Source organism: Xenopus laevis, chromosome 9_10S (assembly GCF_017654675.1).
Source record: "Xenopus laevis strain J_2021 chromosome 9_10S, Xenopus_laevis_v10.1, whole genome shotgun sequence".
Classification (NCBI taxonomy): Eukaryota; Metazoa; Chordata; class Amphibia; order Anura; family Pipidae; genus Xenopus; species Xenopus laevis.
Genome location: NC_054388.1, coordinates 108,685,766 through 108,746,713, shown reverse-complemented (window position 1 = coordinate 108,746,713; position 60,948 = coordinate 108,685,766). Strand labels below are relative to the sequence as shown.

Here is a 60,948-nt window from a genome sequence, read left to right as displayed (position 1 = left end):
AATCTATCCCCAGACCTCATATGCCTGTTTTCCCATTGCCCAGGTGGATCAATCAGTATGGTAGTCCTGCATTCCTGGAAGAGGAACAAAGAACAGTTGGTAATGGCTACAGCCCATGTTCCTGCTCGGAACAACAGTAAGCCAGCTGCAATTCATACACCTTTTTGTGTTGTTTCGGTTCAAAACTGGAGCAGAGTACGCTTAATGCACTGAAAAATATTTTTATCAGTCAAGTATGTTCTCCCAATTCAGCTTTGTTGTAAAAAACAACATTTATGCGTTGCAAGTTTTTTCATATAATACAATACAAATCTGGTACAAGAGTTGTTTCAAAAAGACAAGATTATGGGGGTTTAGGCATTTCAGGGTGTGCTATCAGGAACGCTGACACTCTGTATCCCATCTGCTTTATTTACTACCACCCACAAAACTGTGCTATGCAATCTTGTACAGCTATACAAGAGTTAACCTTCTCCAAGCTGCCATTATCAAGCAGGAGCACTGCATCGCTCTGAGCTCCAAGTTCCATGAACTTGCCTCAAATCCATCCTCCAATATTAATGTCCTGGGGCTTTTTCTCCCTTCAAACCCCCTTACAGTGAATCCTGAAAGAATAACCAGAATTTCTGGGAAGGAGTACTCAGTTGCTCTAGGGTTACATGATATATTCAACAATACTGTTTGTGGCCTTGGAATATTTTTTTTTTTTTTTAATATCGTTTTGCAAGAACCAGGATGTCAGACTCCTACACACAGAGTAGGGCTGGGAACATCTCACAGGGCTTTGCACGAGGCCAGTATTAACCATGCAATAATAAACTCCAGATTTCTTCTTAGTACTGTCTGCGTGTTTTTATGTTCAGCTTTAACGTCACCAACACGTAAGATTCCACATTTTAATACAGAGCTTTAGACATAGCCCTGAGAATCTTACTGCATTATACATCTATATCTATCTGTACACAACAATTAACCTGAGACTATGAGAATGACAAAAACTAGTCATCACACAGGCCAGCATTATCATAACACCCCTGTATATGTTTTGGGAATAGGAGGCTGCTGTCTTGGTTCTATTGGCTAGCAGAAACAATTCACTTAAGATTTACATTACTTAAAGGGAATTCAACCCCCCACTAATAAAAAGCCCTACCCTGCATAGTCCCTGCTTCCCCCCCCACACCTGTAAGTAGCCCATATTCTTTATTTATCTCTCATCGCAGAGTCAACAGAGCTCACGGGCACTATCTTCCGGCTCTTCTGTATACTTCGGGTTTTCTTCCTTCCCTTCAGCAATTTCCAGCAATTTCCATCACTTTCGGCACATGCACAGTTGTCACGAACCGGAAGACTACTCCAACTGCGCATGCGGCAAAATTAATCTTACTTGCCGCATAAGAGCAGAGATGGCGCCTGTGAGCTCCACTGCGCCCACGAGAGGTAATTAAAGGATTAGGGGCACTTGCAGGTGTTATCACCTGTGCGGGGGGAACTATGTAGGATAGTGGGTAGGGGTTTTTATTAGTGGGAGGTTGAATTCTCATAATAGAGCCGTGGCATCTATTATGGTAAATCAATATTTTGAGGATAAAGCCAGATCATTGCTAATACAAGAAATAGTAGCCGCGTAGATATGAGCTATTAACCCTGCCTATTAAACATAAGGATTGATAATATATAAAAAGAAGGCAAATATGGAAAGCACAAACCTTACATTAATGAAATATCTTCATTTCTTACAACTTTTAGAGAAACCAAAAAGATTTTGTGAAGCCCCCCCAAAAAAAATGTTTTTATATAAATATAAATACACACACACTTTAAACAAGAACTGAAAACTTAAGTTATAGAAATGTTAGCGGTAATCATGGCGATATCATGAAAAACACACCTATTATATTATCCATAACCCAGTCACCATTTTTATACAACATCCATTTTCTTTTGCAAATATGCAGATATCGGGTGTAATTTTTCACAGCTGAATGTGCATTGTACAAATAGCCATTGTCTCAATACATCCAATATGTTGTAGACCTCTCAATTTCACTTTCATATGCCAACAGGTCAATGCCATAGGCCAATGGTTGGCGTTAAAGATCACCTGATTGAAAAATAAAAAGTCTGGTGCTGTGTGGTACTCTGCACTGCTATCATTGCTCGGTGGCATCGTCAAACATACCGAGCAGATTGCGAGGAAGAAATAAGGTACGCTGGACTTCAGCATCCACAAATCCAGAGGAGCTATGACTGGTGGAGGGGCTTCTAGACTTGCCTGTAGAATCCTGGCTAATCCGACTGACATTAGGCGTTAGAGGCAGGGCAGACCTAGAGAGAGGCAGAGTATTACCCTTAATGTAGCTTTAACACATTCTACAACATTAATAGCAGACCCTGCCTCAGGTCCCTATCACATTCACACTTATGGTCAATTTCATCAGAAGCCAAATAAACTTCCTGTAGGTTTTTTTTTTTTTGGAGTGTGGGAGAACATAGAGGAAACTCATGAAGAAAGATGGATACCGACTAAAAATTGTGTAGAGATGAAAAAAAAAAAAACATGGATACCGACTAAAAATTGTGTAGAGATGAAAAAAAAAATACAGGTACCAAAAGGTAATAAAAATGTAATTCTGGCAGCACAATGTTTCATGTGAAGTTTTAAATGCGATGTCGTCTGTGACTTACCTCTTTCTCATGCTGAATTCAGGAGACAAATTGCGAGGGGTAGAGGTACTTCCAAGTGACGGCCTTGAGAGTAGATCTGGAGAATGTCTGGGGAAAAATCCATCAATTTGAGATTTCTGTGCTTCTATATCCCCCCCCCCCCGATAGGCAGGTGGCTGCCATTCTTACAATGGCAGGCCACACAGATGGTTTGGGCTTTTCTTCACTAGTGAAAAATGCCTGAATATTACAGTAGGTGTACAAATGTCTAAATGTGTTACCATATTATAACTGCATTAAAATTGTTTAATATGTAAAGATGATCCATTTGACTGCACTAGCTTTGATACCTGCCAATGAGCTCCTGCCCATGGTATGTCAGATTTCGGTGAGTGGCCAGTGGGCTTGGCGGTACCTCAAACACATCATCACCAAGACTCTCATCATCCCAGTCACTAGAGAAGCTGCTCTCCCCAAGATGGTTAGGAAAAGGAGAACAGGGAGGTGACCTTGGAAGAGCCCTCAATCCACAGTAATGTAAAAATCCTATAACAGGACGATTTAGCCATTGAAACACGAAAGATAGAAGCCAAACTATGAACTGAAACAAAGAAAAACATGAAAGGAAGATGCAAATGCAGGCAAATCTGAACACTAGAATACAGACAAGTTATATCAGCACTACTGCCAAGAATTGTCTGTTTTACTACGTGTAGAAGCATTCCTTTTCTGTTCAAGCTATTCTACTCAAACTGTTACACTTATATGTCAGTTCATGTTCTGCATTGGGACAGCATAGTGCTTGCAGGTTATCATTGTTTTCTAAAGTTCTGACTTTGAGTTCAACCTGGCTGCTATCTGCAAAGGTTCTATGGGTGGCCATACACTGGGCAGATTAAAGCTGCCAATATTGGTCCTTTAGACCGATTCAGCATCTTATCTGCCGGTGTGTGGGGGCATCCGACAGGTCTACCCGATTGATATCTGGGCAAAAATCGGCCTATCGATTGCACAGCTTTGATTTTTCCCGCAATTGAGGACTGCATTGGATAGTTGATGTGGCCCTACGATCCATCAGTGCCGATTTCCTTTGTATTGTTCGATTGTTTGGCCCTAGAGCCGATATTAACCCGATATCGCCCTGCCGTTAGTAGGCATATCTGGGAAAGATCTGCTTATTTGGCAACCTTACCAAACGAGCAATCTTATCCTGTATGGCCATCTTATGTCATTGCTGTGTCTGTATGAAATTCCTATAACCGATCCTAGCGTGTGAATGAAAGAGACCTTAGATTGGAAGGCCAAAGTCACACAAAGCGTATGCCCTGCTTCTGTCCGCCGGCGTTCCTATAGCCTTCCGTGTTTAGCTGCACTGACAGGCACATCGTCAACTTGAGTGCAGCTACACGGCGCAGGGTTTGACTTGAAAATGCCAGGTTGTGAACATGAACGTTTTTGATCTCTGCTGCACAAAGATGCCCACAGGAATATCATTGCAGCTAAGCACAGAAGCACATAGGAGCACAGAGAGAGAGAGAGAGAGAGAAGCCGGGCATACGCTTAGTGTGACTTTGGCCTAAACTTCACTCGGGCAGGGATTTTCAGCATATAAAATCAAATGCTTTAACGCTTCACTGCTCTATAAACGCTGCTATCAAGGAATGATCCGGTTTTTAGGATCTGTTGGACAACAGATGAAAGCTCTTATATAAAGAGCAAAATAACCAACTTGTAATTTTCCTTTCTTTTCACTAGCTGTGCTTTACCTAACTAAAGAAAAGGAGACCAACCACGCGTTGTGTGGATTAAGGTGGCCATAGCTGTAAAGATTTTTACAAGATCTTTTCGTTATCACAAGACCACGATTATCTCGAAACGATCGTTTAAATGTACGATTTCTCCATCAACTAAAAAGACCATTTCAAGCGATGTTGCCAGGAAAACGGAGGGTAGCTGCCTGCTTGGCCCTGCAAACATAGATAGATTGCACTGGAACCGACAACATTTTTTTAACCTGGCCGATCAATTTTCTGACAGATGTCGGACGAAAAATCGTTGGATGCACGATCGTTCGATTCCCACTAACTTCATGATAATTTGACGGATTGGTCGGATTGCACTGAAATCGATTGTTCACTAACGAAAGATCTTTGCGTCTATGGGGACCTTTTGTCATACGTTCTCTGGTTGCTTATCTACTATAAGGAGTACCCTGGCAAAAGTTAGCAGCAAGAATCCTTACCTGATAGACTGCTATTATCTTGCCAAGTGTCCTTTCCTGCGCTAGTGTCACCATCCTCCATCTCTCTGCATTACGGATAGCAGGAAGGGAGAGTAGCCAGTCTACTGTGGCACGGCGGCGGTAATCAGGCTCCAGCATTGCAGAAAGAACTTTTAGGAAGTCTGGTGGCAGGTCTAGATAATCGTTTGCCATTAAAGAAAAGGTTATATTTAGCACAGACTTCTCCATTTGATCTCATTATGAGCCAACTTTACTATTGCGACATCCTCTTATAGGAATAATACTTACAATCGGCCCTCAAGTCAAAACTGATATTTTGTCCCTGTATCTGTAGGGTCTACACTCTATAGTGAAGATACACTTTCTTTAATCCTGGTGGTGCTTCATGGTTATTCTACCAGTAATATAATCAGTAGGATTTTTGGGTTGTAGCATGCTTAAACAGTGAAGCAGAATGCCAGCAGTGTAAAAGTCAGACATAGCCATATTTAATTATAGGTCATGTGCCGACAGTAGAATGAATCGGCTACAATTTTCTATTAAAGGAGAACAAAACCCTAAAGACAAATATGATTAGAAATGCCATATTTTATACATTGATCTTAATGGAACAGCCTAAAGGTTAATCATCTCTATACCAGTAATTATCCAAGTTGTGCACAGCAGCTCCCCATCTTAGATCTGTAGATCATCTTTAAGGGTCAGTCCACACAAACAGATTCAAACTGCCTTTGCGTGTCTTACCCTTAGGGTAAGTCCACACAGGGCGTTTTGGGGAGATTTGGTCGACTTCGGAAAATGAACCGCCGCGTGTGATTAGTGCCGGCGTTTTTTCATTTTAGCCGGCGCAGAGTCAGGGAAGCCGTTTGGGGAGATTGGTCGCCACAAAATCGAGGCGATTAGTCGCCAGGCGACCAAATCTCCCCAAAACGTCCTTTGTGGACTTACCCTTAAGTGTCAGTAGAACTGTACATGCTTGGTGTACTTGTGGCTGCCGTTGAGAAGCTAAACTTGGGGGAGGATGCAAATAATCTAGCAGAAGATAAGGTTTTCCTGACATGTAAGCTAATGTTATTTAATTGTAATGCTATTTACACTGGTTGCTATGCGGTCATGTAATCGGAATCATTATCAGCCTTGTACTGGGACATTTATATTGTGTATATATACTGTATAGTGTGTGTCAGTGCCTAAGCTCAGGTAACTGCCTGCAGCACAGAGCATGTGACATGAATCAGCAGAAAAAAGGATGGGGAGCTCCTGGTGCATCTACATAGGCACAGATCTTACCTGCTAAAAGACCTTGGGCTGGTATAGAAGCTCAAAATCTAAATGTTCACCATTTTACTTTACTTTGTTAAAGGAGAAGGAAAGGTTAAAACTAAGTAAGCCTTATCAGAAAGGTCCATCTAAATATACCAGTAAACCCCCAAAGTAATGTTGCTCTGAGTCCCCTGTCAAAAGAAACACTGCATTTCTTTCCTTCTATTGTGTACTCAGGGGCTTCTGTATCAGACTTCCTGCCTTCAGCTTAAACCTCATTGCCCTGGGCAAGAGCATGCTCAGTTTGCTCCTCTTCCCCCGCCTCCTCCCTTCTCTACTGTAATCTGAGCCCAGAGCAGGGAGAGACTCAGGCAGGAAGTGATGTCACACCATGTTAATACTGCAGCTCCTATCCTAAACAAACAGAGAGTTTCTAGAGCTTTTTACTCAGGTATGGTAAAACATTCTGCAGAATAAATATAGCATTCTAGCTTGCACTATTGCAGCTAATCAATTGGCAATAAAATGCCTCCGTAGCTTTCCTTCTCCTTTAAAGGAGTGGTTCATCTTTAAAGGAGGACTAAACCCCCTTTCTAATAAAAACCTCTACCCCCTACCTTCCATATCCCCCCTACCTGCTCCCCCCACAGAGGAGTTAACAAAAGTAAATACCCCTAAACCGGTAATTAGCCCTTGTTGCAGAGTCAGCGCAGCGGAGCTCATGGGGGGCATCTTCGATTATCTCAGTAAGGAAGCTCCATATCGATGCATGCACAGTTGGAGCATTTTCCTGGTTCGCTACAACTGTGCATGCGCCGAAGATTACCGAATAGGCTAAAGATGGACCCCATGAGCTACGCTGACTCTGAAACAAGGGGTAATTACTGGCTTAGGGGTATTTACCTGTGTTAACTACTGTGCGGGGGAAGGGGTACTGTGAGGCTACAATTTTATTACTTATACTTCAATTCCGGCCCTGTCCTACTCATAATCTAGCCACTTATTAAAACCACTACTTGGTTAGATGGCTGCTGAAATTCCAAACTGGGGAGTTAATGAACAAAAAGCTAAATAATGAAAATACCAAACAAATGAAAACCAAGTCTCAGAATATTATTCTCTAAATCAAGTAAAAGTCAATGTAAAGGTGAAAATCCCCTTAAAGCTTTAGCGCTCCATTAAGGCCTTATAACATCAGTGGTTTCCTGCTTTAGCATATGATTTCTTTCAGGCCAAACCAATAGTACGGTGAGGAAAACATCAGTTTGATCAAAGTTTTCTGGGTGTACCATAACCAAGACGCCTGACACACAGTCTGATTTTTTTTACCACTGCCCTCAGGCAGAGAACAGCCCCTTCTGCTTGTCTCAATTCCTTACTGCTCCTTATCTGATGAATGGCAAATGTGTAAATGAACACAGAGCAGTGTGTAGGCAAATTTCAGGGGTATTTTTTCAGGCCCTCTTCTCCACCCGAGGACAGTGTAAGACAAAATTGTATCAAAGGCCTAATAACAGACATGTTGTTGACAATGCATTGGCACCTTTGTTCAACAGTTCTGATACCTTATATTTTCACATGTTCTTGGACTTTGAGACCCCCTATACCATTTACAGAAATGTACCCCAGGCAAGCATCTCTACTTCAATGGTTTCATTGCCAACGCCAACTCAAAGTGTTTATTAAAGGAGCTCACCTGATGTAAACTCTGTAGGGAGATGCCCTTGTCTCAGCTGTTGCCAACCATCTCCACCTTTCGGAAGCTCCATATTGCAAGCGACTTCTAGAAGACTCATTCCAAGACTGAAGGGAATGGAAAACCAGACAACAGACTTTAAGGGTGAGATTTCTTAAAATGTGACATTAGAACTCATAACAGAAAAATTCACCCTATGGGATTCTTGGAATCGTACTTGTAAATTCACCATTTGATAAAGTTAGTTTTTTTGTGGTTGATTCTAAATTCACACTTTGATAAATCTGCCCCTAAGTATTTTCATTGAAAGCCCACCATGGTGCAAAATACCTTCTGTTATGCTGTAACAGGAATTATTATCCCCAATGGGCCCACAACAGAATACCAGCCAAGTGTTAAATCTGAGGATATAATTCCACATACAAAGTGGTAAATCAGTTAATAATGCAATTCTGCAGATTCATGTGTCTAGCACCAGCAAGGGGACTTATTTACTAAATAAGTGGCATGGCAGGGATTATATTTCACTAGCATTGCAATTAATCTTGTAAGGGCAACACCTTATGTCAGCATATTAAAAAAAAGTCTATCTGTGGATAATTATGACGTGCCAGCACCTGGATTATGCTCACCTGAACACATCAGCAGCCTTCGAAAAGATACCATCCAACAGTTCAGGTGCCATATAGCGAGGGTCACCTTCCTGTGCTTCCCCACTTCCTTCAGTCCCATCCAATTCTACCATGAGTCCGAAATCACCAAGTTTGCAAACACCAGAAAAAGAAATGAAGACATTAGCTGGCTTAATGTCAAGGTGCAGAAGGTTGCGATCATGAAGATGTTTGAGACCATGCAGCAGGTCACAAGTTATGTTCCATACTCGACGTGGAGGAAGAGACCCAGCAAATTCTTCAGAATGCTGTTGCAAACTCCCTGCACATAACTCTGTCTGAAGGTAGAGCATTCGTTTCTCTTCCCATGCTCGCACAAAACGTAGGCAATTGGGGTGCTCCCCAACTCGCTCATGCTTCCTCACCTCCTGAAGCTTCCGTTGCCGGTCTGACTCACCGCGGAACGGAGATACAGAACGCTTTACAGCATAGAAGCATCCATCCTCAAGGCTTTGCACCTAAAGAGCATCATACATTAGTCAGATGTGAAGGCAATATTCTAAACAGGTCTGTGATATAGTTAAAATAACAAAGGCCAAGTTCATCAAATTTGCAGCAAACGAAAAACGATACAAACAGGAATGTAACTTATATAACATATATGAAGTGGTGGAAACTTTCATCCCAAATGATATTTGTCATAAAGTGCAAGACTTTCTCACCTTGTATACCTCCCCAAAGGATCCTCTTCCTAATTTGCAAATGCTTTTAAAACACTGCTTGAAAAATGTATCTCCTTTGCTCTGGTCATAAAGCTTGCTTGCAGGGGTTTTATTTTGGGGACTTCGAAAAGAAACGCTCTGTGGTCTGGGCTGGCTCCAAGATCGCTGTTTATTTGGGAAGATACGGCTTACAGGTAGAGCGCTTTTAACTGGAGGTCTGGGTGGGAGGGTATAGCAAAGAGAGCGCCCTCTTTTCTTAAGTGAAAAGCTTTGCTCTGCCTGGCTAAAGTAAGCAGGCATAGGGATTGGAGTGCGAGTCAGGGGAGTCTCTCCCATGTCATCCCCTGGAACAGGCATAATGAGCAGGCACCTTAAAGGTGAACGTAATGGTGGTCCTTTTTATCTCCAGATATACAGAAGGCTGTGGGCAAAAAAAAAATAAACTTAAACAAAAAAAGAACATCACCTTTTTAAAATCAACAAAACTTACAGTAATTAACTAGTGAGCGGGTGACCTCTAGTTGTGAAAGAGTTACATCTTTTTATAAGCTATGCAGATAAGTGAGATGCTAGAGTCTAAAGAAGTTTAAACATATATATATATATATATATATATATATATATATATATATATATATATATATATATATATATATATTCACAGACCAAAAGGCGCACACCGTTTACTTCGGTACATACCTGGGTGCCTGCCGAGTTTAGGTATGTATATGTATGCAGAAAGGCGGCACTCACAGGGTTTTTAGTCAAAAATAAAAAGTTCTTTATTAAATCTCAACGTTTCGATCCCCCACAGGGATCTTCGTCAGGAGTATACAAACAAACAAAACCTATATATATATATATATATATACACACACACACAGGTAATTCATATAATTTGGATAAAAGGCGCCTCATTTCTCCAGTTGAGTAACCGCTAGAAATTACAAATTAATACTGCCTCCTGAATGGTTGCGGTGAGTGAAGGTGGCCATAGACGTTCCAACTACGACTTTTACAAGAACGATTATTCGTAGAAAATACACACTTGAAGAGCTGAATCGTCAGATATACAGGTAGAAACAATAGAATTCCATCTGTATCCGATTCAGCACTAACAATGGTCGATGATAAAATTTTACAGTCAGCCCAATTGACGACCTCATCTCCCACCACACACAGAATATCGTACAAAAATTTGTTTCATACGATATTATCAGTGCATCTATGGCCACCTTTACTAGATCAATTTGCTATTTTGGAGTAGCAAAAGATTTTCCCTTTCTGCTACATACCAGACACAGTTATCATTATGGGCGTAAAGTAGGCATGCTTTTCGCTTGTGCCGTCCGTTGGATCTTTATATGTATTTTCTATTGTGAGCAAATAAAATGTAAAGACTGTACAAACTGCTTATGTGGTCACACGTGTTTAAAGCTTCAACAGAACAGGATCTGCACATTTTTTATGGAAATGGTTTCTGCTGTTGGACCTAATCTTTAGCTTTTGCAGAACTCAGATCAATAAAAGTCCTTCAGAGATTCTAAAGCCATTTAGTTGGTTCATTCTTCAGCAACCTGTTCATTGCAACTCAAGGAAGGAACCATTGAGTAAGAGTTTGAATTCCCATTTACTTTTGCCCTAATAATCCTGCGACTATGTCTGTGGAATGTTAGTTGGACTACACCCTCTTGTGAACTGGACAGCTGGTGAGGATTCCTGGAACCTGAAATACACGATGGTTAAAACATGCAGTCTTGTACAGAGTTGCTTATAAGTGTTCCTGCTGTGGAAGGCTTTACAGAAAAGGCTGTTGTTGAATTTGGAATATCCATGCCACTCTTTTCCTAAGGGTAAGGCCACACTGGGCGTTTTGGGGAGATTTGGTCGCCTGGCGACTAATCGCCTCGTCTTTGAGGCGACCAGTCTCCCCAAACGCCTTCCCTCACTCACTCTAATCACAAGCGTCGATTTGTTTTCAGAAGTCGCCGAAGTTTCCTCGCGAGGCAGGTGACCAAATCTCCCCAAAACGCCCAGTGTGGCCTTACCCTTAAAGTACATAAAATGCATCCCGCCTTCCTCATACTGATGTGCTAATGTGTTTTACTGTCTTGTGGCACAACCCTTCCTTAATCTATAAGCAGTGAATGAACTTGGTTTATGTGGCTCAGTCCACAGTCTCCTTTAATAACTAATTTTTTTTTTTGGACTGTTTCATCCCACATAAGAACTTACACAGTCACCTCTGAACTTGTGACTTCACCGGGCTATTTTTTCGTTTGTCTGCAAGTCTCTACTTATATTACGGCCAAGTCAATCAAATGAACTGCAATCAGGCGCGGAAGACTGCTGCAAACATATTTATCACACGGTTTGTTTACGTGGCTATTTCAACTGTCACACATTCTGCATGTTCTATTCAGTTTCTGCTTGTGCTATGTTATCCAAATGCTACAATTTTTGTCTGTCACTTTCTATTTTTTTTAACAGGAAGTGTCTCTTGATTTACCAAATTGGTTGTGTCCCTATGAATGTTTACAAATGAAGGGTAATAATAATGGCAGTCATGTCCATGCTCAGTCCACTGGGCTAATTTAACCTTCATGTATATTAAGATGGTTTTTGCCCAGCTTGTCTCTATCTTTGGGACAGTGGCTCTTCCCGGGCTGTCTCTTTGGGACAGTGGCTCTTCCCGGGCTGTCTCGTTGGGACAGTGGCTCTTCCCGGGCTGTCTCGTTGGGACAGTGGCTCTTCCCGGGCTGTCTCGTTGGGACAGTGGCTCTTCCCTGGCTGTCTCGTTGGGACAGTGGCTCTTCCCGGGCTGTCTCGTTGGGACAGTGGCTCTTCCCGGGCTGTCTCGTTGGGACAGCGGCTCTTCCTGGGCTGTCTCTCTTTCTTTGTGACAGTGTCTATTCCCAGGCCGTCTCTTTCTCTCTCTGTGACAGTGGCTCTTCCCAGGCTGTCTCTCTCGCTCTCTCTCTCTGTGTGACAGTGTCTATTCCCAGGCTGTCTCTCTCCATGACAGTGTCTCTCTCTCTGTCTCTGTGTGACAGTTTCTCTTCATAGTCTGTGTCTCACAGTGCCAGTGTAAATTATCCGGTACCTCAGAGAGAACTTATAGCGCGTCCCCCTGGTCCATACAAAAACTTCCCGGCAGGCTCTTTCTTTCTTTGTCTCTCACTTACACAATTCTGGATTTGGGCCCCCAACGCCTCTTCAACAACACCCGCCCGTTTGCGCATCTCCGTCACATTCCCACACACCGACTCCCCGAGTCCCTTCTATGACTTGTGATACAAATACAAATTGGCGCCAAAACATCGTAGCTCGACATTATATGACGTCACCTCAGGCTGGGAAGTAGCACCGCCCACTGTAACAGAAGTCACACCCTCCCAACAGTAACCGGCGTTGGAGACCGCCTTTATCCTCTTCCAGACTCGCCCACGCTTTTGGGGATTATCAGAGCTGGTAAAGGAGATACATGCCACACACAATATGGCGCCCGCCCCTCGAAATGCGGCTGCGCGGGCGCTGTGCATGCTGGGAGGGAGGTCAGTGTATAGCAGAGCCCAGCGTAAGGCGGTCGGTCTTTGTCTTGTCGCTTTACTCCCCGGGACGGAAGGGCGGACACCGCCGGGATGGTGAGTAGCGCTGTGGGTTGTAAGGTGTATCTTTCAGAGGTATTTAGTTATGGAAACACTGTTTTCTGTGGTGTGTAATGTCCCACAATAGGAATGCTCAGGCCGCACTGAGTTGATTTTGACCTTCCCAAGATGGCGTCGAGTGTGGCATAAAACCTCTTTACTGGGCCCAATGGGATAGACTTTGGGGCTGATGGTTATTAATAGTGTAGTGTAAGTGATTCATATTGTGTTACTGTGCTTAAAATCGTGGTGGTCGCTATTCGCACCCTTGCCTGTTCCCTTCCTTCTTGGTTTTGACCTTCCTAAAATGGCGCCCGCGTGCTTCCGCAGGTTTCATTTTAGTGCTGATCGGCCGCAACCTCAGGCACTGGTGACTCAGCGCAGACTTTGAGGGCTCTGCAACTGGGGGATGTGGTAGTGATCTCCAGTGTGTAGATTAAGGGAGTTAATCAGACCTGCACAGTATGGCTGCGGTAGATGGACGCAGCCGGTTTCCCATGGTAACGAGTGCCACTCTCAATATGGCTTCCCATGTAGGCCTGTTCCTGAATGCTTTACTTTGTGACACGCCTGACCTGCCTGTAGGCTTTAACCTTCTGTGCAATAATGTTCTTGCTTTTTATTCATCCATTTATGTATTGGGGATCTTCTCCAGGTCTGTTACTGTTGGTTTCTGCTACATTGTTTCAGGAGTCAGAGGCAGCAGTGCAGAGAATATAAACAGCCAGACTCTGCTTTCAATAGCAAATGTAGATGCAGAGAGTGATATTCTGAGACGATTTGCAGTTATTTTTTTACTACCTGTCTTTTTGGCATTATTTAGCTTTTTATTCAGCAGCTCTCCAGTTTGCAGTTTCAGCAATCTAGTTGCTTGTGTCCAAACTTCCCTAGCAACCATGCATTGATTTGAATAAGAGACTGGAATAGGAGAGGGGCTGAACTAGTAAGATGAGTAATATAAAGTAGCAATAACAATACATTTGTAGCCTTACAGAGCATGTGTTTTTTTTTAGATGGGGTCGGTGACCCCCATTTGAAAGCTGAAGAAGAAGGCAAATAGTTCCAAACCCATGGCCATTCTACAACATACTAAATGTTAAAAATGTGAAAAGTTTAATATAAGCTTCATTATACTGAAATAAGAAACTTTCTAAATACAATCAATTAAATATTCGGCATTGTTTCTGAAATACCGTAATCAAGTTTATCTTCACTATTCCTCTCTCAGCATCTGTTTCTCTTCATTCTCTCTTCATACAGCAGTTGGGTGTCTGTCAGATATTGACAGTTAGATCCAATATATCTTATAGGGGGGCTCCTTTCCTAGCAGATGAATTAGAGCTCACTCAACTGATTACAGTACAAACAAAATTGAATAAAATAACTGCCTTTTGCACAAATCCTGCATGTAGAGAGACATGATGTCTGGTGAGTTTAACAGAGTGAGTTCTGATACTACATCTAGGCAAAATGAGACCTCCTATAAGATACGCTGAGTCTGCAGAATGCATCTGAATGATTTGCTTGTTGGCAGAATGTGGATTGAATATGTTGCCGGCTTTAAAGGGGTGGGAACCCAAACTGGGGGTGGTCTAGCAAACGACTCCATATGGTTCTCAACCGCTGATATTGCAGCAGGCTCTGGGGCTTGACAGCTGAGCCCACAATTGGAACTGCAGGGGGTCAGTAGGTGCTTCCAATACACACCAAAGTTGTACATGCGAATTACAAAAGAAATTGTCTCTAGATGTGTAAAACACCAAGACGCTCACGGCGAGAGACGATTTCTTCTGTGATCTGCACGTGCAACTTCATTGTGTTTTGGAAGCGTATTCCCGTGGCCAGGGCAAAGTTAATGGATCTTCCGCAGCGGGTGATGGTTTGTTTGTTTCTCTGCCTCTCCTATGTTCTGCGTCTCTTCGTTTTCCGGTGAGTAGGAGCGGTATCTCCCCACATGCTGATGTACGGGGTTTCCTGGTGTAGTGGTCGATTCCCAAACCAACTGAAACCCATAGTACGTGGCCAGTCCTATAGAGTATGAGTGTGGGCAGTTTTACTGATGACTTTAGTGCAACTGCTCAGTGTGTGTGTGTGTGGGCTGCCCTTGAACCTGCTGGGCCACCGTAGTGCTCGGAGCTTTGTGCCCTGGGCTCCCACTTGCTTTCCTTTCTGTTGCTGGGATAGTGCTCCCTAATGTCCAACCCTTATAACTTCCACTGCTCCAGGGAGAGGATTCCACAACTGTAGCGTCACTGCACTTTGTTGTCAGAGCGGGTTTTATCTGTTGGGACCCATTGTGGCCCCAGGCTTATGATGGTGCTCTGTCTGTGATATAGAATAATTGACTGTATGAGCCAGCATATAGACCCCTTTGGATGAATTCCTGCAAGAACAGAACGCTATTTGTAGGCCCAGAGTGCCAGCAGCCCACTACTTGGCCTTGGGAGGGTTTAACGCTCTCTATTCATTCATACACTTTTAAAGGAGAAGGAAATCTACAAAGACAGTTTATTGCCATATATTAGTCAGAATAGTGCCAGCTATAACACTATATTTATTCTGCAGAATGCTTTACCATACCTGAGTAAACCGCTCACTGTCCCTGCTCACTCATAGCTCTGGGCTCAGATTACAGCAGGGAGGGGAGAGGAGCAAACTGAGCATGCTCAAGCCCTAGCCCTGGAGGTTTAAGTTGAAAACAGGAAGTCTGATACAGAAGCCCATGAGTACACAATAGAAGGAAAGAAATGTGGTGTTTCTTTTGACAGAGGACTCAGAGCAGCATTACTTTGAGGGTTTACCGGTATATTTATATAGACCTTTCTGATAAAGTTTACATAATTTTAGCCTTCCTTCTCCTTTAAAGGGCAACTCCTCCCAAAATCTAAAGAGAAATGCCATTCTGAGTGGCTTTCCAATACACGTTCAATAATCATTTTCTGTGGACACATTGAAAGCAGCGCCTGCCTTGCCTGTTTATCTTTTCTGAAACGATGTAGCTGGAGGCAGCCGATGATCTGGCCTACTCCATTGTCTCAAGAGTCGGAACCAGGGTGCAGAAAGGGACAGGCACTTTTATTCAGTCGCAGTTAGATTTACACACAGTGTCAGAACCAATAAAAACATCTGATGAATGTGTAAAAGTTGCTCAGCTTCACATTTTTGCCTCCAGAACAAACCCCCATGTATTTTTCTATTGTTTTTTTCACTCATCATGAGACTGTGCAGTCTCTCCAGTCAATACACTGGCATTAAAAAGAATTTGGGGCGGCAATGGGATACACAATGCTTTGTTTTCATGGGGGAAAGTGAAAGGCAGATGAGTGGGAACCAATCACAGTGCGGGTTTATGTCCGTGGCCTTTACTTGTGACTTCTAAACCTTCCAGCCTCATTTTTCCTTAAAGCCAAAGTCTATTGCATCGTTACTAGGGATTCACAAATCCAGGATTCTGCCTTTTTTTAGCAGGATTCGCCCAAATCTTTATGCCTGGACGAGCCGAATCTGAATCCTAATTTGCATATGTAAATTGGGATGGAGAGGCAAATTGCATGACATTTTGTCACAAAACAAGGAAGTAAAAATGATTTCAGCAATCTGGTTGCTAGGGTCCCAAATACCTTAGCAACTATATATTAATTTGAATAAGAGACTGGAATAGGAGAGGCCTGAATAGCAAGACGAGTAATAAAAAGTAGCAATAACAACTGAGTGGCATTACAGAGCATTTGTTTTTAGATGGGGTCAGTGACCCCCATTTGAAAGCTTGAAAGAGTCCGAAGAAGAAGGCAAATAATTTAAACGCTATAACAAATAAATAATGAAGACCAATTTAATTCTGTAACATACTAAAATGCTAAAAGTTAGCGGTGAACCACCCCTTTAAAGGGTTTCTTCAACTTTTAGTTAAGTTTTAGTATGACGTGGAGAGAGATATTCTGAGACAATTTGGAATTGGTTTTTATCATTGATGGTTTTTTGAGTTATTTAGCTTTTTATTCAGCGGCTCGCCAGTTGGCCTATTCCGCAAACTGGTTGCTAGGGTACAAATTCCCCTAGCAACCATGCATTGGTATGAATAAGAGACTGGAATATGAATAGGAGAGGCCTGAATACAAAGATGAGTAATAAAAAGTAGCAATAACAATACATTTGTAGCCTTACAGAGCATTTGTTTTTAGATGGGGTCAGTGACCCCCATTTGAAAGCTGGAAAGAGTCAGAAGAAAAAGGTAAATAAAAGTTGCTTAAAATTGGCCATTCTATATCAGACTAAAAGTTACATTAAAGGTGAACCACCCCTTTAAATGGCCCCTGCGCTGCCTGTGAATGATAAATAAGCTACACGGGAGGGAGTGGCCAGCGCTGTTTGTACATGATCATGTGATTATTTTCTCTCGCGCCCAGGACGTGTTTTTGATGATCCGCCACCACAAGACCTCCATATTCACAGATGCCAAGGAGAACACCACAGTATACGAACTAAAAAGGATTGTTGAGGGAATCCTAAAGAGACCCCCTGAGGATCAGAAACTGTATAAGGTGAGAGCGGCTTAATCACAGCGCTGCGCCCCCCCCCATTTGCCTTATTAACTGAGAATTAACCCCCTCCCCTCCCTGCAAATACACACATTCTACCCCTCTTTGTCATTGGACTTCACATGTTTTATTTTGGTTGCTAGGGTCGGTGACCCAGAGAACAAGAAAGTAAAATGTCAGGCTGAAACTTTATTTTAAATGGATTGTTGACTTTAACTTTCAGAATGATGTAGAGAGCAGGGATGCACAGAATCCACTATTTTGATCCTTCACAAAAGATTCGGCTGAATACCGAACCCCTTGGGGTGGGAAGGGGAATACAATTTTTTCGGTGCATCCCTAGTAGAGTGATATTCTGAGACAATTTGCACTTGGTCTTATTTATTTTTTTTACTATTTGTTAGGGATGCACCGAGTCCAGGATTCAGTCTTTTTCAGCAGGATTCGGATTTGGACGAATCCTTCTGCCCGTCCGAACCAAATCCTAATTTGCATATGCAAATTAGGGGCTGGTGGGAAATCACTTGACTTTATGTCACAAAACGAGAAAGTAAAAAATGGTTTCCCCTTCCCACCCCTAATTTGCATATTGCGGATTTGGCTCGGTATTCGGCCGAATCTTTTGCAAAGGATTCAGGGGTTCGGCTGAATCCAAAAAAGTTGATTCGGGGCATCCCTATTATTTGTGGGGGGGTTTTTTTTTTTTTTTTGAGTTCTTATTCTTCAGCTTTCCAGTTTACAGTAGCAGTAGTTTGGTTGCTAGAGTCCACATTCCCCTAGTAACCATGCATAGATTTGCAAACGAGACTGGAATATGAACAGGCGAGGCCTTAATAGAAAGATGAGGAAAAAAGTAGCAGTAACAATACATTTGTAGCCTTACAGCAGAGCATTTGTTTTTAGATGGGGTCAGTGACCCCCCCCATTAGAAAGCTGGAAAGAGTCAGAATAAGAAGGCAAATAATTCAGAAACTATAAAAAAATAAAATAAAGGCCAAATGAAAAGTTGCTTGGTATTGGCCATTGTATAATATGCCAAAAGTTTTTAGCAACTTCTGTCCAGGGCACTGAACTGGGCTGTTCTCTTTCCTACTGTCACGTGTGGGGTACTGGCTTGAATGGGGGATACTAATGCCGCTGGGCTTTTGGGCCGGTCTAACTGCCGCTCTTGTGTTCAGGATGACCAGCTACTGGATGACAACAAGACCCTAGGAGACTGCGGCTTCACCAGCCAAACTGCCAGGCCACAAGCACCGGCCACAGTGGGGCTGTCATTTCGCAGCTCAGGTGAGCGTCGCACCTTATTGACTTATTCCACAGGTTTCACTTTGATCCGTTGGTTGTCCCCCGGGCCCATTTTTGGTCCAGCATTAGGGGCCAGCTTAATCAGGATGAACCTTTAGAGGGTGGTTTCACTCAAACTTAAGTCACTCTTTACTGCAAGTTGATCAGTGCACAAGTCACATGACTGGGGGCACCTTGGAAACTGACAATATGTCTAGCCACATGTCAGATTTCAAAATTAAATATAAAAAAATCTTGTTTGCTCTTTTGAGAAATGGATTTCACTGCCGGAGCAGCACTATTAACTGATACAGTTTGAAAAAAACTTTTTTTTTCCCATGACCGTGTCCCTTTAATAGTGTCCCTGTGTGGTTGCATTGCAGGAGACTCGTTTGAGCCACTGCGGGTGGAGCCCTTCTCTAGCCCCCCTGAGCTGCCGGATGTAATGAAGCCACAAGAAACGAGTGGGAGCGCCAACGAGCAAGCCGTGCAGTAGCGCCTGGGAGGAGCCGCGCGCTGTTTGTATTCGTTAGACTCCACCCACTCTCCTTGCCATGCCGGGGTGGTGATGGAACTCAGTGCTTTGCAATCTTTGTGGTTCCCTCCAACAAGTGATGGGAGTAATATCTCTTAACCCTGACAGCTCACACCCCCGCCCCCCACTCACCTTGTTGTACAAAGTGACCCCGCCCCTTGAATCCAAGCAGTCTGACGTGGGGGCGACTATTCAACCCCCCCCCCTTTCCATTTTTCAATCTTCCATTTTTTTTTCTCCTGCTTTATTTTCCCCTACCCCCCACAGATCCCATTTGTTTGTTTTTGGGGTGGGAATTTTGGTTTTGATTTTGTTCTATTTTATTTTTTGAACACAATAAATTTTTTTGCCTGTGAGAGACCCATTGTCTTGAATTGTAGGCGAGTGTTGTGTGCGCGCCACCCGCTGGTCAGTAAATGGTATTGCTTCCTATACACACAAGCTTCTATACTTACTTGAAATTGTTGGGGCATATTTATCAAGGGTCGAATTGAAAAAACTTCGAAATTCAAAAAGACCAACCGGAATTAAGTCGTTTTTTTTTTTTTTTTTGGTCGACTAGGTCAGTTTTCGATCGAATGGGTCAGTTTTTGGCCGAATTCGAATAGAAGGAATTGCGCATTCAATTGAATTCGAAGTTTTTCCCAAAAAAACTTGGATTCTTTCCAAGTCCACCAATTGACTCCAGGAGGTCCCCCATAGGCTAAAACAGCAATTTGGCAGGTTTTAGATGGTGAATAGTTTAAGTTTTAGAGAGACGGTACATAAATTTCGATATTCTAATTTTCTCATTTTTTTTTCTAAATCGAATTTGGACTATTCCCTAGTCGAAGTACACAAAAAATAGCTTGAAATTCAATTTTTTTTCATTCGAAAATTCACCTCGACCTTTGATAAATCTGCCCAGCAAGAGCCGATGTCACATCTGATTGGTCTCATGAGCTTCGACTACTCGATGAATTCTCCAATCAAACAGGAGCCTGAAATCCACTGGTTTAGCAACGGGCACATTCCCATGGAGATGCAATGGCCGGGGCATTAATATGGGACTCAACAAAGAGGCGGCTTAGTGATACCCGGAGTCAGCTGCACTTGCTTCAATAGTTAGCGGAGTTTGTACCATTACTGCCCGAATATGGCTTTATCCTGCAGGATTGACTGAATGGCTGTTGTAAAGCTCTGAGTATTATAAGGGATAATGTACCCCCTACTGTAAATAATAAGGATATTAGAAGTCACTGAGGGGTTGTTCTGTGACCATATAAAGGCACAAGGCTGCAGGCTGAGTTATACAGGGAACTCTGAGTATCACTCATGTATTATAAGGGATAATGTACCTCCTACTGTAAATGATAAGGATATTAGAAGTCACTGAGGGGTTGTTCTGTGACCATATAAAGGCACAAGGCTGCAGGCTGAGTTATACAGGGAACTCTGAGTATCACTCATGTATTATAAGGGATAATGTACCCCCTACTGTAAATGATAAGGATATTAGAAGTCACTGAGGGGTTGTTCTGTGACCATATAAAGGCACAAGGCTGCAGGCTGAGTTATACAGGGAACTCCGAGTATCACTCATGTATTATAAGGGATAATGTACCCCCTACTGTAAATGATAAGGATATTAGAAGTCACTGAGGGGTTGTTCTGTGACCATATAAAGGCACAAGGCTGCAGACTGAGTTATACAGGGAACTCTGAGTATCACTCATGTATTATAAGGGATAATGTACCCCCTACTGTAAATGATAAGGATATTAGAAGTAACTGAGGGGTTGTTCTGTGACCATATAAAGGCACAAGGCTGCAGGCTGAGTTATACAGGGAAGCTCATCCTTTTATACAAGTCAGTTCTATTTTTACAGTTACGGTACATTCATTTTTTATGAGCCGGTGAGTCACTGCTAAACACTGTTCATGAGGAATATTTATAGTTTATTCATACCTCTTGTGCACTATATATATATATTTATTGTGTGTGTATTCATATATATATGTATAGCAGTAGATTATCACTTGTGTAACCTCAGAGCACCCGTGGCTGAAGGATAAGGCCGGATGACGGTGGAAGAGAATAATCGCAGGTTTATAGAACACTCACTGGTTTCAGGAATCCTGTGCCTTTTGCCTGTGATTTCAGGGGGTGAAGTGATAGAGGTGGAGGTTGATGTGGGAGAAGGAAGTTCTTATATTCACAGGTGACTTCACACATTCAGTTTGTGCTTTGCCTGACGAGCTTTTTGTGCTCTGCCCATCCTTGTTTCACCTATCTGTTCTATCTAGGGCTGCCCCTTTAAATAAGTCACATGATCAATGCGTATCCTGCAGACTGTGCTAACTTCTGTGCAGCCATGTAGAATGCATGTAAACTAGGGGTTAAACCATCGAAACAAGTGGGCGCAGGGTACAAAATATGTTGATCACTGCTCAGGGAGCAGATAAACCAGCAAAGTACAAGAAGAGGGATATCGGGCACTTCAAAAGACTCTGCAAGGGCCGCCAAAAATAAGGTTAAAAGTGTAATACTTAGTGGCACATTTAACAAGGGTGGAATTTCGAATTCATTTGCGTTTTATTTTAAAACTCCCATTCACTTGAAATTTGATCAATCGAAATTTATTTAATCCAGGATTCGGTTCGGAATTCGGCCAGGATTCTGCCTTTTTCAGCTGGATTCGGCCGAATCCTTCTGCCCGGCCGAACCGAATCTGAATACTAATTTGCATTTGCAAATTAGGGGCGGGGAGCAAAATCAGGATGGAGAGGAAAATCACTTGACTTTTTGACATAACAAGGAAGTAAAAAATGTTTACCCCTTCCCAACCCTAATTTGTATATGCAAATAAGGATTCGGTTAGGTATGCGGCCGAATCTTTCGCAAAGGATTCGGGGGGTTTGGCAGAATCCAAAATAGTGGATTCGGTGCATCCCTAAATAACATCAAATTTTTCAAACTCGGATGGATAGAATCGACCCGAAAACTTAAAATTGAAATTGTTTCTAATTTAAAAAACTCGATTCGAGTTTTTTTTTCTCCAAAAAAACTGAAATGTCCGGAAAGCTGCAAACAACTCAAAAACAGCAATTCAGCAGGTTTTAGGTGGCGAATAGTCGAATTTGAATTCTTAAAGAATATGATAAATCTTGAAAATCGAATTCAAATTTATTTTAAAAACTCGAATCGAATTTGAATAACTCCCTAGTCTACTTTGACAGTTTTGACCATTAAAAAAACTCGAATTTCAAATTCGAACTTTCAATTTGACCCAGGGCCGGAACTAGGGGTAGGCAGAAGAGGCACGTGCCTAGGGCGCAAATGTGGAGGGGCGCCAGGAACCGTACCTCTTCTGCGCCTTGCCCCTAGTTCGGCCGCTTCTTTCCCCACCTGTAGCAGCAATCGCCATCTTGCTAGGCGTGCACAGACGCGCACTCTTCCTAAACGCGCACAGACGCGCACTCTTCATAGACACGCACTCTTCTGCGCATGTGCGTGCGCACGATTGGCTTGTGTGCTTGATCGCCCGTGTGTGCGCACGCCTGTGCATGCGCACACTTCTGAAGGGGGCGATGTAGTCGGCCGGGTTGCCTTGGGCGCCCGGCCGACTTGGCCCGGCACTGATTTGACCCTTGATAAATTTGCCTCTTATTGTAGATTCATTAAAAACAGTATCTTCATTGTTGCTACACGTTTCATGCCCCCAGGGCCAAATGGAGATATTGTACCTTTTTTAGTCGCCGGGCGACTAATCTCCCCGAATCTGACCGCGTTTCTCTGCACTAAGGCAGTTGTCCCCAACATGTTGCCCACCAACTTCTAGAATGTTGCTCCCAATAGCCTTAAAGTAGGTGCATCATTTTGATTTCTTTGGAGGCAAGTTTTGGTTGTATAAAAACCAGATCCTCCAGAACAGATCCTCCTGTAGGCTGCCAGTCCATATAGGGATTTTTATTAACATAAATGCTTACAATAAGAAACAAACCATAATACAATTCTTAAACTAAAATAAAAGGAATGGCAGGTTAACCAAGTCCACTTGAGATACCCACCACCAGAAGACTCCCTCCCTATTCCACCCATATGAGGACAGCCAACTATCAAAGTCTATAATGTCCGCCTCCCCTCCCCACACCCTCACAAATTCCAACAACACCCAATGGATAGCCAGTTTCAAAGTCTTGTCTTTGTCCAATCTGGCTTCCATTCCCCTCCACCAAACCAAAATATCCAGAGCCCACCACCTCCCTAACCTCGTCCCCAAAACCCAAAACAAGGCATCCACCATTATAATAAATGCAAAGGCTTGAAATCCATCAAAAATGCCTAATCTTAAAAATATGACAGAAATACAAAAGGAACTCTTTATAGAAAGAAAACTGCCATGGACAGAAGGCTACAGAATAAATCCCCTTCATAATGAAGCGGTGTCCCCAGATTTTATATACCATTACTCTCCCATGAGGGATTTAACAATGCTCTCAGGAGTCACATCCGAACCAAAGGTATAACGACATCGCCCGTGCCATAGATGGTACTTACTGTATATACTGTGATCACCAGGTACAGACTGTTGTCGTCGTGGCTGCGCTGTCTGTCTGACACTCCATAGGCCAGTTCAGCACAGCCCAGGGTGTGCAGGAGCGGAGCATGTGGAGCTTAGGAGACCTGAGAGCGCACCCTCTTTGCCAAGGGACAATGCTGCAGAAAATGCTCCTGGGTCTCCACCACACCCCCAGCGGCAGTTTCGGTCGACCACCGACAAATACTTGACATTCTCCCTGACAAAGAGCTTTCCCTGAAGGGAGAGCCAGGATAGGTCTGCCAGTCCATATAGGGGCTACCAAAATCACAGCCCTTATTTTGCACCACCAGGAACATTTTTCATGGTTGCGTTTCTCCTCAACTCTCTCAACTGCTCACAGGTAAAAAAAAAAAGGTTGGGGACCCCTGCCCTAAGTATGATGCAGCCTGAATTCTATATAAAGACAAAACAGTTCCCCATCATGCTCTGCAGTGGGAAAATCAACATGGAACAAGGGAGAGAGCTGATAGGACAAACAGCTGTGAGCAGATAAGCGGCTACTGTAGCCTTTGTACTGCTGATAGCCAATCCATATATCACTCTCACTGTCAGTTGCAGTGAATGGAGCCTGCACACCTGAATCAGATCATGCAAAACCTCATTTGCCCAAAATTGTATAGCAGAACCCACTCGTTCACTTTGTAGGACTTCCTAAATCTTGACTTTTTCTCACATAAAGTTCCATGGACAACAACACACCTGGGTCTGAACGCTCATCGTTGCTGGGCCATGCTTCATTGAGCACCTTAGCAGCAGCACCCTAATACTCCCACGTGTAAACCCTCCCCGATCCCTTGTCTGACAGTAATAACACACACAGCAGTCACACAGGCTGGGACAGGCAGCAGGGAGTGGTTAGGATCATTGTTGCCTTTCTAGAGGGTGTGGGAGAGATTGTGTCACTGTTTGTGTGTGAGTGTGTGTGAGCGTGTGTGCCAGGGTCGGGCACAACTGCTGGGTGTGCACTGCAATGCGGTCACACAGGAATATCTGAGGAGAGGACAGCAGAAACTGAAATATACAAGTCGGGCAGGAGAGAGAGGGGGGAAAAGTGTTGGATAATCAGTGAAAAAGAAGAAGAGAGACTCATTTCCTACTGCCCTGGATTTATCCATGACGTTCCTCTGCCTAAGGATCTGTATCTGTCTCTTAAAACCTGGAGCCGAACCTTAGAAGGTTATTATTGTCTTCTAGGAGTTGGAGGTGACACCCATCTTTGTTTACTGGTGCCTCTGAGCCTGCACCTGTGTATTACTTTCTGCCTCTGTATCTGGAAGCCTGGACACTACACCTGTATAGCAGAAGGAACCTCTGAACCTTCCTATGATTTCAGAGCGTGCGATTATCTTTCAGTCTGGACCTGTCCATCAGAAGCTTCAGCTGAGTCTCCTCGCCTGATCCTACCATCCAGGTTCCAGATCCTGGACTTCACTTCTACACCTTTATCCATCCTATTTCACCTGCCTGTATCGCAGAGCTTGCACCTGCTTTGGGAGCCTTCACCCAACTTTAAGTACTTGCCCATAAAGGTCGCAGGATCTGCATCTAACAGAGATTTGGCCGTGTTTTTGATGATGTATTCATTGATCAGGACTTCTCATCTGCCCATGGACCGGTAGAAACTTTATCTCATTTTTAGCACTCACCATGTACTTTTAGGACTTTTTAAGGACTTCCATTGTCATTTTAGTCGGTGCTCAAACCTCAAGCCCACTGTCCTTGCCATTTGGTACATCGTGCCCAATCCTAGGAACTTGTTGTTTTTGCCTCAAGCTTTAACATCTGACTCTCAGGATCAGACTCTGCCTCTGTAATTAATATCAGTCACAGAGAAACTGAATCTGTGCCCCTGGGCCTAGATTTGATGTTGAGGACCAAGTGTTCAATGACATCAACAACCTGCAACATATAGATCTCATCTCTATTTTCCCAACTCTCTTCTCCTGTGTCTCCTTCCATTTTGTTTGGATGTAAAGACTTTGGTGTTTTTGCTCCTCTTGCATAAAATACTGTCCCTCCTCAGAGACAGAAAGTCTGTCCGTGACAGTTGTCTTTGAGAACCTGTTTTACCTCTAGGGATCTGCAACCATCAGTTATGGGAAACAGCAATGCAAAGAATGCCTCAGATATCGGAACAGGTACATTCAATGAAACTGTCCTCTCAGGTGCCCTTTACTGGTCCACTCCCTCAACCTCCTGTACTTTCCATTCACCTTAAGTTAACAGCTAAAACTTTTATCACACATATTTCTACTGGTATCTTCTTCTGCTGAGGTCTTTAGTAGTGTTCAAGCCCAGAAATATGATGTCTATGAAGTTCACTATTTGCTCTCCTACTTCTTTCTGTCCCATACCTAATCATTTTCAGTAAGTTAGGTGGAAAAAAGACACCCATCCATCAAGTTCAACATTTTAACTCTATTTTAACCTGCCCAACTGCTAGTTGAACCAGAGGAAGGCAAAAAATCCTTCTCCCTTAATGAGAGTGACTATGGTTGTGTTATCTGCAAATGTAAATTTGACAGTTGTCATATGTAGATAATGAGGAGTAGAGTGTGTCTGAGATGGTATCCTTGCTATGTCCCTCTGTTTAGGGATAGTGTGAAGGACACAATACCCAAGTTTGATAGACAGGGGTCTGTTAGCATATCTAAAAGCCAATGGTGTATGTCCCAGTTTTTGTTTTAATTTTAGGATCTAGGCTTGTTGAGTTATAGCCCAGAAAAAGTATCCATGCACAAGAACTGGGATTCTCCAGTTGCTATTGTACCATTGTAATTGTCAGTTGACCTATTTGGTCAAACAAGCAAACTGCACTTGATCTTGGTTGTTTGGAATTCCTGAGAACATGTATGTGAATGTGACTGGTCTGTAGTCAATGAGGCAAGTGGTTCTCGTTTTCTTGGGTACTGGGATACCAGTGGACCTTTCGTAGCAGTGTGGTATTATTTCATAAACAATAGTGAGAGAAGCATCCTGCAACTCCTAAAATAATATGTGAATATCTGGGGACTGCTCCATTCTTCATAAGTGAATATTCATAAAGTTTGGCCCCTTTGGGGTCCTTTGGTTAAATTTCTCAAAGTCTTTTTCTAGGAGTCATGAAATTTGGTCTAGATGCTTGGAATCCTGCCATAGGCATTGTGAAATCTGCGTAAGGTATCAGACTCCTTCCTTGGGTGCCGTGAATCTTGACCTTAATAGGTGTTTGGAATCTTGTTATAGGTATGGTGTATTTTGGCCTAGATGTTTGGAATCTTTTTAGAGGCATCATGAATGTTGACCTTGGAATGTAGGTATCATGAATTCTGTATGGTTGATAGGAATCCTGTGAGCCTTGGTCTAGGTAAAAACGTGTTATAGGTGTCATAAATCTTTGCCTAGGACAAGTTTTCTGGTTTAGGTGTCAGAAGTCTTGTTAGAGATGCTTTGAATTCTGGAATTGGTGTCGGAAACCTCATTAGATCTTGTTGTCCGTTGTAGACTAGGTTCTTAGAATCTTGCTGTAGGTGTGATGATTTTTTGTGTAATGGTCTTGTTTCAATTTCTCTTTATGCTTTCCATTTTGTATTCTATCTGGTAAAGTCTATTCCAGCTTATTTCTGAATTGTGGCCTAGGTGTGAGTATCCTCTTACATACGCATAAATTTAATGCCAATTCCCAAATCTACAGGCCCTGGCCTAGACAATAGATGTTTTGACATGGGAACTTGTAATATTAGTCTGCCATTTTAAAATCTTGTCCAAGGGGGTAGATATTTGGCCTAAGACAGTGGTGTAACTAGCTATTACTGGGCCCCACAGCAAAGTATTTTTCAGACCCCCAAAATCTAGGGGTTGACCAGTTTTACCAATATTTATTTATGAATTAGGGCCTCATTGGGCCACTATACTCCTGGGCCCCCTGCAGGATCTGCTTCCTTTGTAGTTACACCCCTGGCCTTAGAGTTATGAATCTTGGCCAATTAATCATTTAGGGGCATTTTTTTAACTTTGGAAGATTATGTAAAAGCAATCAATGTTTAAGTGACATTGGCTGCTTCTCATTGATATGTATTTGAGTTTAAGCCTTAGTGAAAAAATGCAGCATCATGTTTGCCCTGACAAGGAAAGAGAACATTGAAATAGCTGGAGTTTTTCCTTTGTTTTGATGATACTCGCTAAGTGAACTGAATCGTATGTTTTTTACAGGACAGCTCAGTACTGGGAGAGCAAAAGAAGGAGGAGCTGAGCAAGACAAGGCCAAACAGTTACACAGTTGCACTCCCCCTTTAGGCCAAACAATACGTCTAATACCTTTCATGTTTTTCCTACTGAGGGACGGGAGACTAGTTTTGCTCTCCTTGGTTGCCCAAAGGGCTCCTCTAGTTTCGTTCTTCTTGTATAATGTTGTTGTTTTAAAGCAAATTACATTCTGCACTGTATAGTGGATCACTGGCCCACTATATGGAAAAAGCTGGCTTGTATGGTTTTAGATACAAAACTTGCAAAAAATAGTGGGAGCACTTACCAGGTACTAGGATTCACCTGTGCATGTCACAAAACCGAAGATCCCAACGGTTGCTTCCAAAGAGAGAGTGAGTTTGTAGGTGCAGCACCAAGGAATCCAGGAGGTAGAAAAATTAAAAATATAAACCTTTATTCAAGCATTTTAAAATGGTAGTATGAAAAAGCATGCCCCACACTAAACAAAGGGCTGTTCACTCAACGCGTTTCATGGCTCTCGCCACTTCCTCAGGAGCTAACAGACACCCCAAACACCAGATATATATAAGGGACATCAAGCCCCTCCCTGTAGCAGGCCCCCACCCATCCCCATAAGGTTTAACCCTTTCAGTGAAAACCATATGTAAACATGCATCTTCAGACAAAGGTTAACCCCCACATTAATACTCAAAACCTATACAATAAAATAAAACCAAACACAATATAACGAATCATCGTAAAAAGCAATACATAGTATTCATCTTATCTCTCCCACTCCAGATAAACACTGTTGCTAATAGTAGCTAAAGACTCCAAAAAAGTGAACATTGATGTAATAACCATTTCGCTTATGTAATATAAATCTAGAAAGCCCTAATGATCCCCGAAATAAATAAATATAACGAAAAGTATCCCTCATTCAACATTTAACTCATTATCAGCATATTAACATAAAGGATACAAACATTATCAGTGTATCTTAATAATGACTCAATGGATTGAATATCCAAACCCCATGATATCATGAACAATGATCCGCCAAGAATTAATAGAAGCAGGAAACCTCCCACTCCCTATTCAACCCCCCAAAAGATTCAGTTGACCTAAGCTGATATATCCAGTATGCCTCCTTACGTAGTAACAATTTATCCAAATTCCCACCCCTTGGTCCCACTGTAACTGTATCAATAACCTGGTAATGTATTTTAATATCCCCATTATGTTTGTCCAGTATATGCTTAGCCACTGCGGACTTAGTGTCCTTTCTGTTCACTGAGGAAAGGTGTTCCAGTATCCGTGTACCCGCTCTTCTTACAGTTTTACCCACATATTGGGCCCCACAGCTACATGTGACAAGGTAGACCACCCCAATCGAGGCACAATTAAAATATCTCCTTATACCATAAGTTCTCCCCGTTGACGTTGATCTGAATTCCTTTGAAACAAGTAGATAATGGCAAGATTTGCACCTGATTCTGCCACATCTATAGTTCCCCTTATACCTAAGCCATGTCTTATTGTTACCACCCCTTCTGGAATCATAAAGGCTTTTCGACAGCCATGACGCTAAATTCCTATTCCTCTTGAACACAAAAGAGGGGTGGGGGTCTAAAACAGCCGCCAATATCGGATCCTGCCTCAAAACATTCCAGTATTTACTCACACTAGTTCTAATGAGTCTGGTGCTTCTATCAAAAGTAGTGCAATACCGTAGCGTACTGTCTTTACGACTCGTTCCCCGTCTACGATCTTTGTCCCTAGCCAAAAGGGCTTTTCTATCCAGCGAGACTGCCTTCTCATACGCCTCCCTGATTACCTCATTCTCATAACCTCGTTCCAAGAACCGGTCCCAAAGTTGCATTGCCTGCACATTAAACCGCTCCCAAGACGAGCAAATCCTACGTAGGCGAATAAATTGCCCTACCGGGATTCCCTTCTTACAGCTAAGGGGGTGGGCACTGTCAGAGTGTAGTAGTGTATTCCTTGTAATTGGTTTCCTATATAGGTCAGTGACCACTGCATCCCGTTCCACTGAGAATAGGACATCCAGAAACGGAATATGTAACTTATGTGTCTCCATGGTAAAGGCAAGACCCTGCACTCTCCCATTGCAATATCGGACAAACTCCTCCAAAGACTCCTCGTCTCCATCCCAAATACCAATACAATCATCGATGTAGCGAAAGAATTTAACCAAACGACCCCGAAAGTGGTCGGGGGCCTGAAAAATGTGGAGTTGCTCAAACCACCCCATGTACAAGTTAGCATACGTTGGAGCGAACGAGGCCCCCATCGCCGCCCCACACTGCTGAAGGAAGAAATGACCATCGAACAAAAAATAATTGGTGTGTAACAGAAAATTAACTGAGTCAAGTATAAAATTGCATTGTACATCGGGGAATCGAGACTCACCATGTAGCCAATATTTAATCGCCTCCATCCCTAAGGCATGGTTAATAGACGAATATAAAGCTACCACGTCCATCGAGAACCACCTATAGCTTGACTTCCAGCTTGTGCCCTGTATCTTATTAATACACATTGTCGTGTCCCTAAGATAAGTGGGTAGCTGTTCAACTATGGGGCGTAACAATTTATCTACATAGGCAGACAAACCTGACCCCAAGGACCCAATGCCTGCTACAATAGGGCGCCCCTTAACCTGCTCCAAGGATTTGTGCACCTTGGGCAGTGCATGGAATATGGGTATCACCGGGGATTCACACTTCAGACATTCCCATTCATTTTTGGAAAGTACCCCATCCTTGTAACCCTCCATAAGAATGACCTCCAACCGTTCCTTAAATTTAGTAGTTGGATCACGATCAAGACGTATATACGTATTATTATCATTCAACTGACGTAGAATCTCTTCACGATAGTATACATCATCTAAGACCACCACAGATCCCCCCTTATCCGCCTGTTTCACCACAATTGTATTGTCATTACTGAGTTCCATCATAGCCTTAAATTCACCTGATGTCAAATTCTTGCATCTATTTCTATTACTGCCACACAAACTCCTTTCTATATCAGATTGTACCAATTTTTGAAACATATGTATCTGCGAACTTCTAGAGTTAATTGGATAAAAATCAGATTTATTCCGCATTCCCGAATGCTTAACTGCCACATCTAATCCCTGATTACTCTCCTCACTCAATTGACATAAAATATTTAGAGTGCTTAAATCATCAAAATCATATAGATCCGTAGTCGGTACCCCATCAACACTCCCAGTTAACCCCTCATATTCCGAATTAATAGGATCAATCATAGTATCATCAGGGCTACTGAGTATAGCAGCAGAATCATCAGTTATCAATTTTGCCATATCCTCAGCCTCGGTATTAGTATCCAGTAAAGCAAAATGTCGTTTCAAAGTCAAATTCCTCACAAATCTATTCAAGTCCATGATCAATGAAAATATATCGCTATTCAAATCCGGGATGAAGTTAAGTCCACGTGAAAGGACAGATAGTTCATCTCGTGTCAACACTCTTGATGATAGATTAATAACATTGTTCAAATCACTTACGGTCGATGTTTTCAGTGAGGCCGACCCAGATGCATCCAAACTTGGTAAAAGACTTCCCTCCTCTCCGGTAATCACCGCCGTCTGGACCGGGACCCTCTCCCCGGCCGCCATTGTTGAAACGGCTGCTCCATACCTGCGCCCACCTCGCCTCTTCCTCCTCCTCTTCCATAGCTGCGGGTTCTCATCGGGTCCAACCCTGGCGTGGATTGATGCCTCTGATAGTATGGTTGTGGCTCCCCTATCCAATCGTTGTCTGGGGTCTCGGGGTCCGACCTTAAAAAAGAAGAAGAAGAAGGGGAGGGGGGAGGTGTGCGAGTATACGATGCCTCTGTCCCACGCTCATTAAAGTGTACGGCACGATCTCTTTTGAGTATGGATCGTGGCCCTGTGCCACCATAGGAGGAACTCCATGCGCCAGCTCTCTGCGGGGTGAGTGTTGAATCATTACCCCTCCAGACATACACCTGGCCGTTCTCATAGTCCCGTTTATCCCTCTGGAACTTCTCTCTCTTTCCCGATTTAACAGTATGTTCAAACTGCTTAATCTGTCTTGAAAGAGTATCCAACAAGGTCATATCAAAACCAGTGCATTTAGCCGACTGCAAAGTATTATGAGTGTCCGTAATGTCTCTCTGGACCTTCTCTAACTGCTGTTTGTCATAATCAATTATAAGGCCCATTAGCTTAATGGAGCAATCCGTCAGTACTAAGTTCCAAGCAGTTACAAACTCGGCTGATATATCAGAAAAGGTAGGATACTTTTTAATTCTCAGGCCGCGAGGTATGCGGTTACATTTAATATAGTTCTCCAATGAGGATATATCCCACCATAAACGGACTTCTCGCTTCATATTACGTTCTAATGAACGGAATAAATGTTGTGCATCAGGTAAAGAATCCTCCTCCATTAACCCCTCATTAGTCAATGTCTCTGCAAATACAATTTCTGCTTGCCGCAGTCTGTGTTGATCCACCTTGGTTGCGAGGTCTGTGCAACCAAGGTGGATCAACACAGACTGCGGCAAGCAGAAATTGTATTTGCAGAGACATTGACTAATGAGGGGTTAATGGAGGAGGATTCTTTACCTGATGCACAACATTTATTCCGTTCATTAGAACGTAATATGAAGCGAGAAGTCCGTTTATGGTGGGATATATCCTCATTGGAGAACTATATTAAATGTAACCGCATACCTCGCGGCCTGAGAATTAAAAAGTATCCTACCTTTTCTGATATATCAGCCGAGTTTGTAACTGCTTGGAACTTAGTACTGACGGATTGCTCCATTAAGCTAATGGGCCTTATAATTGATTATGACAAACAGCAGTTAGAGAAGGTCCAGAGAGACATTACGGACACTCATAATACTTTGCAGTCGGCTAAATGCACTGGTTTTGATATGACCTTGTTGGATACTCTTTCAAGACAGATTAAGCAGTTTGAACATACTGTTAAATCGGGAAAGAGAGAGAAGTTCCAGAGGGATAAACGGGACTATGAGAACGGCCAGGTGTATGTCTGGAGGGGTAATGATTCAACACTCACCCCGCAGAGAGCTGGCGCATGGAGTTCCTCCTATGGTGGCACAGGGCCACGATCCATACTCAAAAGAGATCGTGCCGTACACTTTAATGAGCGTGGGACAGAGGCATCGTATACTCGCACACCTCCCCCCTCCCCTTCTTCTTCTTCTTTTTTAAGGTCGGACCCCGAGACCCCAGACAACGATTGGATAGGGGAGCCACAACCATACTATCAGAGGCATCAATCCACGCCAGGGTTGGACCCGATGAGAACCCGCAGCTATGGAAGAGGAGGAGGAAGAGGCGAGGTGGGCGCAGGTATGGAGCAGCCGTTTCAACAATGGCGGCCGGGGAGAGGGTCCCGGTCCAGACGGCGGTGATTACCGGAGAGGAGGGAAGTCTTTTACCAAGTTTGGATGCATCTGGGTCGGCCTCACTGAAAACATCGACCGTAAGTGATTTGAACAATGTTATTAATCTATCATCAAGAGTGTTGACACGAGATGAACTATCTGTCCTTTCACGTGGACTTAACTTCATCCCGGATTTGAATAGCGATATATTTTCATTGATCATGGACTTGAATAGATTTGTGAGGAATTTGACTTTGAAACGACATTTTGCTTTACTGGATACTAATACCGAGGCTGAGGATATGGCAAAATTGATAACTGATGATTCTGCTGCTATACTCAGTAGCCCTGATGATACTATGATTGATCCTATTAATTCGGAATATGAGGGGTTAACTGGGAGTGTTGATGGGGTACCGACTACGGATCTATATGATTTTGATGATTTAAGCACTCTAAATATTTTATGTCAATTGAGTGAGGAGAGTAATCAGGGATTAGATGTGGCAGTTAAGCATTCGGGAATGCGGAATAAATCTGATTTTTATCCAATTAACTCTAGAAGTTCGCAGATACATATGTTTCAAAAATTGGTACAATCTGATATAGAAAGGAGTTTGTGTGGCAGTAATAGAAATAGATGCAAGAATTTGACATCAGGTGAATTTAAGGCTATGATGGAACTCAGTAATGACAATACAATTGTGGTGAAACAGGCGGATAAGGGGGATCTGTGGTGGTCTTAGATGATGTATACTATCGTGAAGAGATTCTACGTCAGTTGAATGATAATAATACGTATATACGTCTTGATCGTGATCCAACTACTAAATTTAAGGAACGGTTGGAGGTCATTCTTATGGAGGGTTACAAGGATGGGGTACTTTCCAAAAATGAATGGGAATGTCTGAAGTGTGAATCCCCGGTGATACCCATATTCCATGCACTGCCCAAGGTGCACAAATCCTTGGAGCAGGTTAAGGGGCGCCCTATTGTAGCAGGCATTGGGTCCTTGGGGTCAGGTTTGTCTGCCTATGTAGATAAATTGTTACGCCCCATAGTTGAACAGCTACCCACTTATCTTAGGGACACGACAATGTGTATTAATAAGATACAGGGCACAAGCTGGAAGTCAAGCTATAGGTGGTTCTCGATGGACGTGGTAGCTTTATATTCGTCTATTAACCATGCCTTAGGGATGGAGGCGATTAAATATTGGCTACATGGTGAGTCTCGATTCCCCGATGTACAATGCAATTTTATACTTGACTCAGTTAATTTTCTGTTACACACCAATTATTTTTTGTTCGATGGTCATTTCTTCCTTCAGCAGTGTGGGGCGGCGATGGGGGCCTCGTTCGCTCCAACGTATGCTAACTTGTACATGGGGTGGTTTGAGCAACTCCACATTTTTCAGGCCCCCGACCACTTTCGGGGTCGTTTGGTTAAATTCTTTCGCTACATCGATGATTGTATTGGTATTTGGGATGGAGACGAGGAGTCTTTGGAGGAGTTTGTCCGATATTGCAATGGGAGAGTGCAGGGTCTTGCCTTTACCATGGAGACACATAAGTTACATATTCCGTTTCTGGATGTCCTATTCTCAGTGGAACGGGATGCAGTGGTCACTGACCTATATAGGAAACCAATTACAAGGAATACACTACTACACTCTGACAGTGCCCACCCCCTTAGCTGTAAGAAGGGAATCCCGGTAGGGCAATTTATTCGCCTACGTAGGATTTGCTCGTCTTGGGAGCGGTTTAATGTGCAGGCAATGCAACTTTGGGACCGGTTCTTGGAACGAGGTTATGAGAATGAGGTAATCAGGGAGGCGTATGAGAAGGCAGTCTCGCTGGATAGAAAAGCCCTTTTGGCTAGGGACAAAGATCGTAGACGGGGAACGAGTCGTAAAGACAGTACGCTACGGTATTGCACTACTTTTGATAGAAGCACCAGACTCATTAGAACTAGTGTGAGTAAATACTGGAATGTTTTGAGGCAGGATCCGATATTGGCGGCTGTTTTAGACCCCCACCCCTCTTTTGTGTTCAAGAGGAATAGGAATTTAGCGTCATGGCTGTCGAAAAGCCTTTATGATTCCAGAAGGGGTGGTAACAATAAGACATGGCTTAGGTATAAGGGGAACTATAGATGTGGCAGAATCAGGTGCAAATCTTGCCATTATCTACTTGTTTCAAAGGAATTCAGATCAACGTCAACGGGGAGAACTTATGGTATAAGGAGATATTTTAATTGTGCCTCGATTGGGGTGGTCTACCTTGTCACATGTAGCTGTGGGGCCCAATATGTGGGTAAAAACTGTAAGAAGAGCGGGTACACGGATACTGGAACACCTTTCCTCAGTGAACAGAAAGGACACTAAGTCCGCAGTGGCTAAGCATATACTGGACAAACATAATGGGGATATTAAAATACATTACCAGGTTATTGATACAGTTACAGTGGGACCAAGGGGTGGGAATTTGGATAAATTGTTACTACGTAAGGAGGCATACTGGATATATCAGCTTAGGTCAACTGAATCTTTTGGGGGGTTGAATAGGGAGTGGGAGGTTTCCTGCTTCTATTAATTCTTGGCGGATCATTGTTCATGATATCATGGGGTTTGGATATTCAATCCATTGAGTCATTATTAAGATACACTGATAATGTTTGTATCCTTTATGTTAATATGCTGATAATGAGTTAAATGTTGAATGAGGGATACTTTGGTTATATTTATTTATTTCGGGGATCATTAGGGCTTTCTAGATTTATATTACATAAGCGAAATGGTTATTACATCAATGTTCACTTTTTTGGAGTCTTTAGCTACTATTAGCAACAGTGTTTATCTGGAGTGGGAGAGATAAGATGAATACTATGTATTGCTTTTTACGATGATTCGTTATATTGTGTTTGGTTTTATTTTATTGTATAGGTTTTGAGTATTAATGTGGGGGTTAACCTTTGTCTGAAGATGCATGTTTACATATGGTTTTCACTGAAAGGGTTAAACCTTATGGGGATGGGTGGGGGCCTGCTACAGGGAGGGGCTTGATGTCCCTTATATATATCTGGTGTTTGGGGTGTCTGTTAGCTCCTGAGGAAGTGGCGAGAGCCATGAAACGCGTTGAGTGAACAGCCCTTTGTTTAGTGTGGGGCATGCTTTTTCATACTACCATTTTAAAATGCTTGAATAAAGGTTTATATTTTTAATTTTTCTACCTCCTGGATTCCTTGGTGCTGCACCTACAAACTCACTCTCTCTTGTATGGTTTTAGAACTTTGCATTGTATAGCTTTGGGTCTTATAAAATAAGTATGGATGGGGTCTAGGAGATTCAGATGTTCCATGCAGTCTTTCAATGTGATGAGCAGGGGAGAAGCTTCATTTATTGGTGTCTTGATAATTCCTGACTTGTGTCTTCTCTTTAACAGACCCACCTATGGATCCGATGTCAACAGCCCTTTACCAGCCCCATCTCTCTCCAGTAACCTCTCCAACACGTGACTCTTTCTATACACCGCCAGTAAGCCCTGAATATGGACCCAGCCCAGTTGAGACTGGGGCATATGGCATTAAGTTTGATTATTTCCATAAGGGCCTGAACTCCATTTTAAAGCCTCACAGTTACGAAAAGGGGTTGGACATACCTTTTGATCGAGCCATAAAGAGGATTCAACAGGCACTGGAAACCCTGGGGCAAATGCAAAGACAATTAGGAGAACTTCTGAACTGCAAAACCAATATTGAAGTGCCCCGCATACTGGATTCTGCCCATGGATGGGAAGCTAGAATAGGAGATGTTTGGAGAGACTTGAGAGCAGGACTTCGAGATCTTGCCAATCTTAAGGAGCAGTACATGGCTACCAGTAAAGGTATGAACAGAACTTTTTCATAAGTCTGTATTTCTCAGTTAAGACATATAGTTATTTTAGTTGTGGAACCATTGCATCCAACACTTGTCATGTCAACTCAATGTAACATAGCTAACAAGATAGCTTAAAAGTCAGCTTCTATAGCTTTGGTCCTCAGACTCAGAGAGGCCTAGTCTGTAGGTTGGGGGAAGGAAGAGATATTCTTGGAATTTTGGCAAAAGGGCTTCTTCATCAATGTTGTCATATAATGTATCTAAAACTTTGATATAAGCTTGATGGGGACTATAACTTGACCAGAGCTTGACCGTAAAGGAGGCCTTGAATTGGAAAGGTTTCATTATCCTACCACCTTCACAGTTTACAGCTCATTCCTAGCAGGCTTCTCAGGTATCTTTCTGTAGGTATTTTTGTAATCCAACCTTCAATCATTACTCATGTTTTCTTGGTCTCACCACCTCACTTTCTGGACACTCTTGTACCTTTCAGGTGAAGCTTCCCGGACAGATCTTGGGAAGGAACATGTAACAGACAACCACAGAGACAATCAGGTAAAAGAGGAAACAATACACCTTATTGCTTTTGGCTTGGGTCAATGAGTCTCCACCTATCCACATGTTACTGACCTACAGTAATTACATGTCAGTTAGAAGCCAGAGGGACAGATATAGCCACTCAATGTATTTTGTGATCCCCAGCCGGAACATTGGCTCAGTGACATTTCCCTTTTAATATTTTCTCACCCATGTATATATTAAAGGGGTTTTAAATAATGAACATACTGGGGTACTGGCTTTTTGGGCCATCTGCTTATGGCAGTGGTTGTCAATCTATGTGCCAGCCCTCCTGGGGTGGGGGGCAAAGTAGTGCATAGTGGGTCCATATGTCATAGGTTTGTCTCCTGAGGGGCCTGAACCCAAGAAGTTTAAAGACCACTTTATTAGGTTATCTGCTCAAAGATAACTTTTGTTCTTACCCTTTTGTATCTGAGCCCTAATGTGTCTGAGTAAAGTGAAGGTCACTTTATCAATTTACCTTTACTGTTTGAGTATCTAGACAAGGATACATATGGCCCTTCCCAAAGGGGCACGCTCAGTCCTATGTCTTATCTACTGAGACAGCTGGCAATAGCAAGCCCCCAAAAAATATGGGGATCTTGTATCCATCATACATGCTGTGGCCCTGGTTACAACTCTGGTGTATAATGGCGTAGCTTCATGGCAGAATAAAAGAGACAGGCAGGATGTTATTGCCAGAGAGTGACAGCTTCCCCACTGTCAGATAGAAAGTGAGCGTCGGGAATGGAAACGTGAAGAACAGAGGCTGAGGGCTGAGCTGCAAGAGCGCAGTAAACTGCTGCAAGAATTCTCCAACAAGCTGAAGGTTCTGGAATCCAAACAGGAGGATGAGAATGGAGACAAAAAGAGGCTGCAAGGTGAGGAAACAAAATATGGGTGAATGTGCCCAAACAGAGATGGCTGGGCACAGTGTAGATGATGTCCTGTTGGGGGGGGGCATATAATGCAACTTGGTGCTCTCCAACTGCTATTAAACTACATCTCCCAGTTACAAGCCTTACCCCTGGCACCATGTTCTCTTAATATCAAACTATTCCACTGTTGCAGTTCTTTTACCTGACACCATTTTGCTTTACTATTCCATAACACAGTTAGATCCCCTTCCCTTGTCACATTATGCCACAGTTGCACACCCTTCCCGAAATGTATATCTGTGTGCCCAGTTGAACTTACCTACTTCCTCCTTCCTAACAACTACTGTTCTGCAGGACTGGGTCAGGACTGGGTCCTTCTAAAAAACAATGGAATAATGCATAACTGTTCTGCAATGCTGAATCCCCAGTATATTCCCACAATGCACATGATTTTCAGCCCACCATATCCATGTGTGGTTTATATGTAAGAATCACTGTGCGTGTGACCTATAATCTATGTTGTTATTATGATGAGTTGAATTCTAGCCGAACCTTGTATGGATTTAGCACCACACCCACATCCAGGTAATTAATCAGGACACCCCAAGCTATCAAATGCGAGAAGTGTCTGTCCCCATCACAGATAGGTAAAGTAGACATGACTTTAGTTGCATATTTTAATGTGATAGTTGGTTTGAACTTGTTATAATGATTTCCTTGGTGTGAATGTCAAGTATTGAAGACCAAACATCTCACCCTAATAGTTCAACTTAAGGGCCCCTGTTTGATTGGTTACTTGTCAGATGTTCTCCAGAGTCTTGAGATGCTCTGTAGATAGAAGTTGGATCCAACGTGTTGTTTCTGGAACCTTTAGATACTTAAAGTTCACTAGAGAGAGAGGGAAAGTCCCATACTTCTCCAGGTTGTCCAGGTAGACCACCTTTTATACAGTGATGGGGATTATTAGCCAGAAATTCCTTGTTGAGTGGAATAACAGAGCTTGGTTATTCAAAACTACTGTTCAGAGCCTCCAGCCTGGACAAGATCTCCTATATTGTAGATAAAGTGCCTCAGCTGAAGGCCATATTTCCTCTGTATGACTGTATGTCCTGCTGGCTCACTATGACATGTGTGATGCTCAATTGATGCCATGAATAGCTTTGTTTTGTCTACTTAGATCACATTTCGCTTCTGGAGAAAGAAAAAGAAAAGATGGGAAGAAAAGTCACAGAACTGCAGGTAACATAACCCTCCAGGGAGTCATGAGTGGCATTGTGATGTATGAGGTGTGTATGGGGAGGGAAATAGGGGATATGGGCAGTGTATATGGGAAGTATAGGTAGTGAGTGTGTGTGGTCTGGTTGCCTGGTTAGATATGCCCTACCTTACTAATGCCCAGGTTCCCACCACCCATCCGCATGCTTCAACATGAACACATACTACGCCCACTGAATCATATGTCCTACTCCCACTAATACTCCCACTGAATCATATGTCCTACTCCTACTAATACTCCCACTGAATCATATGTCCTGTCACTAATTTTCTTCTGCACATATTGCCCCTGCTCCCAACATGCTCCACTGCTCCAACCTTATCTTCCCACCCGTTGTACCCTGCACCTCCCAATCTATTGTACACCCTACAACACTATTTCTACATCTCCTGCCTGCGTTCCCCCTCTATTGCCTCCTCTGCACAGTTTCAGATTTTCAGAGATTTCTTTAGCTGTTTGAAATCACTTTGTCCCAGAAATTTACTGAGGATATTACTTTGTATTTAATGCCACACCCTTAGTAAGCAACTGTATTAACTTTTCACTGAACACTACTTCCCAACAGGTTTTACGTGGCATATGATTTTTATGTAGAATGTTGCTCTCCTATTGTGACGCTGAGGCTCAGCTTTCATTTTATATAAGAGATCCCAGTAGTCTTTACTCTTAACAACAATAATACTCTGCGATATGACTGTCCCCTGGCCATGTTTTATCGACAACCTTCTAAACATTGACCAATAATAACAGGGCAAGCCATACAATGATTGAAAACAATTTATTTTACCATAATCACATGTTACCAATAAATAAAGAGCCACAGGTTACTCAGTACTGATATACAGTAAATTGTTTCTATTACCATCTCTCCCTACTATACCTGCTATCCCACAGTCACACTCCCTTCCCAGAGACTATTATCCACTGTTACTATAGGCACCATCTCTCCCTACTATACCTGCTATACCACAGCCACACTCCCTTCCCAGAGACTATTATCCACTGTTACTATAGGCACCATCTCTCCCTACTATACCTGCTATCCCACAGTCACACTCCCTTCCCAGAGACTATTATCCACTGTTACTATAGACACCATCTCTCCCTACTATACCTGCTATCCCACAGTCACACTCCCTTCCCAGAGACTATTATCCCACTGTTACTATAGGCACCATCTCTCCCTACAATACCTGCTATCCCACAGTCACACTCCCTTCCCAGAGACTATTATCCCACTGTTACTATAGACACCATCTCTCCCTACTATACCTGCTATCCCACAGTCACACTCCCTTCCCAGAGATTATTATCCACTGTTACTATAGGCACCATCTCTCCCTACTATACCTGCTATCCCACAGTCACACTCCCTTCCCAGAGACTATTATCCACTGTTACTATAGGCACCATCTCTCCCTACTATACCTGCTATCCCACAGCCACAGTCCCTTCCCAGAGACTATTATCCACTGTTACTATAGGCACCTTCTGTCCCTACTATACCTGCTATCCCACAGTCTCACTCCCTTCCCAGAGACTATTATCCACTGTTACTATAGGCACCATCTCTCCCTACTATACCTGCTATCCCACAGTCTCACTCCCTTCCCAGAGACTATTATCCCACTGTTACTATAGACACAATCTCTCCCTACTATACCTGCTATCCCACAGTCACACTCCCTTCCCAGAGACTATTATCCCACTGTTACTATAGGCACCATCTCTCCCTACTATACCTGCTATCCCACAGTCACACTCCCTTCCCAGAGACTATTATCCCACTGTTACTATAGGCATCATCTCTCCCTACTATACCTGCTATCCCACAGTCACACTCCCTTCCCAGAGACTATTATCCACTGTTACTATAGGCACCATCTCTCCCTACTATACCTGCTATCCCACAGTCTCACTCCCTTCCCAGAGACTATTATCCACTGTTACTATAGGCACCATCTCTCCCTACTATACCTGCTATCCCACAGTCACACTCCCTTCCCAGAGACTATTATCCCACTGTTACTATAGGCACCATCTCTCCCTACAATACCTGCTATCCCACAGTCACACTCCCTTCCCAGAGACTATTATCCCACTGTTACTATAGACACCATCTCTCCCTACTATACCTGCTATCCCACAGTCACACTCCCTTCCCAGAGACTATTATCCACTGTTACTATAGGCACCATCTCTCCCTACTATACCTGCTATCCAACAGTCACACTTTCTTCCCAGAGACTATTATCCACTGTTACTATAGACACCATCTCTCCCTACTATACCTGCTATCCCACAGTCACACTCCCTTCCCAGAGACTATTATCCACTGTTACTATAGACACCATCTCTCCCTACTATACCTGCTATCCCACAGTCACACTCCCTTCCCAGAGATTATTATCCACTGTTACTATAGGCACCATCTCTCCCTACTATACCTGCTATCCCACAGTCACACTCCCTTCCCAGAGACTATTATCCACTGTTACTATAGGCACCATCTCTCCCTACTATACCTGCTATACCACAGCCACACTCCCTTCCCAGAGACTATTATCCACTGTTACTATAGGCACCATCTCTCCCTACTATACCTGCTATCCCACAGTCACACTCCCTTCCCAGAGACTATTATCCACTGTTACTATAGACACCATCTCTCCCTACTATACCTGCTATCCCACAGTCACACTCCCTTCCCAGAGACTATTATCCCACTGTTACTATAGGCACCATCTCTCCCTACAATACCTGCTATCCCACAGTCACACTCCCTTCCCAGAGACTATTATCCCACTGTTACTATAGACACCATCTCTCCCTACTATACCTGCTATCCCACAGTCACACTCCCTTCCCAGAGATTATTATCCACTGTTACTATAGGCACCATCTCTCCCTACTATACCTGCTATCCCACAGTCACACTCCCTTCCCAGAGACTATTATCCACTGTTACTATAGGCACCATCTCTCCCTACTATACCTGCTATCCCACAGCCACAGTCCCTTCCCAGAGACTATTATCCACTGTTACTATAGGCACCTTCTGTCCCTACTATACCTGCTATCCCACAGTCTCACTCCCTTCCCAGAGACTATTATCCACTGTTACTATAGGCACCATCTCTCCCTACTATACCTGCTATCCCACAGTCTCACTCCCTTCCCAGAGACTATTATCCCACTGTTACTATAGACACAATCTCTCCCTACTATACCTGCTATCCCACAGTCACACTCCCTTCCCAGAGACTATTATCCCACTGTTACTATAGGCACCATCTCTCCCTACTATACCTGCTATCCCACAGTCACACTCCCTTCCCAGAGACTATTATCCCACTGTTACTATAGGCATCATCTCTCCCTACTATACCTGCTATCCCACAGTCACACTCCCTTCCCAGAGACTATTATCCACTGTTACTATAGGCACCATCTCTCCCTACTATACCTGCTATCCCACAGTCTCACTCCCTTCCCAGAGACTATTATCCACTGTTACTATAGGCACCATCTCTCCCTACTATACCTGCTATCCCACAGTCACACTCCCTTCCCAGAGACTATTATCCCACTGTTACTATAGGCACCATCTCTCCCTACAATACCTGCTATCCCACAGTCACACTCCCTTCCCAGAGACTATTATCCCACTGTTACTATAGACACCATCTCTCCCTACTATACCTGCTATCCCACAGTCACACTCCCTTCCCAGAGACTATTATCCACTGTTACTATAGGCACCATCTCTCCCTACTATACCTGCTATCCAACAGTCACACTTTCTTCCCAGAGACTATTATCCACTGTTACTATAGACACCATCTCTCCCTACTATACCTGCTATCCCACAGTCACACTCCCTTCCCAGAGACTATTATCCACTGTTACTATAGACACCATCTCTCCCTACTATACCTGCTATCCCACAGTCACACTCCCTTCCCAGAGATTATTATCCACTGTTACTATAGGCACCATCTCTCCCTACTATACCTGCTATCCCACAGTCACACTCCCTTCCCAGAGACTATTATCCACTGTTACTATAGGCACCATCTCTCCCTACTATACCTGCTATCCCACAGCCACAGTCCCTTCCCAGAGACTATTATCCACTGTTACTATAGGCACCTTCTGTCCCTACTATACCTGCTATCCCACAGTCTCACTCCCTTCCCAGAGACTATTATCCACTGTTACTATAGGCACCATCTCTCCCTACTATACCTGCTATCCCACAGTCTCACTCCCTTCCCAGAGACTATTATCCCACTGTTACTATAGACACAATCTCTCCCTACTATACCTGCTATCCCACAGTCACACTCCCTTCCCAGAGACTATTATCCGACTGTTACTATAGGCACCATCTCTCCCTACTATACCTGCTATCCCACAGTCACACTCCCTTCCCAGAGACTATTATCCCACTGTTACTATAGGCACCATCTCTTCCTACTATACCTGCTATCCCACAGTCACACTCCCTTCCCAGAGACTATTATCCCACTGTTACTATAGACACCATCTCTCCCTACTATACCTGCTATCCCACAGTCACACTCCCTTCCCAGAGGACTATTATCCACTGTTACTATAGGCACCATCTCTCCCTACTATACCTGCTATCCCACAGTCACACTCCCTTCCCAGAGACTATTATCCACTGTTACTATAGGCACCATCTCTCCCTACTATACCTGCTATCCCACAGTCACACTCCCTTCCCAGAGACTATTATCCACTGTTACTATAGGCACCATCTCTCCCTACTATACCTGCTATCCCACAGTCACACTCCCTTCCCAGAGACTATTATCCACTGTTACTATAGGCACCATCTCTCCCCTACTATACCTGCTATCCCACAGTCACACTCCCTTCCCAGAGACTATTATCCACTGTTACTATAGACACCATCTCTCCCTACTATACCTGCTATCCCACAGTCACACTCCCTTCCCAGAGACTATTATCCACTGTTACTATAGGCACCATCTCTCCCTACTATACCTGCTATCCCACAGTCGCACTCCCTTCCCAGAGACTATTATCCACTGTTACTATAGGCACCATCTCTCCCTACTATACCTGCTATCCCACAGTCACACTCCCTTCCCAGAGACTATTATCCACTGTTACTATAGACACCATCTCTCCCTACTATACCTGCTATCCCACAGTCACACTCCCTTCCCAGAGACTATTATCCACTGTTACTATAGGCACCATCTCTCCCTACTATACCTGCTATCCCACAGTCACACTCCCTTCCCAGAGACTATTATCCACTGTTACTATAGGCACCATCTCTCCCTACTATACCTGCTATCCCACAGTCGCACTCCCTTCCCAGAGACTATTATCCACTGTTACTATAGGCACCATCTCTCCCTACTATACCTGCTATCCCACAGTCACACTCCCTTCCCAGAGACTATTATCCACTGTTACTATAGACACCATCTCTCCCTACTATACCTGCTATCCCACAGTCACACTCCCTTCCCAGAGACTATTATCCACTGTTACTATAGACACCATCTCTCCCTACTATACCTGCTATCCCACAGTCACACTCCCTTCCCAGAGACTATTATCCACTGTTACTATAGGCACCATCTCTCCCTACTATACCTGCTATCCCACAGTCACACTCCCTTCCCAGAGACTATTATCCACTGTTACTATAGGCACCATCTCTCCCTACTATACCTGCTATCCCACAGTCACACTCCCTTCCCAGAGACTATTATCCACTGTTACTATAGACACCATCTCTCCCTACTATACCTGCTATCCCACAGTCACACTCCCTTCCCAGAGACTATTATCCACTGTTACTATAGGCACCATCTCTCCCTACTATACCTGCTATCCCACAGTCACACTCCCTTCCCAGAGACTATTATCCACTGTTACTATAGGCACCATCTCTCCCTACTATACCTGCTATCCCACAGTCTCACTCCCTTCCCAGAGACTATTATCCCGCTGTTACTATAGACACAATCTCTCCCTACTATACCTGCTATCCCACAGTCACACTCCCTTCCCAGAGACTATTATCCGACTGTTACTATAGGCACCATCTCTCCCTACTATACCTGCTATCCCACAGTCACACTCCCTTCCCAGAGACTATTATCCCACTGTTACTATAGGCACCATCTCTTCCTACTATACCTGCTATCCCACAGTCACACTCCCTTCCCAGAGACTATTATCCCACTGTTACTATAGACACCATCTCTCCCTACTATACCTGCTATCCCACAGTCACACTCCCTTCCCAGAGACTATTATCCACTGTTACTATAGGCACCATCTCTCCCTACTATACCTGCTATCCCACAGTCACACTCCCTTCCCAGAGACTATTATCCACTGTTACTATAGGCACCATCTCTCCCTACTATACCTGCTATCCCACAGTCACACTCCCTTCCCAGAGACTATTATCCACTGTTACTATAGGCACCATCTCTCCCTACTATACCTGCTATCCCACAGTCACACTCCCTTCCCAGAGACTATTATCCACTGTTACTATAGGCACCATCTCTCCCTACTATACCTGCTATCCCACAGTCGCACTCCCTTCCCAGAGACTATTATCCACTGTTACTATAGGCACCATCTCTCCCTACTATACCTGCTATCCCACAGTCACACTCCCTTCCCAGAGACTATTATCCACTGTTACTATAGGCACCATCTCTCCCTACTATACCTGCTATCCCACAGTCACACTCCCTTCCCAGAGACTATTATCCACTGTTACTATAGGCACCATCTCTCCCTACTATACCTGCTATCCCACAGTCGCACTCCCTTCCCAGAGACTATTATCCACTGTTACTATAGGCACCATCTCTCCCTACTATACCTGCTATCCCACAGTCACACTCCCTTCCCAGAGACTATTATCCACTGTTACTATAGGCACCATCTCTCCCTACTATACCTGCTATCCCACAGTCACACTCCCTTCCCAGAGACTATTATCCACTGTTACTATAGGCACCATCTCTCCCTACTATACCTGCTATCCCACAGTCACACTCCCTTCCCAGAGACTATTATCCACTGTTACTATAGGCACCATCTCTCCCTACTATACCTGCTATCCCACAGTCGCACTCCCTTCCCAGAGACTATTATCCACTGTTACTATAGGCACCATCTCTCCCTACTATACCTGCTATCCCACAGTCACACTCCCTTCCCAGAGACTATTATCCACTGTTACTATAGACACCATCTCTCCCTACTATACCTGCTATCCCACAGTCACACTCCCTTCCCAGAGACTATTATCCACTGTTACTATAGACACCATCTCTCCCTACTATACCTGCTATCCCACAGTCACACTCCCTTCCCAGAGACTATTATCCACTGTTACTATAGGCACCATCTCTCCCTACTATACCTGCTATCCCACAGTCACACTCCCTTCCCAGAGACTATTATCCACTGTTACTATAGGCACCATCTCTCCCTACTATACCTGCTATCCCACAGTCACACTCCCTTCCCAGAGACTATTATCCACTGTTACTATAGACACCATCTCTCCCTACTATACCTGCTATCCCACAGTCACACTCCCTTCCCAGAGACTATTATCCACTGTTACTATAGGCACCATCTCTCCCTACTATACCTGCTATCACATAGCACTAAGCTTTCCACCAAATACAAACCACTCACCACACTGACAACACAAACATTGCACTTACCACTTCCTCTTGGTACACACTGCAGACCCAGCCACTCCTATCCTTAAGGAGGTTCCAATGCAGAACATCCACATTTTAGCTTAAGTTTAGATGTTTTTGCATATCTGGAACCTTGTTATTATTTACTTGGGGCCTCAATCTTTTTAATGTGCAGAGGGGCAGGAACTGTACAGTCTTGAACTCAACTGAAAAATGTTTGTTCTAAGCTTAGGGAGTGTGGAAAGGGGCTAAGGGGTATATTTATCAAAGAGTGAAGTTAGAGGTCGCCACAGTCCTCTAGAGTGAAATTCCCCGACTCATGAACTCCATTCATTTCTATGGGTTTTTTAAAAGAGTATTTATCAATGGGTGAAAGTGAAAGTTCATCCTTTGATAAATTTGCCTTTGAAAATCCCAAAGAAATGGATGGAGAGTGGTGGAATTTCACTCTAGAGGACTGTGTCGACCTCTAACTTCACTCCTTGCTAAATATACCCCTAAAGTTTTGCGACCATAGACGCAAAGATTTTACCTCAATATCGGAGGAACGATGGCACGTCCTCATCTCCCGACCTGCCACTAACCATTCAGACCAAATAAAGTAGTAAAAGAACAGATCAGTCGATGTTCTCACCCTGCAGCAATCGTACGAAAGTTTATGTCCGACAAAGTTGGTGACAGTCTCCCACTGAAAATCGTCCGATCGGCAATACATGCAGAGATATGATTGGCAGCCGACAAAAATTTTCTAACCTGTCCGATCGACTGAACAACCGATCGGCATGGCAAGATAAATGTTGGGACACTCAACACAATCCGAAAATCGTACGAATCGAGGATTCGTATGATCGAATCTGTGCGTCTATGGCCAGCTTAAGTGTCAGCTTACATTTACAGTCCTCTAGGCTGGCCTTCAGAATTACTGCTGTAGCACTAGTAGCTCTTGCTCACAATGAGAAACTAGGTCTGAGGAGCACATGCTGCCTCGCCTGCCTGTCTCTCCAACCTACCTTGCCTAACTTTCTCTCTTCCAATAGGGATCAGTAGAGGAACTGACTTTACTTCAGTCAGATCTTCGGACAGCGGTATCTGTAGCCGAGCGATTTCGAGAGGAAGCCCAGCAGAAACTTGAGAAAGCCGAGAAGGAGAACCAGAGACTGCACAGTCAAGAGTATGAAATGAAGTGTTTATTGTTCAACATCTCAATATCTTATTCTATTGCTTCAAATGTATTCTGTATTCTTGGGTCCAATGTATTCTGTATTCATGGGTCCAATGTATTCTGTATTCATGGGTCATTACTCAGAGAGCTCCTCTGTGTCCTATTGGTAACATCTTTAAGAAATGGAATTGCTGCATTGGCTTCAGCTGGGTGGAAAACCTAAGGCATAAAATGATTGCCACATCCAAGAAGCAGGCAGGTTTCAGAAACAAAATGCTCAAAATAATGCTCATGCTCATAGTAAAAATATTTAATGATATGTATGAGCTAATCTGATTTTTATAACCCCCAGGTGCCATTATTATTTTTTTCCCACAGAGCTCAGGAGGAGGATTTTAAGGCACCCCCTACTGTGAATGGCTCTTCCCTTGGATACAGGAGTCTCCCACGTGGCGTCACCTTGAATTCCACAGGGGTATGTCCTATAGACCTGATCTCTCATGCCAATAACTTCCCCATACACTTACACATTAGTGACCCGTGGGTTGACCACCAGTTGAGTGGGTTTGGATTGAAATTTGGCCAACCATTGTGGTTTAGAGTTGGATGCGGGTCAGACTGGGGAAGTAGACTCATCCACCCATCCTGAGGATTCTGTGTCTTGGAACCAGAGAAGTAGAGTACAGAGTGAGAAGATGTGGGTATGAGTTGGGCGTCGGTCGAACAATGATACCAATTTATGAGTTAGGGTCCTGTGTGGGTTACGGTTTTGCAGGTCAGGGTCATGATAGTTGAGTTTTTCCCTTACCAGCACATTGCTATTAAATATCTCTCTTTTCAGGAGACAGCTTTAAAGACCAGAAGTGTTTCACCATCCAATGGCCAGGAAACAGGTTAGACACGGTGGGAGTTGGGTGTCTCATTGGTTACTATATTTTGCTTAAAGGGATACTGTCATGGGAAAAAACTTTTTTTCAAAACACATCAGTTAATAGTGCTGCTCCAGCAGAATTCTGCACTGAAATCCGTTTCTCAAAAGAGCAAACTGATTTTTTTATATTTAATTTCGAAATCTGACATGAGGCTAGATATATTGTCAGTTTCCCAGCTGCCCCCAGTCATATGACTTGTGCTCAGATAAACTTCAGTCACTCTTTACTGCTGTACAGCAAATTGGAGTGATATCACCCCCTCCCTTTCCCCCCCAGCAGCCTAACAACAGAACAATGGGAAGGTAACCAGATAACAGCTCCCTAACACAAGATAACAGCTGCCTGGTAGATCTAGGAACAACACTCAATAGTAAAATCCAGGTCCCACTGAGACACATTCAGTTACATTGAGTAGGAGAAACAACAGCCTGCCAGAAAGCAGTTCCATCCTAAAGTGCTGGCTCTTTCTGAAATCACATGACCAGGCAAAATGACCTGAGATGCACCTACACACCAATATTACAACTAAATACACTTGCTGGTTCAGGAATACAATTTTATATTGTAGAGTGAATTATTTGCAGTGTTAACAGTGTCATTTAGAAATAAAAACTACACCATAAAATTAGGACAAAATCCCTTTAAGGAAGCCGTTGTCTAGGGATAGGGTATCAGTCATATAGAAAATATTAGGTTAATTTTCTAACCCTTCTTAAGCCATTCTTACAGTACATAAAGGAGACAGTACACTGCCTGTTATTCCAAAGCCAGTATTCGGGTATAGTTGACACTAGGTAAATGCCACTTTTACTCAGATGTTATATCTGCTCTGGATTGGCCAGTCATGTAACTGGCGGTATTTATGTAGAGAGACATGTGTGTAAGTAGGAGTTGATGTCCTCTAGTTTTTGGCAGTTCAATATACCATTAATAGATTGTGAATTGGGCATCTGCCACTGGGGGGGGCGGGGCAGTTCTCTAGAGATTCGATACTTAATTTTTACCATGCTAAGAAGCTGGTATTGGCATATCTGTGAATGGTCTGTGCCATAGCTTTGCTCATGTAAACCCTATGGAGGAGTGTTGGACGGTTTTTTCAAAATGAATCAGTTAATAGTGCTGCTCCAGTCGAATTCTGCACTGAAATCCATTTCTCAAAAGAGCAAACAGATTTTTTTATATTCAATTTTGAAATCTGACATGGGGCTAGACATATTGTCAGTTTCCCAGCTGCCCCAAGTCATGTGACTTGTGCTCTGATAAACTTCAGTCACTCTTTACTGCTGTACTGCAAGTTGGAGTGATATCACCCCCTCCCTTTTCCCTCCCAGCAGCCAAACAACAGAACAATGGGAAGGTAACCAGATAGCAGCTCCCTAACACAGGTAACAGCTGCCTGGTAGATCTAAAAACAACACTCAATAGTAAAATCCAGGTCCCAATGAGAATCATTCAGTTACATTGAGTAGGAGAAACAATAGCCTGCCAGAAAGCATTTCTCTCCTAACGTGCAGGCACAAGTCACATGGCCAGGGGCAGCTGGGAAATTGACAATATGTCTAGCCCCATGTCAGATTTCAAAATTGAATATAAAACAATCTGTTTGCTCTTTTGAGAAATGGATTACAGTGCAGAATTCTGCTGGAGTAGCACTATTAACTGATTCATTTTGAAAAAAACATGTTTTCCAATGACAGGATCCCTTTAAGGTTTTTTTATAGTCAAAAATGTCAAATTTGACTAGCGAATTATCCAAACTCGATATGAGTTTTTTAAAAAAAAATCCGAAATTCGATTTTTGTGATCTATCATACTCTGGCCCTTTAAGAATTCGAATTTGACTATTCGCCAGCTAAAACCTGCCAAATTCCTGTATAAATGATTGGGAGAGGTCCAGTCACCAAGTTGGAGATGTTTGCAGCTTTCCTGACATTCGAATTGAATTGAATTCGAATCAAGTTTTCGGCTCCATAAAATTTGTCTTTTAGATATTCGATTTTTAAAATAAATTACCCCCCCTAATCGAATTTCGAGTAAAATTTAATTCACATGAGTCGAAATTTGACCCTTGATAAATCTGCCTCCATTCTAGATATTATGGCTGACCATCTACGAGTGTTACTGAATGTCCCATAATGCTCAATGGTTTTTGCAGTTGGGGCGTTTCATGATAATGTATAAAGCCATGGTCAATGCATGCGTTTCATTTACAGACTCTGAAATGTGGCACAAAGAGAAAAGAAGAGGCAGCTTGGAGACCCTCCAGTATCAGCCCAGACCCATGTATGTACCAGGGGTGATAATAAAGTGGCAATAAAAGTACCTTAGGGGCTTGTCCAGAGCTTCCCAGCTATCACCATATAACCATAGACAGGGCCACAATCAGGAGGACACAAGGAACAAGGGCCCCAAGAGAGGCTACAGTACGATTCACGGGTTGTGAAGGGGGCGTGGTTTGTAGTGAAGTGGGTGGAGTTTGGGTGGATAATAGGTGTTGGCACAATGGGGCATTGCTGGGAAAATGAAGGGACATTTTGTTTTCATAGGACAGTCCCACTTTTGACTGCTCAAATCACAGTCCCAGGTTTGTTACTGAAATGTCCAGACTTTCTCTTTGATCTTCTGCACTGAACAGCCAGAAAAAGATACAATGATTCTAAAATTGAATTGCCTTTTGACAGAGCCCAGAATAGATACTTAGATACTTTTTTAACAATTTAAGATAAGCAAAGAAACAATTGTAACCATTTAAGATAAGCAGGTCTCTTGGGGAAACTGTGTTTTGCAGCTTAAAGGGCAATTTCACCTTCATTAGCAAAAGTGTAATAACACATAAGAAATGTGTTAACACAAGCAGAATCTGTTTGCACTACCATTATACAGGTATAGGACGTCAGTGCATAGACATATATCTAGATCTCAGAGAATCTGGTAATGTTTCTAGTCATTTGTCAGTAACTGTGGCCCATAATGGGGTAGGGGACCTATTGAATTTCTTCTGAATCAAGTGAATTGCTGCTGCAGCTGCAGGGTGGAGGCTCAGGGTGGAGGCTCAGGGTGGAGGCTCAAGGTGGAGGCTCAGGCTCGTCCCATAAGCAGACCGGAAACTGACACGTGCCACAAGTGCGGTGCCAAAAGGACCCCGGGTGTGTCGGTGCTAATTCTTTGACAAACACAAGCAGTGCACCTCAGAGAGCAAATAATATCGCCGCTCTCGTGACATATCTGCTTGGTTTCTCCCAGTGCAGGGTGTGCCGGCCCTTTTAGCAATCGTATTTCTATGTTCAAGAAATCCAGTCTGACAGGATCCGTGAAGCCTTGTGTTGAAAGAACCACAAGGCACATTCTTCCTGATACAAACTATTTTTAAGAATCATCCATTAAAGGGAAACCATGGTCACAAGAAAAAATATTTAAAAAAGGACTGAGTGCAGGGAAGGGTGCAAATTGCAGAAAACTGTTCAAAGCAGGAAATGGGGGCTGTTCCTGCTGAATTGTGCTTAGTACAGGGGAATACCTATGCTGCCATAGTTTTATGGTATCTCTCTGTACAGACTATGAGCAAACTTAGGGGGCTGTTCCTGCAGAATTGTGCTTAGTACAGGGAATACCTATGCTGCCATAGTTTTATGGGATCTCTCTGTACAGACTATGAGCAAACTTAGGGGCTGTTCCTGTAGAATTGTGCTTAGTACAGAGGAATACCTATGCTGCCATAGTTTTATGGTATCTCTCTGTACAGACTATGAGCAAACTTAGGGGACTGTTCCTGCTGAATTGTGCTTAGTACAGGGAATACCTATGCTGCCATAGTTTTATGGTATCTCTCTGTACAGACTATGATCAAACTTAGGGGCTGTTCCTGCTGAATTGTGCTTAGTACATAGGAATACCTATGCTGCCATAGTTTTATGGGATCTCTCTGTACAGACTATGAGCAAACTTAGGGGACTGTTCCTGCTGAATTGTGCTTAGTACAGGGAATACCTATGCTGCCATAGTTTTATGGGATCTCTCCGTACAGACTATGGGGCTGTTCCTGCAGAATTGTGCTTAGTATAGGGAAATACCTAAGCTAGCATAGACAAAAAAATTGCTGTCATAGAGGACGGGACACTATTGTTGTTGGAATGTTAGCTGGACAGCTACGACCTCAGTTACCAATAATTTTCTCTCCAATCTGTTCGTCTCTTGCAGTGAAAACCTGACCAGTGATTCTGTCTCTTTTTTGCGCCGATATGGAGGATCCAAGAGGGGAGTGTTTCTGCGCTGGGCCCAGGAGAGAACTTGCGGTTACAAAGTGAGGAGATACAGGAGACAGGCTGGAGAAGGTGGAAGTGGTTAAATTAAAGTCAGTAGTTAAATTAATCATATTTTATTGCAGTACGTGGTGATTACAAATTTCAGCAGCTCCTGGGTGGATGGCATGGCCTTCTGTGCATTGCTGCATTCCTACCTCCCGGACAGCATTCCATACTCAGAGCTCCGGCCCTTGGAAAAGGTAACTCACTCGCCCACTTTTACAATCGTCCTTTGCTTTAGTTATTTTTTTTCTTAGGAACCTCAAACCATGGGCCACTCTCACAGCAAATAGATATAGATGGTGCCAATTAGACTGGGCACCACTAGGTGCACTGGAAGCCACTCTGATAGGCCAGTCCAAACCTGTCATTGTCCCATTAAAAATATTTCCCTATTGATACACTTGTACTGTACTATGTATAAGGCACTGCTGTCTTGCTATCAACCAAGAGCTCATTTGCTATGCAAGGGGCTTCACCAATCACAAGCCTCTGTGCAAAATGGGAGCTCAGTCACTTTGCTTTGCCTCGCTGTTCTGGGTTCTGAATAGATGAAGCCTTGACCCAGAACAGATCTTTAAACACACGTAGCCCAAGAGATTCCATTTAGATTTGATACACTTGCTATCTTATAGTATGACTTTCATCTACACAAAAGCTGAGGTTGCAGGATCTTAATTAAAAGATTGGCTATCTCACCAAGGTTCCATGCCTTATGGACTGATCCTCTCCTCTTCCCATGGTTGAGAGACCTCCTAACCACTTCCATGATAAAGTACATGTGGGTTGGGACATTGCAAAGAGATATATTAGCACTATGAACTCAGCATTCGATTATAAATATCCAATAAGAATGCAGCGTCAAGTCTCTCTAACTATTCTGTTCCAGAGAAAGAACTTAGAGTTGGCATTTGAGGTGGCAGAGGATCAGGACATCCCACCCCTCCTGGTAAGTTAAACCTTCCAATCAAATACTTGCCTTTCCCTCACCCTTCTGGAACTAACCATTTTTCTTTTTCATACAGACCTCTGATCACATGCTCCAGCGCCAGGGTCCTGATTGGCAGAAAGTTCTTCTTTATGTTGAATTCATTTACCAGAAATTTGAAGCCTGAATGGATAAATCTGTGGAACCTTGTGCTGTGATTTGTAAAGTTCACCAGAAAAAATGTGGCTGAGATTGTACACTTCATACTGTAGCTTGGGATCTAGTCCTGTATCTTCTGAGCTCCAATATCCTTGCCATCTCTGCAGAATACTTTAATGCCAATGACAGTTCATAACAATTCCTCATGGGATGTCTTCTCTTGTGCCCCTCAACTCATGCACAACCATGTCTGGAATTTAAAGTCATGGACCTGTGATTCTGCCATGGAGGGATCGGAGCTCCCAGTGTATCTTGGAATATATTGAGCTGATGTCTCACCTTGGAATCTGTTACTCTACTTCTGGGATTTTCTCGCCTCCTGACCATTCTAGGGATCCTAAACAGCTAAAGGAACAAAGTGGGGTTCTGCCCTTGACTGTTTGCTTGCCTTGGGTTCCTATCATGCCTTATTGCTCATATAACATTGCCTGTGATACTAACATGGGGATTGCTATGATGCCAATTCTTGTTCTGGACCCCCTACCTGTGATAATGTAAGCTCAGGACTCAGCTTGGTATCTGGTGGATTTGCTGAGCTCCTCATAATGAGATCTTGTTATATATTGACCTGGAAGCTGTAAATTAACTACAGATTTGTGGATTTGAATGTTGTAGAAGCCCCTCACCCTTCTTGACTCTGAAACCATGGGGTGTTCACCATTGACTTGTGAGCTTTACATTACTCCTTTGGACATACATCTTTGGAATCCTGCCATTATTCCTCGGAACTCCTACATTTCTTGGATCCTTCTTCATATTCCATGCTGAGATCCACTATTGGGATTAAAAACTCTATGGACCCTTCTACATCCCACTTGTTTCCTATTATGTGATCTCTTTTGTTGACTCTCTTCTGTTGCATTCCAATACTGCCAGACAGTGACTAGCTGTATTCATACAGTTCCTGGGCCACCCCTACGTGTCTGCAGAGGCCAATGTGAGCTGTGTCTGTTATTGGCTAACTATAGTATGAATATGATTGGCTGAAACTCTGAAGTCTTTATACTGCCAGTTACAAGATGTTACCCTAAGACATGATGGCGGTGAACATAACTCTTATGTTATTAAATTTATTTTGTGCAAATTCTCTTTTGTCATTGATACATTTTCAGCATACCAACAATAGGTCTTGACAAGCCATAGAAACTCCAATTACCACAATAATCTATTGACCTCAAGGCAAGACCTTGAGGTTCTTGACTACGATCCAAGATCAAAGGCTATCACCATAGTAAAACATCTCTTAGTTGCCATAGGGTCAGATTGTTTCAGGCAACATCTAATGCTTAAGTTCTTGCAGACATTCTGGTAAGAATGCTGGAACGTTTAAGCCACCAGGTGAGGAACATATCAGGCATTTGAGGTCATCATATCTTGCCATGGGGGAGGAGGGGTAAACAATTGGATCAACCTGGTATGGCCACCCACTTGAGTGATTAAATCCATCTATCAATGGGTGAAAGTGAAAGTTCATCCTTTGATAAATTTGCCTTTCAAAATCCCATAGAAATGGATGGAGAGTGGCGGAATTTCACTCTAGTGGACTGTGACCATCTCTAACTTCACTCTTTCATAAAAATACCCCTTGACTGAATGGCCACTGCAGTGACAGTTATCAGTAGCAACTGCCTGTACATTCGATTTGGCATGGTATAGGCGCCTAGTATCACATTAGACTCAAACTGACCAACAGAAGTGGTGGAACTCAGTGATATAATGGTGGCAGTATGGGAACTGAGGATTAGATGACAAGATACAAACAAATAAAATACTACAAATGGAAGAACCTGGTCCAGTTGGGCAGAAGAGGAACCTTTCCCTCTACATCTAAGATGATGGCAGACACAGTGCCAGCTCCAGGTATAATACCCCCAGAACACGTGACAGGATAAATATAGTCCCATGTATTATACCCCAGAACACATGGCAGATAAATACAGTGTCAATTCCATGTATAATACCCCAGAACACATGGCAGATAAATACAGTACCAATTCCATGTATAATACCCCAGAACACATGGCAGATAAATACAGTACCAAATCCATGTATAATACCCCAGAACACATGGAAGATAAATACAGTGCCAATTCCATGTATAATACCCCAGAACACACGGCAGATAAATACAGTGCCAATTCCATGTATAATATACCCCAGAACACACGGCAGATAAATACAGTGCCAATTCCATGTATAATACCCCAGAACACATGGCAGATAAATACAGTGCCAATTCCATGTATAATACCCCAGAACACATGGCAGATAAATACAGTGCCAATTCCATGTATAATACCCCAGAACACATGCCAGATAAATACAGTGGCAATTCCATGTATAATACCCCAGAACACATGGCAGATAAATACAGTGTCAATTCCATGTATAATACCCCAGAACACATGGTAGATAAATACAGTGCCAATTCCATGTATAATACCCAGAACACATGACAGATAAATACAGTGCCAATTCCATGTATAATACCCCAGAACACATGTCAGATAAATACAGTGTCAATTCCATGTATAATACCCCAGAACACATGACAGATAAATACAGTGCCAATTCCATGTATAATACCCCAGAACACATGGCAGATAAATACAGTGTCAATTCCATGTATAATACCCCAGAACACACGGCAGATAAATACAGTGCCAATTCCATGTATAATACCCCAGAACACATGGCAGATAAATACAGTGTCAATTCCATGTATAATACCCCAGAACACATGGTAGATAAATACAGTGCCAATTCCATGTATAATACCCAGAACACATGACAGATAAATACAGTGCCAATTCCATGTATAATACCCCAGAACACATGGTAGATAAATACAGTGCCAATTCCATGTATAATACCCAGAACACATGACAGATAAATACAGTGTCAATTCCATGTATAATACCCCAGAACACATGGCAGATAAATACAGTGTTAATTCCATGTATAATACCCCAGAACACATGGCAGATAAATACAGTGTCAATTCCATGTATAATACCCCAGAACACACGGCAGATAAATACAGTGCCAATTCCATGTATAATACCCCAGAACACATGGCAGATAAATACAGTGTCAATTCCATGTATAATACCCCAGAACACATGGTAGATAAATACAGTGCCAATTCCATGTATAATACCCAGAACACATGACAGATAAATACAGTGCCAATTCCATGTATAATACCCCAGAACACATGGCAGATAAATACAGTGTCAATTCCATGTATAATACCCCAGAACACACGGCAGATAAATACAGTGCCAATTCCATGTATAATACCCCAGAACACATGGCAGATAAATACAGTGTCAATTCCATGTATAATACCCCAGAACACATGGCAGATAAATACAGTGCCAATTCCATGTATAATACCCCAGAACACATGGTAGATAAATACAGTGCCAATTCCATGTATAATACCCAGAACACATGACAGATAAATACAGTGTCAATTCCATGTATAATACCCCAGAACACATGGTAGATAAATACAGTGCCAATTCCATGTATAATACCCAGAACACATGACAGATAAATACAGTGTCAATTCCATGTATAATACCCCAGAACACATGGTAGATAAATACAGTGCCAATTCCATGTATAATACCCAGAACACATGACAGATAAATACAGTGTCAATTCCATGTATAATACCCCAGAACACATGGCAGGATAAATACAGTGCCAATTCCATGTATAATACCCCAGAACACATGACAGATAAATACAGTGTCAATTCCATGTATAATACCCCAGAACACATGGCAGATAAATACAGTGTCAATTCCATGTATAATACCCCAGAACACATGGCAGATAAATACAGTGTCAATTCCATGTATAATACCCCAGAACACATGTCAGATAAATACAGTGGCAATTCCATGTATAATACCCCAGAACACATGGCAGGATAAATACAGTGCCAATTCCATGTATAATACCCCAGAACACATGACAGATAAATACAGTGTCAATTCCATGTATAATACCCCAGAACACATGGCAGGATAAATACAGTGCCAATTCCATGTATAATACCCAGAACACATGACAGATAAATACAGTGTCAATTCCATGTATAATACCCCAGAACACATGGCAGGATAAATACAGTGCCAATTCCATGTATAATACCCCAGAACACATGGCAGATAAATACAGTGCCAATTACATGTATAATACCCCAGAACACATGGCAGATAAATACAGTGTCAATTCCATGTATAATACCCCAGAACACATGGCAGATAAATACAGTGTCAATTCCATGTATAATACCCCAGAACACATGTCAGATAAATACAGTGGCAATTCCATGTATAATACCCCAGAACACATGGCAGATAAATACAGTGCCAATTCCATGTATAATACCCCAGAACACATGGAAAAGTAATTATAGTGCCACTTCCATGTATAATACATAGAATAAGATAAATATAGTGCCAGTTCCATGTTCTACTGTGTGCTGTCTACTGACCACTCCTAAATACTGTTTTAATTATTAAATCTTACGTCATGAAGAAATTACACATTAATTATGTTGAGAACAATGACACCGTCACTAGGGAATGTGTCCCTTTTGGTTTGGGAATACCGCCCAAGCCTTCATTAAACTCCTCCTATGAGGATTGCTCACTACAAAGCTGGCACATGGCTACACTTATGCTCTCCTCTAAAACCACAGAGGTGTTGCCACTTCCCATAGACAAGAAGGGAAAACATTCTGTCTTGGATGGTGACAAGTATCACCAGAAACATTTGCTTTGGTGTGTCAATGGGAAGTGGCTTTGATTGGCCACAGTTCAACCTGATCCATGTAGTTCAGTGATGTTTGTTGTAGAGATAAATCTACGGGGCCACTTAGGGAAGACTGGCTCATATTAACAATGGCTGTGAGTGCACAATGTTCCTTTCTGACTGGTCATTTGTTGCTTTTGGTTCTGGGGTGGGAAAGGACAGGCCTGGATTTTTGGCAAGGCCACACAAGTCTCTAGGAGCGTGTCAGGCTCTTTTGGAGACTTAATTAGGAAGAGCAGTTAGAACTGCTGTTAGTGTACAGCTTGCTGGACTTGACACGATGGAATGAATGCAAGTTGCAGAAAGCATGGTCGTAGGACAGGCAAAGGGTCGGTAGGCGGGCAGCAGTAAACGTAGTCAGGGACAGGCCGAGGTCAGAGGCAGGCAGAAGATATTCGTAACGATAATCATTCAGAAGGTCGGTAGGCAGGCAGAAGAGAATCGAAGTCCAAAGTCAGGCCGAGGTCGGTAACAAGAAAAGCAAACCCAAGAGATAATCAGAGAACACAGTAACAAGTACTAGCAAGGGAAATCACCAAGCACTGTTTGCTCTTGCTGACGACTTTTTACAGGGACAAGTTTGGCGCCAAAACGTAATGACGCAGCGTCAATGCGCCCGCGTCCATCGCGACGCGCGCGCGTCCGAATGAACGGACGCGCGCCCGCGCAAAGACGCGCGTGCGACAGACGCCGGAAATACTCAGGACCCTGAGCACCCCCGTGCCCGCGCACCAGCTGCAGCTACAGGTACCTTACAGAGCGCAGGAAGTAGAGGGAGACTGCAAAGGGGAGGGGGGCGGGACAGGAAGGAGAAGGAAGCGGATGGA

At 43.1% G+C, this 60,948-nt stretch overlaps 3 protein-coding genes across 8 annotated transcripts; 2 read left to right on the top strand and 1 right to left on the bottom strand.

The window, feature by feature from the left end:
• Positions 1-205: 205 nt before the first annotated feature.
• On the bottom strand, positions 206-12,644 carry pkmyt1.S (protein kinase, membrane associated tyrosine/threonine 1 S homeolog). Of its 5 annotated transcripts, none has more exons than XM_018237192.2 (8): positions 12,549-12,644; positions 9,202-9,622; positions 8,501-8,997; positions 7,869-7,975; positions 4,910-5,082; positions 3,018-3,268; positions 2,689-2,775; positions 206-2,328 (listed from the first exon to the last, which is right to left on the bottom strand). In XM_018237192.2, the coding sequence occupies exons 2-8, from the start codon at positions 9,556-9,558 to the stop codon at positions 2,154-2,156; spliced, it is 1,647 nt and encodes a 548-aa protein (XP_018092681.1). In that variant the 5' UTR covers positions 9,559-9,622; positions 12,549-12,644; the 3' UTR covers positions 206-2,153.
• Positions 12,645-12,696: 52 nt separating this feature from the next.
• On the top strand, positions 12,697-19,561 carry LOC108703269 (elongin-B). Of its 2 annotated transcripts, none has more exons than XM_018239378.2 (4): positions 12,697-12,845; positions 17,255-17,389; positions 18,565-18,673; positions 19,054-19,561. In XM_018239378.2, the coding sequence occupies exons 1-4, from the start codon at positions 12,843-12,845 to the stop codon at positions 19,164-19,166; spliced, it is 360 nt and encodes a 119-aa protein (XP_018094867.1). In that variant the 5' UTR covers positions 12,697-12,842; the 3' UTR covers positions 19,167-19,561. The 2 variants fall into 2 exon arrangements, with proteins under 2 accessions (XP_018094867.1, XP_018094866.1); XM_018239377.1 differs by lacking the exon at positions 12,697-12,845 and adding an exon at positions 13,298-13,348.
• A 4,586-nt stretch (positions 19,562-24,147) lies between these two features.
• Positions 24,148-56,372, top strand: LOC108703268 (smoothelin-like protein 1). The gene is made up of 13 exons (XM_018239376.2): positions 24,148-25,926; positions 36,856-37,296; positions 37,783-37,844; positions 38,575-38,728; positions 39,903-39,964; positions 48,784-48,917; positions 49,287-49,383; positions 49,750-49,801; positions 52,054-52,123; positions 54,038-54,140; positions 54,225-54,341; positions 55,031-55,090; positions 55,167-56,372. The coding sequence occupies exons 1-13, from the start codon at positions 25,884-25,886 to the stop codon at positions 55,254-55,256; spliced, it is 1,485 nt and encodes a 494-aa protein (XP_018094865.1). The 5' UTR covers positions 24,148-25,883; the 3' UTR covers positions 55,257-56,372.
• Positions 56,373-60,948: the final 4,576 nt, after the last annotated feature.

Excerpts from the sequence above, each read along its gene's own strand:
- LOC108703268 (XM_018239376.2), top strand. The coding sequence starts at position 25,884 with ATGGGAAACAGCAATGCAAAGAATGCCTCAGATATCGGAACAG. Across the intron at positions 25,927-36,855 it reads TGCCTCAGATATCGGAACAG|ACCCACCTATGGATCCGATG; the intron begins GTACATTCAATG and ends TCTCTTTAACAG. Across the intron at positions 38,729-39,902 it reads AGACAAAAAGAGGCTGCAAG|ATCACATTTCGCTTCTGGAG; the intron begins GTGAGGAAACAA and ends TTGTCTACTTAG.
- LOC108703269 (XM_018239377.1), top strand. The coding sequence starts at position 13,313 with ATGGCTGCGGTAGATGGACGCAGCCGGTTTCCCATG. Across the intron at positions 13,349-17,254 it reads GACGCAGCCGGTTTCCCATG|GACGTGTTTTTGATGATCCG; the intron begins GTAACGAGTGCC and ends TCTCGCGCCCAG. Across the intron at positions 17,390-18,564 it reads AGGATCAGAAACTGTATAAG|GATGACCAGCTACTGGATGA; the intron begins GTGAGAGCGGCT and ends TCTTGTGTTCAG.
- pkmyt1.S (XM_018237192.2), bottom strand. The coding sequence starts at position 9,558 with ATGCCTGTTCCAGGGGATGACATGGGAGAGACTCCCCTGACTCGCACT. Across the intron at positions 8,998-9,201 it reads CCTTTGGGGAGGTATACAAG|GTGCAAAGCCTTGAGGATGG; the intron begins GTGAGAAAGTCT and ends GATGCTCTTTAG. Across the intron at positions 2,329-2,688 it reads GAATTCAGCATGAGAAAGAG|GTCTGCCCTGCCTCTAACGC; the intron begins GTAAGTCACAGA and ends GCCTCTCTCTAG.